The sequence below is a fragment of the Aethalodelphis obliquidens genome, unplaced genomic scaffold (assembly GCF_003676395.1).
Source record: "Aethalodelphis obliquidens isolate GAN/ISIS:26980383/991018 unplaced genomic scaffold, ASM367639v1 scaffold51, whole genome shotgun sequence".
Lineage (NCBI taxonomy): Eukaryota > Metazoa > Chordata > Mammalia > Artiodactyla > Delphinidae > Aethalodelphis > Aethalodelphis obliquidens.
The window spans coordinates 729,547-791,981 of NW_020837995.1; the positions used below are offsets into that span (position 1 = coordinate 729,547).

Below are 62,435 nucleotides of genomic sequence, written 5' to 3' on the forward strand. Positions count from 1 at the left end.
TCTCTTTTAATCTAGAAAATTCCCCTCCTCTCAGCCTCTCTTTTTTTATGGCACTTGTCTTATAGGAGGTCTCTCTGTAAATCTCTCTCCCTAGCTCCAGTAGAGAGCCGTCCAGGTATTGGTCTGGCTCCTTTCTGCATGTACTATAAAAATCTTACTAAAAATTAAATACTGGTAAATAATATGTTCCTTTTGATGGATGTATCAGATAGTCTTTTCAGCATTTATTGAGCCCCTACTTAAATACTTAGCTTTTTTGTGGTCTCATATGTTTATCACATTGACCATTACACTAATGCAAAGTACTGAGATGTATTTATACTTAGGAATTTTCTAAAATAACTGTTCAAAGAAAAAGGAGAAAAGGGGAAGGAAGTCCCTTCCCTTATTTTCAACAGGGAAAATTAAGCCTCTTACTTTAAATTTTTATTTGTCCTTACAGTGTTTACTGGAGTTTATGGAAGAGGTGGGACAAAAGAGAGCAATCTCACCAGATTGATTGCCTGTGCAACTTCAGGTGAAAAGAAATGCAACCCTGAACTAGGGCATGGTCAGCAGAATGGAAAGATGAAGTTTATGAGACATTCTTTATTCTTTGTTTCTGTTCATCCTGCTGGTAGCAATAACCTCCTTCCCCTGCCCTGACTCAGTCCCTGCAAAATATTATAATAGTCTGGCTGCTTTGGGTTTAAGAAGATCAAGTCTGATGTACACTTGATTTTCTTCTTGGATGTCTCTACTACCTTTCCCAGCTTCTGATTCCAATACAGCAGAGTACCAAGTGCTCAAATCTTGGTCAGCTTGGGCACACAAGAGTGATTATAATGGATTTAGGCACTTAGGATTAGGCTAGTGGGGAACATCTACCAAGAGGCATTTTGAAACTGAGAAATAGGATCTTCCTTTGGCCCTTCAAGGTAGCACACAACCCACAGATAAATCTGCACTCACCATTTCGTCAGGTTTGGGGAGGTGCAGAAAATAAACACGTTTACATCCCTGCTTGTAGGGAGCTTGCCATTGAATAAAAGAAGATAGCTCCTTCTCCTTCTGTAATACATACAATATAAATCTAGAAGAATGAATATGCATGCACACACACACACACACACACGCACACACACACCACACACAGTGGTTAGGTGGCAACACAAGTAGTGACTGAGGATTGCCAGAGTGAGCGCAGCCTCACTTTCCCAAGGGTGAGAGGTCTGCGGAAACTGAAGAAAATAAATTTAAGAAAGCACAAATTGAGGCAAGTACAACTTTTTTTTTTTTTGGCTAAAGTTTTACAAAGCCATGTTCCTTGATATTTTAGATAAATAATCTATGTACCTTAGAAATCAGTCTGCCTATCCACAGATGTACTTGGATGTCGCTAAGGTGAATAATTGACTGGGCTCTGGTAATTGTGCCTACTTTTCTATATTAATCCTTGACTTTTTAAGATACTTTATGGTCAATGAAGCTGAAAATTACAGGGTCGTCACCCAACGAGATCAAGGAGGTCTCTTCACAGATGTAGAGAACAACTGTATGGACATCAAGGGGGGAAAGTGGCAGGGAGGGGGTGGTGGTGGGATGAATTGGGAGATTGGGATTGACATATATATACTAGTATGTATAAAATGGATAACTAATAAGAACCTGCTGTATAAAAAAATAAATAAAATAAAATTCCCCCCCACCAAAAAAGAGGAGGTCTCTTTCATGAACAAAAGCTCCTTGAGTGCATTTTCATGCAAATAGATAAAATAATCTTATTAGACTTCATTCTTTCTGCTTGGGTAATTAAAATTTTAATTTTTCCTACAGCCTAGACATCTGTCCTGGAAAATTATTGGGTTCCTCAGAGTATTAAAAATCTGTGAGGTAGTGTTTCTGACAAAAATATGTAAACTGAATCCAGTCATGAAGAAATCATCAAAGTCAAATGTTAAATTGAATCTAATATAAGGAAATAATCAGACAAATCTAGAATGTGAGACCTCCTGTAAGACAACTGCCATGAAAAAAGAAAGGCTGAGAGAAGGGGAATTTTCTAGACTTAAAGAGACTTTAAAACTAAACACAATGAGAAATATGGTTTGAATATAGATTTTTTTAAAAAAAAATTAGAGGGAACCAATTGGGGAAATTTGAAAATAGGGACTATTAGATTACATAGAGTTATTATAAATGTTGTTAGGTGTGATATGGTACTGAAGTTATGCTTCTATTCTTAATTCTTATTTTGGGAGATGCCTGTTGAGGTATTTAGGTATGAAGGATCACAGATATTAGGTACAAAACAAACAAGGTTATTATCCCTGTTTCTTGGGAGCTTGCACTTGAATAAAAGAAAATATCTTCTCCTTTTGTAATAATACAATATAAACTTAAAAGAATGAATATGCATACACACACACACTATGGCAACACAAGTAGTAAATGTGGCAAATGTTAATAATTAGTGATTCTAAATTAGGGGTATACAGGTATTACTGTACTGTTTTTTTCAACTTTCCTCTAGTGGCAGATTGAATATACAAATGGACAAAGTTCAGACCATATATAACAATGGAACTCTGGCCCACAGCCTGCAGAAATCAGCTCAGGAAACCAATCCATTATCTACCAGCTCAGGAAGCCAGCCTACCATCTTTAAGTCAGACTTGTAGGAACTCTGACCACTATGTCTAGTAAGAGTCCGGGAAGCCAAACAATAACCCCTGTAACAGCTCCAAATGGCCAGGAATTGATTAGTAACAGCCTTCCTGATACTAGTCCCTGCTTCCAACTTAGGATCAACCAGACAAAGTCAAATATGCATCCCGAACCAATCACATAGGATACCTGGCTTCTAGTTAACCCACCTGCAGCTTCCCTAGGCCAGCAGCCTCCAATCAGGGCACCTGAGTGTGGGAAGCAGTCAGCCTTGAGAGCAGGCTGCGGACACGCCAGGCATGCCGCCGCTGCTCGAAGGGACTGTCCCTACTTGTTCCCCTCCTTGTTCCATTCCATGGGAGATAAATCACCAGGGCCCAGAGATCAGAGAGAATGTAAAATGAGACAAGCAAAGCTGTCTGCTCCCTGCACGTGCAGGTTATTTTTGATGATTCTGGGTTTATGGGTTTTCTCCCAGGGAAGTTAACCTTGAGCCAAGACAGTCTTCAGATAATGTAAACCACCGTCCAGCAACCTTCCCTTTTCTAGCCTATATAATCTGCAACTGTAGCGCAATAAAATTTGCCTTGCAACCATCAGTTGTCTTGGTCCTTCTGACCCCATTCGTCGGTGCTGTTTCAGTTCCTCACCCCTTCCCTTCTGGCTCTGGTCGGTTTGGTCTTCTTCGTCCGGCTGGTCCGCGGCACCTGAGCCTTCCCTTTTTCCTCTATAACGCTTTTCCACTCCTGAGTCTACCTTTGAGTGTCTGCCAAAACGCAAGTGATGGTGGCTGACTCCCTTGCAACAGCAAGCTCTAAATAAGTAGCCTTTGCTTGTTCTCATTTAGTTGGTCTTCATTTATTTCCACTCTAGGGTTAAACTTTTGCAAAAAAAAAAAAAAAAAAAAAATTGAGGGGAAATGGAAGAAATACAAACAAAAAAGTAATGAAAAATATTCCTGAGATCTCTACTAGAGTCAAGTTGTTTCAGAGATGAGCTTCTGATGTCCAGAGCACACTGGGACATGCCCATATTTGATATTGCTCTCTGGGTCTAATAAACTAGTGGGAAGGACTCTTGGAACCTTCTAGAATCAGACAGGCCAACCAAAGTGAGCGGTGGGCAGTGGCTGGGAGAATGAGGGAGATTGACCTAAGGTCGTGGACAACCTTCAGGGATAGGAGATAGGTGGAATAGAAGTGAGCTTGCTGAATTGTGACAGGTGAGGATGAGGAAACAGATTCTAGGAAAAGGTCCAAGGAGCCAAGACTACAACCAGAGAATAACAAGTAAAGAGAGGAGGAGAAACAGCATGGGGGAGGGGATGAGAGAGCTGCGGTGGACAGAGTTTTGACTCTAGCAATTTTGCAGAAGGCCTGTCTCTTCAAAAATAGTAACGATAATAAAGATGATGGATAATAATGAACCCTTGTTTACAAAACTAGGTCACTGTGACTCTGCAAGGCTGAAAAACTGCCCCAGGTGTTCTCTGACCACTACCCTACATACTCAGTGGAACACTCACCAACATAACACATCGCCCATGATTCAGAGTGTTGATTTGATATTCCTGCTGTTTCCTTAAGAATTATGATGTCTGTCTTCAGGTTCAAAGAGATTATCATGCTGAGCACCTTGGAGGTTTCCTCCAGTAAAATGCCTTGTGTAGGCAAATGGGGTACAGCAACCTGATCCTTGATTCTCACAGGCACAGCAGTCAGTTAAAACAAAGCCTCGTAGTTCTATTGGGTGGAGGGTTGGGGGAGTGGAGGATATTGCCTGGTGTAGAAAGACTGAAGGTTGAACACCAAGGGAGTGTTGGGAGGAGCAGTTCTTGTCAAGCCACAGAAGATCTATTACATTCTTGGCTCTGGGCAGTTGTACACCTTCATCTCACCTTAGGACAACAGTGTGATGCTTCCCCACGACTCATCCCTGAACCTAGACTATCTGCCCTAAAGGCCTTACTTTATCTGTCTAAATAGGGAATGTCTCTTCCTTATAAATTTGTAAGGTCAGGGTCACCATGTTTTACATTTATGCAACGAAAATGAAAGGAGACAATGAACCATGAGCTTTCAGATTTCTTACAGACTTCATGATCTTTGACAAATGACATTAAAAAATAGTGAGTACACTAGCAGGCCTGTGGTCAGAGAATCTAAACCTTACTAAACAGAAGTGGTTCACTTCTTGGGCTTGTGTGAATCAGTGCCTTTTCCCCAGTGTTCTAGTCTATGACTATATTTGCAGTAAGAAATAGGTACAAGATTTTTCATACCTATTTAAATAAATAAAATTTTAGTTCCTGTTTACTAGCTTACAAAAACAGGGTCTCTAAAAAGTGAAAACACAATCCTTTAAAAAAAATTGTATTATTTTCAAACCAAAGATATATGTAAATCCATATGTCTTTAAGGAAGGATTAAAATCTTCCTCCCCAGCACGTCTTTTCCCTGCTTGCTCCTAACCCTGGACCTTTGTTTGAGAGAGAGGTATTAATTCCAATACACAAACAAGGGTCTGGGGCTCTGTTCAGAAAGGACAAAACCACGTGGTAAACCTCTTCTCACCTTCTCCGCAGATTTTACCGCTATATTAAGGGAAGAGAGTGCACCATAACCTCCCTGCCCATCAGATAACCTCTATATGCGCCTCTTAATTCTCAGGTGGGTTTCCCGTGTGCCCAGGTATCTAGAGTTCTTGTATTATGCATCCTTTCTGGGCACCAGAGGCGCAGACGTCGATGTCTCAGCAGAGTATCAAGATAAGGGACTAGAAGACAGTCTAGTAGTGGCTCTGCTCCAAGTGGAGCCTTTTCGAGAGGTTGACAGGACACGGAAAATTTTCAGTTTTGTAGAATGTCTTGGATTTTTGCCTGGGTCAAAATTCTATTTCATTTGACAGATGCCAGGCGTACTGAATACATCTATAATATGGAAGATAGAAACTAACACCCCGGGCGAAGGCTCCATAGCTCAGGGGTTAGAGCACTGGTCTTGTAAACCAGGGGTCGCGAGTTCAAATCTCGCTGGGGCCTTCTGGATCATTTTTCCCTCCGAGGCCTCAAAGCGGCAGGGGCCGAAAAACGGTGCCAATGCGGCGGTGCTCGGCAGATACCACCTCTCCTCGGCAGCGCCTGAGAGGAAGTTCAGGCAAAATGGACGCATAATAATTCCCTTGCTGCTCACCCGGTCTGGATCCACCATAGCTGCTGATAAATGCCTCTCGGCGGCGTGAGGCTTGTGCAAGCTGGCTTAACAAACACGCATTCCTGCCAGTAGAAGGCTCTCAGATTCACATTTCTTTGAAAAACGCCTAGTGACGTGAGTGAGCCTTGGGGCCGAATTAAAAATCAGGAAAAGCGTGGCTCGTTGGTCTAGGGGTATGATTCTCGCTTAGGGTGCGAGAGGTCCCGGGTTCAAATCCCGGACGAGCCCCGTTTTCCTGCTTCTAATAAATAACGTATTTCATTTCTAATAAACAACTTATTTAATATACGTCTGTTACAGCATTTTGTTTACTCTGCTTTGAAAAGTTGAGCAAAGGCCCCCGAGGATGTGAAATAGCAAAGTTAGGGACAGCTCCAAGTTATCTATTGAATTCTGTCTGACGAAGCGGTTCCCCACTCTCCCTGGCGGGTAGGCGGACGTGGCAGTTCCGAGAGCGGGTAAGTCTCTTGACCTCTCAGTGCATCGGCTGTGAAATGGAAATGGTAACACGTTCCCTTTCCCTGCCTACCTCCAGGGACCCCATTCAGTAAAATAAAATAGTGTTTGGGAGACTGCTTGGCAACGTCAAATAGTGCTAAATACGGGGATCTGTTCCCCATCCCCCCCGCCCCTCCTCCCCAAGGGAACTGGGATCTCAAACATACTAACATAATCACCATTTTATGAGTGTGATAATTACCGTTTAAAAGAGTTTTTATGTATTATCATATAGCGTCGTGTCTTTTCTTTCTCCTCCCCCCCCCCCCCCCCCCTCCCTTTTTTAAAAAAAAAAAACACTCCTGTGGAGTAGGGAACGAATTCTGTTAACTCTAGCAGAGCAGCAGAGAAAGGAGGGAATGTAAATCCCCAAAGGCAAATTTTAAAGGCTAAATTTTTTAAAAAATGTTTTGTGGACCCTTATCAACTTTCTTTATTAAGTGAATAACTATTACAGAAAAGAATAACTCCTTTAGAAGTGAACTATATCCCCTTCCTGCAGCCAGTTCACCAACATCCACACTCATATTCTCTGTCTTCCCTCCTGTTTCAAGGCTCATCTTTCTCATCTCCTATTTAAGGCAACTCCTTCACTTTCTCATCGGATGAATCCCCTTTGCTCTCCCTTACTCAAGGGCTTGATTTCTGCAATCAACCTTCCCTGCTACAGCCCCTAACAACAACTATTTCTCCCAGTGTACAAGATCATTCCCATCAGCATACAAACATAGCATCTCCAAGTCCTTCAAGATCATAATCAGACTTTTATCTCCACCACTCCACGGAGATCACTCTTGTCAAGGTCTCTAATGACTTTGTTTCCAAATCTAAAGGTTAGTTCTCACTCTTCATCATACTTGACTTCCCAGCAGCATAGGGATACTATACTCCTCATTTCAGGAGGCTACTTTTTAGTCTCTTTTGCTGGCCCCTGCTTTCCCAAACTGTCAATTTACAGATGTCTTCTTGTCCTCCTTTTTGGATCAGTCTACATATACTCATCCAATCATTTGGCTTTAAATGCCGTCTCTATACTGATGATCCTTAAATTTGTATCATAAGACTTGACCTAGGTTTGTACATATAGTCACCTGCTTGCCCCACATGAATGAGTTATAGGTATCTGAAATTTACCATGTCTCAAACACTACTCCTGATCTCCTGCCACTCCTCTTCCAACTGCCCTTCCACCACCATCCATGTCTCAGAAAATAGATCCATCATTCATCCAGTTCCCCTATACATTACATCCAATCTACCAACAAAGCCTATTGGGTGTACCTTCATCCATTTCCCAACTCATTCACTGCTAGTACCCTAGTCCAAACTCTCCTTCATCTTTTGACTGTACTCCCACAATAGCCTTCTAACTCATCTTCCTACTTCCTCTCTACTCCCTACTCTAGAGAGCAGCCAGAATTATCCTATTAAAATACAAGCCAAAAAAAAAAATCTCTTCAGTTCAAAAACATCCAGTAACTTCTCACACATAGAATATAATCCATGATCTTGCCATTGCATGTTCTGGCCCTGACTATCCCTCTGAGCCCGGCTCCAATCCCCTCCTCCTCCTTCTCACTCGTTCTTCTGGCTACACTGGTCTTCTTACTATTCCTCAAATACATGGACCTTGTTTCCTATTATGGATCTTTCACTTGCTGTTTCCTCTTTCTGGAATATTATTCCTTCAGATATTCCTTCTGTGCTCAAACGCCACCTCTTTAGAGACATCTTCCTTGACCACTCTTTCCAAAATGGACCCCAATCATCACTAGCCCCTGTACAAATCTATTTTTCTTCACAGCATTTATCACTACTTGACACATTTATATACATTTAATTATTTCTTTTTTTCTTCTCTTTCCTCCCCTCTTAGGATGTAAGCTCCACAAGAGAAAAGATTTTGTTATGCTCGCTGCAGTACCCTCAGCACTTAGCCCTGTGTACACGTATAGTAGGTGATTAATAATGAATGAATGAATGAATGAATGAATGAATGAATATTACCATATTCCTGGGTGCACCTGCTGGCTTCCAGAAGCCACAATTAAACAGCATTTATTTTTGGCTTTTGTAGACTCAGATTGGAATCTTCCCAAAGGACAGGAACCATGGTTTTGGTTTACAATACAAATGGAGAGCCTAAATTGGTCTTCGTCTCTCCACTTTGGCCCAAGTACCCAATTCAGGCTTCTCCTCAATAAAAAACTACTAAACTGCTTATCTGTGGGTAGCAGAATGACACATATCTGTATTGATAATTACAGGACTTTCACATTTCTACATTTTTACTGTAGCTTTCTGTGGACAATTTGATCTTTTATTATCTAATCTTTAGTGGAATTTCAACCCAGATGGGAGAAAAGAAAGAGATAGCCCTGTGGTCTGAAATGTGGCAAAAGGTGTGTTTAAGCAATGAAAACACTTAACATTTTTTGATTGCCAAACTGTTCTAAGCACCTTACATGTGCAAACTAAGTTTTATAACATTTCCATGAGGAATCTCCATATTACACATGAAGAAACTGAGGCACGCAGAAGATAAGCAATTTGCCTAAGGCCACACAGCTAGTAGTGTGAGAATAGGACTCTGGTGGTCTAACAGCAGCAGCGGAGCCCGGCGTTTCCACACCCACACCACATCACTACACTGCCTTCCTTTACGCTGCCTTTGTTTTGTGCGTGATGATGTCTTACAATGTTCCGAGACCGTTTTCAAATAGTATGGCTTACTTTTCCAATGTGCTTTGTGAGCTTCCCTTGCGGGCAGGCATCGTGTTTTATTCATTTTTTCTGTACCCCCCCAACAGTAGAGCAGTGCCAATAACAATAAAAGTGCTCCTAATATGCCCTTTGGCTGAGTGAAGAAAGGCAAAGCAAAGCTTACAGGTTTATATTAAAGTCCTAGCACCTTACCAATGGGAAACCATGGATTCAAAGGCATTATTATGACCTTACGATGGTATTAATGTCTATCATTAAAGAACTTTGACTTATGAAAGACTCAGAAACATGACAAGTCGCAAAACAGTGCAAACCCAGATTCTCTATCAAGTATAGACAAGCGGTTGGACAAGAGAGGAAAGTAAATAAACTCTGTCTTTAAGTGGCAGGACCAGCGTATTCATGGCTGTGACACCCAAGAGTGTTACAAAAACCACCTGGCAGCGGTGGGATTCGAACCCACGCCCCCGAAGAGACTGGAGCCTTAATCCAGCGCCTTAGACCGCTCGGCCACGCTACCCTACACCGAGTACTCTGGAAGCATTTCCTGTACCCTCCACTCTCCTCCCCTTCACGCCACATGGTTCATATATTTATCTTTTTAGGAGGCTCTTCGCATCTCTTTTTTCCCCCTTTCTTCCCGATTTGTTGTGCTTTCTTTCCTCTTTGTAGCCACAGTGCTTGAGATTGATGGAAAGAGTCGTATTACACAAGCGCAGGGAGTCTCGAGAGACCCAACAACCTTTGTTAGCTCTAACGGGTACGGAGCGCCTACCTAGGCTGGTCACCCGGGAGAGTCGGGGTCCTCTCGGGCCTCGGGCGGGCTCTCCACGGAGGGCGCCACACGGCGAGAGCTTTCGCTACTTGAGATGCTGAGTCTGGGGTCCTGCGGAGAGAAGGCGCCTGGATCTTCCCAGAGGAAACGCGGAAGCTCACCGGGCGGTGAGTTCCATAGCATGTAAGGCAGGGCCAGAGACGTCCCAGCCTGGCCGAGCCCAGGAACAGGTCAGTAATGTGCCGAAGCCAGAAGTCTCCGGAATTGCGCCCAGCTCTCCGGCCGACAGCGGGCAGAGAGGTCGGTACAGTTCAGGGAGACGCCCTGCTGGGAACGCGGGTCCTCTCCCCTCCCCAGTGCCACGGGATCACCCCTCAGCCTGTGACTGTCCCTGATGAGATTGCCTGCCATCATTCCCGCAGCATCTCTGGCCCACTCGGAAGCGAAAATATGCAGCGCAATTAATGTTGATCCTGAACCTTTTTTCCTAAAAAAGGTGTGGCACTGCATTCGGAAATTTGGACGAGAGCGTGCAGTGATTTGTTCCTCCACTAGGTGTCATCCATGCCCACAGTTGGTAAAAGAAGAGTTTACAACCATGGACGTGGCGAAAAGTTTCCATACTAAAGTTTAGAAATGGAAACGTGGCTTGCGTGGCTCGTTGGTCTAGGGGTATGATTCTCGCTTAGGGTGCGAGAGGTCCCGGGTTCAAATCCCGGACGAGCCCTACTTTTCCTAGCCAGCGGTCTTGGTCTTGGTCTTTACCTTATCTCCCATAAAGCCTCTGATTTATTGATGTTAAACACCATCACATTAAGCAAGCACCCTATGTAGCTACTATTACAGCATGAACACTAGTTTATAATCCACTATTGCAGATTTATATGTATCTCTAGACCAATGCTCCTTGTATTATTAATTCACGAGGATAAATGACATGTTATTAGGTATATTTCATACAGTATTTCTTCTACGAAATCATTATTTCTAAAATCAACCATCATTTCTCTTTTGCAGTTTTTTTGTTATTAGCCAGGAATTGTTCCTTCAGGACTTAGGGAGGTGTATTTTATATTAACAGCTTCGCATAACCCTCAATTTTCCTCCACTGTAAGCCTCGGGGCCCACTGGGTGCTGGGGCCTCCGCAGGTCAGCAAGTGCGACGACGTGTCTCGTCAAAGAAAGCCTGGACTCCCTCCCTCAGTCAAGCCTAACATTCCAGGGCCCTTGGGTGTGTGCGTCAGGGTACGGGAGTCGCTGGTAACGCAGCACCCAGGGAGTGAACTTCTCAACAGGGACGCTCAAGCCTGCCTGCAGATGAGGCTTAACCTGTAACCATTCACTGCGGTGTCCAACACCGAACCAATTACATTGGGGTCTTTGAGGATGGGGTCCCCACATGGTTATGCCCGTCACCCCTACTCGCTCCCTACCTGCTGGGTATGCAGTGTTCACATCCTCTTATTTCAGTCTGATGTGCCCTGACTCACCTGATGAACAAGACCCAGAAACCACAGGTATTTTTCACCTCACTCTTAATTATTCTCCTGAGTATTTAACTTCTAGTACCTCTTCAGACATATGGAAGAACTGTGAAACAAATAATCTCGGAATCATCTTTTAGTGCTTCCTCTTATAACCTACGGTCAGTCCTGTAACAAATGATGTTGGCTGTACTTTTAGAATATTTCCAGAGTCCAAACACCTCTCACCACCTCCTCCACCACCTTTGTAATCCAAGGCACAACGACCTCTCCCCTGCACTAGTGCAGTAGCCCCTTAGCAAGCCTCCCTGGTTGGCCCTGGTGTCTATTCTCAACATAGCATAGATGTAACCAAGTAGGACCCTATGGGACCTTCCTGGGACAGGCCTTCCCCCATGTCCTCTGCTTTAGCTCCTCTCTGAAGTACCTAGATAGCAGTATTTGATGCACATTTCCAGAGTTGTTTCCAGAGTTGTTTTACAGATGTGAAACCGCCCCCCCCCCCAAATGGAAGATGTTAACTACTTGATGACCATGAGCACACAGCCCCAGGCCTCCTGGAGCCTAAGGACTGATAGTGTTAACCCCTGTGACACCGCTCTGTTTCGTCACCATCAGCCAATCAGAGAACTGTGCATGAGCTGATCACATACCCTGCGACCACACTCCCTCACCTGGCTTTCAAAAATCCTTTGCCGAAACCCTTCAGAGAGCTCGGATTTTTTAGAGCAAGAGCCAGCCAGCTCCTTGCGTGGCCCTGCAATAAACCTTTCTCTTGCTCCAAACTCCGACATTTCAGTTTGTCTGGCCTCACTGTGCATTGGGCACATGAACTTGTGCTAACATTGGGCACATGAACTTGTCCTATTAAAGCCTAGGACAGAGCTGATCATTGCTCTGCTTAAAATCCTTTGATGCGTCTCCATTTCACTTCATATAATATTAAAACTCCTTGCCATGGCTTTAAAAATCTCTACATGACTTCGCCATTTCTTGGACTCCCCTCACTTTTTTGACCTCATCTCCTACCGTCTCTCCCTTTGTCAGCTGTCTTCCCACTACATTAGCCTCTAGTACTCCTCAGAGATTCCCACCTCAGTAACTTTGCACATGCTCTTCTCTCTGCTTTGAATCTTATCCGCTTCATATCTGCATGGCTCTGACCACTGTGCATGAAATAGCACCCCTTTGCTCTCTACTCTCCCTTCTCTACTTTAATTTTCTTCTTTGCACGTACCACCACCTGACTTCTGCTGCTGCTCCCGCTTTGTTGAATTCTCCCTCCCCAACCACTAGAATGGAAGCTCCGCAAGAACAGGACATCGTTGTTGTTGTTGTTGTTTTTACTGCCAAAGCCTCCTGTTCAGAGGCTGGAACAGTTCTTAACACCTAATAAATACTCAATAAATATTTGTTTAATGAATCGTGTGAATTGTTTTATTTTACTTATTTATTTATTTATTGCCACAGAGCAGAGTCCTAACCACTGGAAGTCAGGGAATTCTCTGTGTGAACTGTTTTAGATCAAAAAGGAATCCCGGATCCTGGACACAGAGGGGAATAAGGAGCATGGAGGTACTGGGGACGTGAACAGAGGGCTCTTGCAGTGTGGGTTATCCACTGTGTGTGCCACCCTCTGGGAAAGGCTGAGGGAGGGCCATGCCTGAAATATATCCTCTAGCAGCTCTCCTTCTCGGCCACAGTATGGACCTGTGAATGCTTTACAGAAGGATTGAAAAGGTCTCCCAACTGGACGTAAAGAAAGGCACAAAGTAGGCTCTCGCCGCTGTAAATCGCGCATCAGCACCGTTGACTTCTGTTGCAAACTTCCTCCAGGCAGAGATGCTGAAGTACAGGGCTGCTTCAGGCTTCCATGGCTTTGGGCAAATTCTGAACCAGATAGTGTTTTGAGGTCACTCTGTAGGGTTGCATTTAGCCATTCTGTAAGAGTGTGTAAAACAAGTGACTTAACAAGATGAGGAACAAAAGTCCATGAAAGGGAGACTGCGGAGGAGAGGAAAAAGGTTAGGGAAGGAGGTATATAACCCAGCAGGACTTCATCAACTTCACTTGACCAGGTTTTGTGATGAGGGGTCACTCTGAGTATGAGTCCCAAGGAGACATTGCTCACATGTGGGGAGAATGCCGGCAGGAGTATATGAAATGGGGTGAAAAGCTGTTGATGGTCACAAAGTACATGTGAATAGGCAAAGTGTCTCTGCTGCTCTCAGGAGCTATGAGTGCAAGTTGAAATCTGCCCCCTTGTGGACAAACCAAATATTACCACGGGTCTTCCCTTTAAGGTCTTGCAGATTAAAAATTCATTCCTAGGGACTTCATTACTTTTTGCTCATCCTTCCATGTGCATTATAGGCAGGTGGAACTTATAGCGGAGAGAGCTGTGTTATTGTCCAGGGAGATGGTGTTCACGGGATTAAGCTGAACTACTTATTAAAGTAGATGGCGTCCCATGGCTATAGAGGGAAAGCAGAAAACAGCTAGCATCCACTAGCAAAACCCTTGAGTTGCTTTCAACAGCTAAAGGTGAGAGTTAAGAGTGACAATCACAGATTTAAAGTCTTCAAGTAGAAGTGAATCAACATTTTTCTTTCCTTTTATTGATCTTTCTGATCTTATGTCCATATGGTGCTACAGGGTCCCACCAAAAGTATCAAAAAGGATTGTTAAGTTTTGCAAAGGATAGCTTTTCGATACTATTGTTAAAGAATAAAATCTAGTTCTTTTAGGACATTTACTCATGGATTCTTCCATTCAATCAGTATATAAAGAGTAGTTTTTGAGCAAACATTTGTTGAACATTTGTTGTATTCCAGGCACTATGCTTGGAGCAGAGATTACTTCAGGGAACCAGACAGATGTGGTTTCTGCCCTCATGAAACAATCAAATAGTTTTTCAAAAACCAAGAAATACAGTTAGTTTATTATGCTAGTGATAAGGGCCACAAAGGAAAAGTACAGAGTGTGACACAAGCAAAACAGAGGCTGTTCACTTCCCCTGGGGTTTCTGGGAAGGCTTGTCTAAGGAAAGGAGGCACACACAGGATTTAAGCAGGTAGAATGGGGAGGGGTGAATGGAGTAAGGAACATAATGAGGAAACTAGGTGTTAAAACCTTGAGTTGGGAGGAAGCCTGATGAGTTCAGGGGACTGAAAAGGGGAGTGTAAGGAGATAGACAGAGAGAGGAAGGGTGGTTTGGGTGAGGCTCCCTTGCAAGGCCTGGTAGACAGCGGTAGGGACTGTGGTCATTATTTTAAGACTTATGGAAAAAAAAAAGATTTATGAAAAGCTATTGACACCATTTAGGTGGGTGTGTGGGTGGAGAGCACAGGCACAGAACTAGATTTGTGTTTTACAAAGATTACTGTGATATAGTAGGGTTTGCACAAAAAGCCATGGGGACCCCCATTTCAGCTTTCTAATAAGCAAGCACAGAGCCCTGCATCAGGGAAGGTTACGACCGAATGTGTGTTATCCACTCTAAAATTGTTCTCTGTTTTTATCTTGTGCATTCCACCAACTCTGCCAGCTCCCAGAGCCACTTCAAAGGAGGTCAGTGAGGCCCGTGGAATGCAGGTCAGGGTCACAGAGCTAGTTAGTGGCAAAGTCGGTATGAAGATAGGAACCTCGCTTTCATGACTCCCAGACCACTGCTCATTTTGTTCTAGCTGGAGACTTCTGAAAAGGAAGGGTGTTTTTTTTGTTGGTGGTGGGTTTTATTTTTGGTTTTGATTGTTTGCTTTTTTTTGCAGTACGCGGGCCTCTCACTGCTGTGGCCTCTCCCGTTGCGGAGCACAGGCTCCGGACGCGCAGGCTCAGCGGCCATGGCTCACGGGCCCAGCCGCTCCGCGGCATGTGGGATCTTCCTGGACTGGGGCACGAACCCGTGTCCCCTGCATCAGCAGGCGGACTCTCAACCACTGCGCCACCAGGGAAGCCCTGTTTGCTTATTTTTATTGCATCTGGGTTCTTTAGGGCCTTGGTGATTATTTGCTGATTAGCCATCATTCATTCATCTGCTTTCAAGGAATCTTATCTGATTTTCAGGGAAGCTGGAACTGGCCCCCAAGAGGAGAGCAGAGCTGGGAATGGCAGGACAGCCGTGAATGTGCTTGGAGGTGCTGTAGGGGAAAGCTGGGTTAATGCTCCTTACTCGATGAGGATTCAAAGGAAACTGTTGAGGGCTCAGCCTGGGGACACACATAAGAAGCCAGGTATGCTATGATCAAAGCATTCTCAGAAGTGGGAAACTGAAGGGCCTACCAAGCAGCTGTTTGATATGGTTACGTCAACCTCCCTTCAACCTGACCTCTCCTGGCCTATCACCTGGTGGCTGTCATTTGTGGAATACAAGTAAAATCACACACACACACACACACACACACACACACACAGAGAGAGAAAAGGCTTGGTTTGCCCCCAAGGGAGTACAGGACCTCCCTCCTCCTGTGTGAATAGCCTGGGGCTGTACCTGCAAGGCTGAGGTTGATGACAGCCTCTGATTCAGAACATGTCCTGCCCAAATCAGGAGCAGCTCGTTCTTGGATATATGCAAGCTCCAGTCTGTCTACCTCACCTGGACAGAGACAGGGAGGTAGTGGGAGGGCAGCTGGAAGAGCGCCCAGAGCGCCTTGTGAAGGTATTGCATGACTCTTGCTATTAACATCTTGTCTAGCCAACAGCTCTGCAGGTGCCAAGGGTAGCCAATCAACTCCCCCAGAACAGGGATGCTTCCTGCCTTTTTTTTTTTTTTTTGCAATAGTTAGTGTTTTTGATTTAGGGAGGTGTCTCTCTGATTTAGGGAGGTGGGGGGAAATAGAAGTGGTAGCCAGAGAATCGTCATCTTAAGAGGATAGTCACTGAGGTCATTTAAATGTAGTTCAAAGCCTTCATTTGTGACAGCAGAAAGGTAGATAGTCAAATTCTTCCTTCATTCTTTTCTACCACCCCCATTTTAGAGATAAAGGAACTGGGACTCTGAGAAGTGACAGGGCTTTCCCAAGATCACACAGCTAGTTAGTGGCAAAAGAAAAAGATCTAAACTCCTTTACCCTTTTTTGATCTCCTGTGAGTACCAGGCAGCGTGCTAGTGCAAGCAAGTACATCGTTCTGGCTCTCCAGTGACACACTGGGACAGGGAACAGGAGCCAAATACACCCTTTGCCATTACCACACAGTAATCACTAATGCTAAGTTGTGTACAGGAAGCTTGAAGGAAGGCTTCATATGGAGACTCAAGGAGAAGATGGAGGTTGTTAATTCAAAGAAGGATTCCTGGAGGAACGGATAAAGTCCCATGCCCTTTGCACGGCAGTCAGAGATATTTCTTGACACATGGGCTTACATCGAATGCCTGAGAGTTTGTGGGAACCAGCATGAATTTCCTCATGGGCAAGCTCCACTTCCAAGGTTAGAAAGAAGCTTGGGCTATCTATCTTCTGACTGTTGTCCACACCAGGGTAGTAGATGAAGATAGTTTGGGGGGCTTCTTATTGAAACTGAACAGGGAGGAAGGAGAGCAGATCTCAACCCAGAGGTACTTCCAAACTTCTGTCTTAAGAGTGGTGCTGAGGGTTTCCCTGGTGGCGCAGTGGCTGAGAGTCCGCCTGCCGATGCAGGGGACACGGGTTCGTGCCCCGGTCCGGGAAGATCCCACATGTCGCGGAGCGGCTGGGCCCGTGTACCATGGCCGCTGAGCCTGCGCGTCCAGAGCCTGTGCTCCACAACGGGAGAGGCCACAACAGTGAGAGGCCCGCGTACCGCCAAAAAAAATAAATAAATAAATTCCAGTAAGATTCCAAATCTGAAGATTCTTTCCATCTATAACAGTTTCTCCCTCTTTGTTTCCGTGCCACTTACCAATTGAAAAACTTGTTGGGTATCTTGCAGAATGTCTCACCATCTGGATTTGTTTTATTGCCTCCTTGAGGTATTATTTAACATGTGCCTCATTCCCCTTTATTTCCTATACACTGGAAGTTAAATCTAGGGCTTAATTAATTTAGATTCAATTGTTTGGCAAGGATACTTCCTGAACAATGCCGTGTACTTCCTATGGCATCATATTAAAAGGCACATACTAACTAGCTTTTCACTTCTCTGAATACCTAGGTGGTGGCATCCAGCTCTTCCATTGCAAAGTTTCCCATAAGCCTCTCTCCTAATGGTTTTACGACCTACCAAATACATTTTGCCTGACTTAATAATTTCATAAATGATTATAAAATGGCGACTTTTAAAAATTTTATCATTCTTTTCATATCTATTAGTTATTATTCTTCTCTAAAGAAGAACTTTCCCTTACCACATGAAAGCTCTTTGGTTACCCTGAAATATAGTTCCTATGGGCTAGGCAGAATAAATGTGCAATTCTTATATTTTAATTATCAACTTTCATATTCAGGGATTGATTTAGAGTCAGTTGGGGGATAGGGATCTTTGTCTTTTCACTGATGTGTCCCAAGTGTCTAGAATAGTGTCTGGCATAGGTAGGTGTTCAATAAACATGCATTGAATGGAATAACATGTGAATGATAAAAGTTCCTTACAGTAGGTGACAAAAATCCCATAGAGTCAGTACTGAGGAAATCAAGTCTTAGTACAACCATGAATCAAGATCCTGAATCTGAACCCTGTACTCGAGGAGTTTTTATAAGGGAAGCTAATTAGAATGTTTGTCCCCCAGTTAGTGCTGTTGCCTAATACAGGTTCCATAGTGGGAAGGAGCAAGGACAGTATCCTTCCAGATCCCCCTGGGTCCCTGGGGAGGAAAGGGAAACTGTAATAATGACCAAGTTGAACTCCTCCCCAGATTAGTAGGGCAAAAGACCTAGAATTCGTTTTAATTTGATATAGAAGCAATAAGGTGAAGCCAATGTTCTTGCCCGAGTTTGTAGAATAAGATCTATACCAGCTGGGTAGCAAAATATTTGTTACTTACAATACTCCACTCAGTTTTTAAGTGACTCGATGCTCAGGAAGGGTCTTTCTTTGGTCACAGGGTGATTGATGGGAAGGTAGGGGGCACAGAGGGGCAGGTGGAATCCAGGAGACACAGAGGAGCTGGCACCACGGAGAAGGGAGGCTCTCAGGGCAGAGATGGAGAAAGATGGGGGAGTTAAAAAGGAACTTGGGGGTTATTACCGCAGATGGAGATTTTAAAAACTAGTTTTGTCTTGTTTGCGAGACAACCTGTACTCTATAACCAAGAAAACGTCCGTGGTATCTATTACTTGCTAAAACGCAGTGGAATTGGATTTGCTCGGGGACATGTGTCAGAGTGGTGAGCCCTCTAGTCTGGTTGTCTATGGCTGCTTTACAGATGACCTCCAAATGGTGGCCGAAAACGGTAACAACACTCATTTGCTCCTGAATCTGGAGGTTGAGCTCAACTGGGCAGTTCTCGCTCGAGGCCTCGCGTGTGGTTTTATTCACAGGGAGCTGAAACACGTGGAGCATTCTGGGCATCTCTCTCTCTCTGTGGCTTCTCCCTGTGTGGCCTCGACACAGTCAGACTTCTTTCTACGCGACCCCCAGAGGCAACGTCCTAGGAGAACCACAGCCCAGTGGAAGCTGTGTGACCACGGCTCAGAGGTCATGCCATGCCGTGTAAGTGGGAGCAAACAGAGGCCCACCCAGGTTCTCAGGAAAGGACAGAGACTCTACCTCTTGCTAAGGGAGTGGTAAGGCTCTGGAAGAGACTGTGGGATAGAAAATGTTTTGTGGCCATTTTGGGGAAACTACAATCTGCTGCGTGACTTTAAGGTGAGCATGGCATGGGGCAACCGTAGAAGTCTTGCAAGGGTAGCCAACCACCTCTGCAGGACAGAATAACCTCCACAGTTTTCTGAAGGCACTGAAGCAGCCGGAGCTGTTTGAGAATTTCTCTCCCTCCATGTGTTCTCTCCACTGGTGGCCTCAACATGGTCGAACATCATACGTGGCAGCTGAAGGCATCCAGAGTGAGTGTTCGCTTCCTTTGCAGTCCCTTTGAGGCCGTTGCCTAGTCTCAGGCAATACTGGAGCTGGGTCGGTTTCTAGCAGTCCTGGAGGAGAGCTTATTAATTTGACAAAATGAGTGGTGAGGGGAATTACTAATGTTGTTTTACATCCTGGCACAAATATTTGTCTCCAGCCACTACCTGCCTCCTGCAGTCTCCTGAGGGTGACTTGAGGCTTAGCAAAGGGAGGGTGGTGGGAACTTTAGGTCAAATGCAGTCATCTGATAATAGGCCCAGTTTCTTCCTCCCCTTCTCCACCTCTTCCTCCTCTTTCCCCTCCATCCCCTTCCTTCCTTCTTTCCCTCTTTTCTTCTTTCCTCCCTTCCCTCTTCAGGTGTGCAAAATTGAGTTGATCATATTCTGTTTATGGCCCATGCTAGACCTCTCTTTTGTTTTATTCAATTTTATTATTTTCCCTTTTTATTCCTTATCCCTGCTTCTATTTCTCTCATCCTCATGGGCATCTGTCTTAGAGTATTTAATCCACGTTCTTCCATCCTACTTAAATATTGTATGTCCTTGGAAAATTTTTTGTATTATTTTGGAGCATGCGTGTTTTCAATTTAAATCAACTGGAAATGATTTTCATTGTTTCTTTTTTTCACACCACACCAAATAGCCTGTTGCTATTTGTAAAGCTAGTGCATTATTTGAAGCTGTTTTATACTATTTTATTTTATGTATGTAACACATGTTTACCTGTCCATCCCCTTCACGAGGGACATTTCAGTTACCTTTAGCTCTTTTCTGCCACCAGTTATGCCATGATGAACATCCCTGCACGTACTCCATCTGGAAGAACTATGTTGAAGTCTATGCCCGGGACAGGCTTACAAAGTCTCAGATTATACCCATTTATAATTTTGCCAAATACTTCCAGATTAGTTTCCAATATCACTACACCAATTCTCCTGCCCTGTAACATGTTTTCCAGCACTTGATATTAGATTTTCTAATTGTTGATAATCCAATGGTTATAAATCGATATCTTTTGGTTATGTTAATTTCCATTTATCTGATTACTAACGAAGTTAAGCATTGTTCGTCATCCATTTTCGCTTCCTCTTCTGAAATTGACTTTTTATAACTTTTGACAGTCTTTTCTCCTCTGGAGTTTTTGTGTCTTTTTATTGTTGATATGGAGGAAATCCTTATCTCTAGATGTTAATCCTTAGTTGGTTTTAGGCATTACAAATGTTTTCTCCGAGGCTGCCAGCACTATTAAACAACTCTATTTCAGGAGGGTAAAACTCTGAAATGTAGAGGTAGGTCGAGTTGCCTCAGTTGAGGATAAATTTTGTAACAAGTGTTGATTCCTTGCCTGTAAACTTAGTATAACATCTGTAATTTGGTTGCTTGGAAGTCCTGGAAGGAAATATTGAACATGTCACAATAGGTAGAAAGAGTTCTTTTTATACAATGGCAATGTTTTTGCAAGACGGTGTGAAAATCAAAATCTGTTAATTGAAAAATTTGTCAACAGTTAGTAACTATGCACTTATACCCTTGTGGCATTTTTGCAACACGTATCCATAACAGAGCAGTTTGAATTGTGAAAGGACAACCAGAATGAAAGTTTCTGGAAAGTAAATAATCACCTCCTGCTTGTTCATTTTCATGGTCTTGAATTATGCTTTTGTTTTTGTTGCATACAAAGAGACACATTCTTTGAAGTCTTTTCTAGGATTCTCTGTCTTTCCCAGACAAGTTTTAACCCCCAAATAGCTTTCTAGTTGACAATTAGAAAGACACAGATACATACAAAGGAGGCTATGTAGCTGTCTTTCCAAAAAAGAAATCATTTCAGAGCAAGAAATAGTACAATTAAGTCCATTTTTTCCACGCCTATATCAAAGACTGGGAGATGTTGGCAACAAAAAGAATTCTATTGTTTCAATACCTTGAGCCACTCACTATCTTTTACCAAGCCCTCATCTACTAATTTTCCATGTAGGTCTCCCAAGTATACTATAATTCAGTGGTTCTCAAATTTTGCTGCATATTAGAGTCACTGGGAAAGCTTTTAATAATCTCAACTCCCAGGTCTTACCCAACACTAATTAAAGCAGAATGCCTCAAGGTGGCATTAAAAAATGCCTTGGAGATTCCAATGTTCAGCAGAGATTGGAAACCATTGCCATACTTGCCAGGAGTCCGGGGCTTTATCAAGACTAATGTTAACGTCAGGGAATTGTTTCTGCCCTGTCCTGGACACCACGTGGGAATGAAACTTGCTGAAACTGGAGTTCAAGGGTTAAGCATTGAGAAAGTGAGATTTTTATTACTCTTGCCATCTCACATCTCTACCTGAAACTTTCTGCAACTCATTTCTTCATTAATGAAATGGAGATAACAGCTACTTCACAGGTTTGTAGTAAGGACCGATGAAAATTTGGAAAATAAACCGTACTGCATCTGGCACACTTCAGGACTATAATAAATGTTTTGAAATATCAACGCTTGTTTAGTGAGGACACATTCAGGACCTGCCTTACCCAACTGTCCCTCTGAAAGTAACTTCTCTTCCCGCTGGCAGCCAAGCACACTCCCCTCCTACAGGCTCCTCCCTTTCTGCTTTTTCCCCTTGGCCTCCCCACACACAGCTGGCACCCTACCAGTTATTGTCTGGGAACAGTGAGACACAAAGGACTTTCTTGGATCCATGATCACAAGGATATGTTACCTGTGAGAGTTACAGCAAAAAGGAAAGGTGAGAGGATGTAGCACAGAACCAAGTAGGACTGACAGAGGGAGAGATTAGGAAGGAACTGGGAAGAACAGATTAATAGAAAGCGCTAAAAGCATATTGAATTTGGTGGGATCAAGGTTAAAACAATCATGGGAAAGAAAGTCATTCAGCAATACGAATAAAACAATCAGACAAGGGTACTTTTAATACCTTCTGTATGTTCTGCTCCATGTTAAACATTCTGAGGGATTCAGGAGAAATAGGAGATGAGATACTGACTGTCAAGGAGCTGTGGAGGTCAACAAACACAATACAACAGGAAAAATTAGAGAACAGTTCAGTGCCAAACTCTGAGAGCTGAAATGGTCAGAAACGGCTTTCTTGGGGAGCTGGACCTCCAGCTGGACCTTGCAGGGTTAGCATGATTTTCACCAACAGAGAGAAGGAAATAAAATATCAAAGGCTAGGGGAGCAAAGTCAGGGGATGGTGCTGGAGGAATCTGATTACCCCCTGATATTTTCTGTCTCCTCTTACTCTATAGGAGTTAGAGCAAAAGATGTGAAGGACCTCATACCCCTGATAATACTAATGGTGATACTTTTCCTGCTGCTTCTATTCTGGGAAAATGAGCTGGATGAGGAAGTAATGGCAGCAACCTTAGAGCAGTTGCACGTGGACTACCCTCAGAGTGACGTTCCTGTAAGGTACTGCAACCACATGATCATACAAAGACTCATCAAGGAAGCCAACAACACCTGCAAAAAGGAGCACGTCTTCGTCCATGAGAGGCCTCGAAATATCAACAGTGTTTGCAATTCTCTCAGGAAGGTGGCTTGCCAAAACCATTCCACCCTTCTCTGCTTCCAGAGTGAGACCAAGTTCAAAATGACAGTCTGCAAGCTCATTGAAGGCACCAGATATCCTGCCTGCAGCTACCACATTTCCCCCACAGAGGGGTTTATTGTCGTCACTTGTGATGACATGGGGGCAGTTAATATCCAGAGATATGATGAATAACCTGAGCATCTGAGCTGGCCGCCCTCTCATCTCCTCTCGCAGAGGCACTGATGCTGGTTCTCCCTGAGGCGCACCTGAGTTGTGGACATGGGGTCATGCCTTGGGTGAAATGCATTTATCCTTTCAGTATTGTTGAGCTGGGATCTTTTTATTCTGCTTTAATAAAAGAAAATCTACCGAATTAAACCATAAACTCTGCATGTGTTTTAATTCCTTGTCCTTTTTCATTTGATGAGAGCCAAGAGTGAATCCTACACAGGACTGGGATTAGGTAAGGTGAGGGACTCACTTCACACGCAAAATTGAAGGAGCACCAAAACCCCCTGAGCAATATAGAGAAATAACTTTTTTAAAAATCAAAATTAATGCAAAAATCCCTGATGAACAAAATATCTGAATTTTAAATCAAGACCCATTCTGACAGGGTTAGATTTAGGATGAGGTGGGTACACGAGTTGTACCAATGCAGGGTCAGATCCTGTTATTTTAAAAAAAAATTTATTTTTTGCGGTTAAAATTTTGATAATTGTTCATCAGGGATTATTTTGCATTAAATTTATTTATTTATTTGGAAGTATAGTTGATTTACAATGTTGTGTTAATTTCTGCTGTACAGCAAAGTGATTCAATTATACATATACATATTTTTTTTTATATTCTCTTCTATTGTGGCTTATCACAGGCTATTGAATATAGTTCCCTGTGCTATACAATAGGGCCTTGTTGTTTATCCATTCTATATATAATAGTTTGCAGTTGCTAACCCCAAACTCCCAGTCATCCCTCCCTCATCCCCTTCCCCCTTGGCAACCACAAGTCTGTTCTCTATGTCTGTGAGTCTGTTTCTGTTTCGTAGATAGGTTCATTTGCGTCATATACATTCAATTTATTTTTAAATATTGCAATAAAATATTATTTATCTTGATTATTGGGCCTTTAACATTTTGTACATGCAGCGAGTACCTCATTCATCTCACACTAATCCCAGACTTTATCCTACGTGTAGAGGCGGTTGGGGTCATCTCTTAAGGTCCTCTTTAAGGACGATGTGTATAACTTAAGCTGTACCTGCTCCTATTCAGAAGATGCCTCTGTGCCCTGCTGAAAGGGAAAAGCAGATCAGAAGATGCCTGACTGGTCAGAAACCATTTCCCTTAAAGGCTAGAAAGAAATGGATAAGGATTTCCGAGGGAGGGATCAAGACCCTCAGGGTTCAATCTATTTCCTCAGAAGGAACAGAGAGGACTTTGACTCACACTAATCATTCCTTTCCCCTATTAGTTCTTACAGCTGGACTGTTTTTTTTAGTTCCTCCTCATTCAGCTACGGGCAGAGGATCTTTAGAGTGAGAGGGCAAAGGAAGAGAAGGAAGTGAAAGAGAGGTTCCTAAGTCTGGGGATTTGATTAAGTTCTGTTCCTATCAGTTTCCTCATCTGTAAAGTGAGGAGCTTGAACTAGATAATCTTTGAGATTCTTTCCTCGTCTATTACTCCACAATTCTATTTCTTAGGGAGTCTAGAAATTGGTCTCGTTGGAGTTGCCGGGGGTGGGGAGATTAGTACTGGGGGGTAGTGAAAAAAAAAAAGGGAGTAATTGGCAAGTAAGGGCCAGATTATGAGATCACTAATTCTGAGCTATGACATTTTAATCCTGTAAGTGATAGCCAGAAACTCATAGAGAGAGCTGGAGCAGACACGGGCAATGCACAAGATTTAGAGGACCCTTTCTGTTCTTATATTTTCAGTTGAGAGACGTCAACTTTTGCATTATTTATTTGTACTTAATTTAAGGTCAGATCAACCTATGCTAGTTGTTAACTCTGTCATTGGTAAACATCAAGTTCTAACAGATTGATTAGATTTATGGAGGGAAAAGGATGGCCATCATGTGTAAAGGACACTTTGCAACATTGTAAGTAAAGGCTTACCTCTCTGGGTGGCCCTTCTGCAGCTGAGTTCTATTATTCATTTTTCTGTGGAAATCCCATTGTCATTGTTGTCTTCGTGAAAGTGTGAATGTCGTCAAGGAAGCAGAGCCCCCAGCATCTAAATAGATGCTGAGCAGAAAACAGCTGGTCCCTATCATATGACGCATTGGGTCCTGGTAGCAGCATCATTTCCTGGGCAAAAGTAGCTGAAATGTGTTCTTTAGGCCCGTGTTTCTATGTTCTGAATTCTGATTCCGTTTCCTATCCCTCTCCCTAGGCTTAATTGTCCTTTCTTTCCTTCTCAGTGCTTTTTCTTCCCTTCTTCCCCTAACCTCCTTTTCTAATTAAAAAAAAAAAAATCTTGCAGATAAATGCATTCCTATTAAAGTGTAAGTAACTGAGGATTATCAGATGGAATCTATCCTCAGAGTATTTTCATTTAATAAGGATCAAATCGCAATTCAAATAAATTGTGACATTTTAGGGCTTCCCTGGTGGCACAGTGGTTGAGAGTCCGCCTGCCGATGCAGGGGACACGGGTTCGTGCCCCAGTCCGGGAAGATCCCACATGCCGCAGAGCGGCTGGGCCCGTGAGCCATGGCCACTGACAGGCCTGCGCGTCCGGAGCCTGTGCTCCGCAACGGGAAAGGCCACAGCAGTGAGAGGCCTGCGTACCGCAAAACAAAACAAAACAATGTGATATAATTTTTTTTTAACCTGCCCAATCTGCAGAAATAAGATTTTTTAAAATAACATAGTGCTGGCATAGGGGCAGGAAAGGGGACATTCTCATGCACTCTTCCTGGGAAGACAAATTGGGGTGTTTGCTGTCTTTCTGGAGAACTATTTGAACTCAGCCCCATTCTAGCTTTCAGACCCTCTGCATGTTTGGTTTCTTTACTCCACTGCTGACACTCCTCCCTCCTCTTATACATCCTTTAGGTAAGAGGCTCAGCTCACTCAGCTCTGATGACTTTGAGTTCAGGTCCTTGTAGGAGGGCTTGAGGAGGCCCTGGGGCTTGTCTCGTGTAATGTCATAGAGCAGGGCCAGGTGAGCTGGCAGAGCCCTGGGCATGTGACAGCTGCAGGCTATGCTGCTGGCGTGTGCGCTCCTTGTCTCTCCAGCTCAGGCTGTTCCAAGAATCCCATGTCCTCCATGAGATCTCTGTCCTGTCACTTTCAATACCCCTTCTGAGAGCTCTCCTGGGCACGGAAGGCAGGGCCTGTTAGAGGAGGAATTGGGGAAGCAAAGTTGGGAGCACGGGCTCTTGAAATGTGCCTCCATGAAGAGTGATGACTCTTACTTCTCCGTTGGTGACACCTTTCACCTTCTATCCCTTCCTCATCCAACTTTCATGCTCTCTTCTCTTGACCAGATTGTGCCATCAACTTACATCTCCCTTTTGTACCCTACATGTTTCTGCTTCCTATTTTCCTTCCAGGCTTTGTACCACTTAACTTTATGTGTTCTTCCCTGTGTGTCTTGTATTCAAAATCACTGTTCAGATATGGTGACAAGTTGGACAGATTTCTAGAGCCAGGCCACCCATAAGACTTTCACTCAAAGGCCAATATTCAATCTGGCCTGGTTTCAGCCCCAGTGGAGCAACCTGTTCATCCAAGGCTCATGGAACACATAGCCCTGAGTTGCCCAGGTGGAAAAAGACAAGAGCAGCACGAATTGCTGAACTCACCCTGGGTACACATCCAGCCCTTTTAAAGGAGTGCCTCTGAGCTGCTCCCTAGTCAGCTTTAGAAATTCCCTCTTGCCTTCCTTTAGAAAATTCTGGAATTGCTCAGCTATCTTTACAAAAATCATACTCACTGTAAACATTTTTACGGGCTGCTTCCTTTTGGGCCTATTTACCAGGCACTATGATCATGGCTATGAACATCACTAAATGCATGGCAAATTATACTGATGCAAATTTGTTCTCATCACAGTTCAAAAATCTGTTCATCATATTTTTTTATTTTGTAGTTTTATTCCTCATGTCAGACAGTCACCTGTCCGTAAATTATAAAAGTGAAGGCATGTTCATGTAGGCCTAGAGTGGTTGGATAGGCATTTGGACCTAGTGGGGAGAAATGTAATGATATTACAGGAGATGACCTACTATGGGGGCAGAATAATAATAGAGTGGTTAATGAGTAGAAGATATTTACAGGTAAGCAAATGAGAAACTTCTGTATGTAAGGCATTGTACCAGCTACTGTGGGAAAAAGGCATAAATGAAAGAAACATGCACCTGTATACAAGGTACTAGATACAGGATAATAATATCATATCTTAAGAGATGAACTTATCTCTGTTGTCTGAAGTGATCAGATCAGGCATGTGTAAAAGAAGAGCTAAAATCTTGAACTTGATGGATAATCCATTAAAATAGCTAAAATCTGAATAGAAGAAAAAAAAAAGTACTAGGAGTTGGAAGAAACATATGAAAAGAGTGGGTGGAAACGTAATTGTAGACAGATGAGTACTAGATCCTTTGAGTATTAGAATAAATAATTTGTATGGTTTTTTTTTCCCCACAGGATTGTAGTAGGCTGAATACTGGCTCCCAAAGATATCCAGGTCCTAATCTCTAAAACTGGTGAATTTTATTTTATGTGGCAAAAGAGACATTGCAGATGTGATTAAGTTCAGGATCTCGAAATATGGATTTTCTGGGTTGGTCCTAAACGCAAACATAAGTGTCCCTATAAGAGGAGGCATAGGGAGATTTGACTCTAGAGCAGAAAGCAATGTGATGGACTGAGGTGAGATATTACAATGTTGCCTTTGAAGATGGAAGAAGGGGTTATCAAGGAATGCTAGGAATGCAGCTCTAGAATCTGGAAAAGAGAAGAAGACTGATTCTTCCTAGAGCCACTGTGGGAGTGTAATCCTTCTAACTCCTCAATTTAGGCCCAGTAAAACTGATTTTGGACTTCTGCCCTTCACAGCTGTAAGCGAATAAATGTGTATTGTTTCAAGTAGCCAAGTTTGCGGTAATTTGTTACAACAGCAATAGGAAACCAATACGAGGATAATGAGAGATAATATGAAGATTTGCGGTAGAGAAAATTACATTTAAAATTACATTAAAGAAGATGTGGTATGTATATACAATGGAATATTACTCAGCCATAAAAAGGAATGAAATAGTGCCATTTGCAGAGACGTGGATGGACCTAGAGATTGTCATATAGAGTGAAGTAAGAAAGAGAAAAACAAATATTGTGTAATATTGCTTATATGTGGAATCTAGAAAAATGGTACAGATGAACTTATTTGCAAAGCAGAAATAGAGTCACAGATTTAGAGAACAAACTTATGGGTACCAAGGGGGGAAGGGGGAGTGGGATGAATTGGGAGATTGGGATTGACATATATACACTACTATGTATATAATAGATAACTAAGAAGAACCTACTGTATAGCACAGGGAACTCTACTCAGAGCTCTGTGGTAACCTAAATGCTGAGGAAATCTAAAAAAGAGGGGATATATGTATATGTATAACTGATTCACTTTGCTGTACAGCAGAAACTAACACAGGGGCTTCCCTGGTGGCGCAGTGGTTAAGAATCTGCCTGCCAATGCAGGGGACAGGAGTTTGAGCCCTGGTCTGGGAAGATCCCACATGCCGCAGAGCAATGAAGCATGTTGTGCCACAACTACTGAGCCTGCGTGCCACAACTACTGAAGCCTGCGTGCCTAGAGCTCATGCTCCACAACAAGAGAGGCCACTGCAATGAGAAGCCCATGCATCACAGTGAAGAGTAGCCCCCGCTCGCCAAAACTAGAGAAAGCCCGTGCACAGCAATGAAGACCCAACACAGCCAAAAATAAATTAATTAAATAAATTTTTTAAAAAAGAAACTAACACAATATTGTAAAGCAACTATACTCCAATAAAAATTAATTTAAAATTAAAAAAATAAAATTACGTTAAAAAAGGTAATATTTGAAGGTTAATTTGACAATAATGGACATGACAGATTGAAGGGGAGAGAGACTGGAGACAAATATGTGGTCTGAGTGACTATAATATGTATAACCTAGGTATAAGGCCATGAAGACAGGAAAGAGAATAACATAAGGAAAAGAAAGGAAGAGATTAATATGAGAACATTTTAAAGGAAGTAATTGAATCACTTCCTGGTTGATCATCTTGCTTAAGCAATATTTGCCTGTTCTTTACACCATAAAGTTACTTTTCAATTGCTCCACTCTTCTGTACTGTTCTTTTTGGAAGCAAGTCATCTCACTGTGGGCAGGGGAGCTATGCTCCTTCTCCTGGAGCGGGTAGTATCTAAACAAACTATCGGGAATACTCTGTATGGAAGATTTGTCTTTTCTCCCCCATTTATTTATTTATTCAGATGCATTTATATCATTGTGGACTCATGGATATTTATTTTATACGTTGGATAAGATTCAATATTAAACTATTTTTTTGTTCAAATTGTTCTAGCTCTGGTCATCAGGAGTTCTTTCAGTCACCTCCTGTGTCCCTTTGACATTTTGTATTTTGGGGGTTTTTTGAGCACTCCATTTTGTTTTTGCATACTCTCTTATTTTTTGACATTACAAGATACTCCAGGTACATCTTATATTCCCTGCCTCAATCCTAAAATTAGCCATTCTTCAAGGATCCTGGTTCTTTTTATTGGAGAATGGTATTTAGAAACTAAGATTCGGGTACTGATTGCACTTATTGCTGCTGGAACGTCATTGTTTCAAGGCCTTCTCAGAGAACAGAGCTAAGAAAGTTATATATGCCAACTCATGTATACGCTCGTATCTGTAATTATTTCTATATATCAATCAGCATTTATTTTAAGCCAAATCTATACTGACACATACAACTCTAAACCACATGGTTTATTCTAGTTTTTTCCTCTTCTTATCGGCAACCTCTCACTCCAATAGTGAGAAGCCTGGGATCCCACCAACCACAATTCATTTACTTATTTGTTCAGTCCCAGTATAGATATACAGCAGTTTCAATTTAACTCATACCCCCGTGGGAAACAACTTATCAACTAGAATACAGTCCTTATGTACAGTTCCTTTTGTCTTTAGTCTTCCAGTTTCCAGTAATTTCTAAAGTTACTGTCTTAGTCTGTTTGGTCTGCTCTAACAAACATACCATACACTGGATGGTTTATAAACAACAGAAATTTATTTCTCACAGTTCTGGAGGCTGGGAAGTTCAAGATCAAGGCCCAAGTATATTTGACATCTGGTGAGGAGTCACATTTTGGTTCATAGATGACTATCTTCTTGCTAAAATCTCACATGGCAGAAGGGTTGAGGGAGTTCTCTGAGGTCTTGGGCACTAATCCCATTCATGAGGGCTCCATCTTCATGGCCTAATCAATTCCCGAAGGCCCCATCTCCTAATACCACCATATTAGGGATTAAGATTTCAATATATGAATTGAGGGTGTGGGGAGGCACATAAACATTTAGTCTAAAGCAATTACTTAAGTCTCTTCAGTATCCCCTTCAGCAAGGTTTTGTCATACAGTCAAATTGCTTTGTCACAGTCTGCCCTCCATCCTGGGATCCCCTCACCCTACTGGTTAATTTTTTTTTAATTTACATGCGTTAAGATTCACTTTTTTGTGCTGGTTTTTGGCAAATGGACAGTGTCATGTATGCACCACTACAGTACCATACAGAATAGTTTCATAGCCCTAAAAAATTTCTTGCCCTTCATCTAGGCAAACCACCCCCCTCCACAACTCCCGATAACCACTGATCTCTTTTCTGTTTCTGTAGTTTTGCCTTTACCAGGATGTAATATTAATGGAATCATACAGTATAGAGTCTTCTCAGACTGGTTTCTTTCACATAGCAATAACATTTAAGATTCATCAATGGATTAATAGCTTGTTACTTTTAATTGCAAAATGGTATTCCATAGTATGATATACCAAAGTTTGTGCATTCATTTACCTGTTGAAGGAAATCTTAGTTTCTTCTAATTTGGTGGGATTCTTTTTTTTTTTTTTTTTTTTTTTTTTTGCCATGCCACGCGGCTTGTGGGATATTAGTTCCACAACCAGGGATCAAACCTGTGCCCCTGCTGTAGAAGCGTGGAGTCTTAACCACTGGGCAGCCAGGGAAGTCCCTGGTGGGATTATTAATAGAGCCGCTATAAACACTCTAACAAGTCTGTTCATGAGATTAGCTTTGGAATAATAATTTATAATAGAAACAGGAAAAAAATTAGTGAGTCACCAATTTATACCTATATGTTAATTTCTTTCCATCCCAAATATTAAGAGAGGTATATTGTAACATCTAATGTTGAAATTTAACTGCTTTACAGAGATACATCATTTTGACTTTTTAAAATATTTTTATTTATTTATTTATTTTGCCTGCGCCAGGTCTTGGTTGTGGCATGTGGGATCTTCGTTGTGACATGTTAAGTTGTGGCATGTTCAGTTGCAGCATGTGGGATCCTTAGCTGCAGGATGGGAACTCTTAGTTGCGGCATGCAAGTGGGAACTAGTTCCCCGACCAGGGATTGAACCCGGGCCCCCTGAATTTTTATTTTTATCACTCGTATAATGCATATTATTTGGTAAAGACTAAGAAAAGAGTACTATTCAAAAATTAATCATATTCTTCCACAGAAAATAATGATTCATTTATTGGTTTATAGCTTCCCAGATTTGATTCCATAAAATAAGTGCCGGAGTATTCAAATTTATTAAGAAAGATTGAGACACGTGTGAAAGCCAAGACCCACTTTACAGATCCTGATCATGAGACTAGTGCATTGGCGCCATCTGGTGGCATACCTCACACATGTTGTAGATGCTGGGAGTGTTTTTTTTTTTTATTTTATTTATTTTATTTTTTTTGCGGTACGCGGGCCTCTCTCTGTTGTGGCCTCTTCTGTTGCGGAGCACAGGCTCCGGACGCGCAGGCTCAGCAGCCATGGCTCACGGGCCCAGCCGCTCCGCGGCATGTGGGATCTTCCCGGACAGGGGCACGAACCCATGTCCCCTGCATCGGCAGGCGGACTCTCAACCACTGCGCCACCAGGGAAGCCCTGGGAGTGTTATTTTTGAGAAGTGGATACATATAGGAGGAAAAATTAAACCCTACCATTTCACTGTTAATATATATACATATATCCTTTTAGCAACATTGAATTATCTTTATTTTAAAAAGAAATTTACTTGCCCAAGTCTACACAATTAGTTCTATTTGCCTATTGTCTATTTGTTCTATTTGTCATTCTTTTCACATACTGAATGGCCTCCATATCTCTGAAGATTGCACTTACAAAACATGAAGTAAAAGAAAAATTACAAAGCAGAAACTAGAGGATAAAGTCTTAATATTTAATAATTAGAGGCTAAGACCTCGAATTAGTGTATTTTGATTTATCTGAGAGCTGTCGTTTTTATAAAACAAGACCAGAATGCTTTGAAAAAGTAACAACGGAAAAACAATAAACACTTGGAAAATAAGCATATTAATGTCAGGAGGAACAAAAGGATCAGTATTAGGGTCAAAAGATAAAGTCAAAGAAATTTCCAAGAGGGCTTCCCTGATGGCGCAGTGGTTGAGAGTCCGCCTACCGATGCAGGCGATACGGGTTCGTGCCCGGTCCGGGAAGATCCCACATGCCGCGGAGCGGCTGGGCCCGCGAGCCATGGCCACTGAGCCTGCGCGTCCGGAGCCTGTGCTCCGCAACGTGAGAGGTCCGCGTAAAGAAATTTCCAAAAAATGAATTCCAAAATATGAGAAAAAAGTAGAAGAGATAAGAAAATCCAAAAGAATAAATACATTTTCCAGTATGTAAGAACTCAAAAAATGCACGTCCTAAGCACATTTTCTTATGAATTTACTTGGCGATAGGCTCCAACAAAAACTAAAAGAAGAGAGTAGACCAAGAAAGAGGACAACATGGCATCCAGAAAAGAATGATTACAGGATCACAGCTGAAGGACAGACCTACCGGGGCAGAGGCTCTAGGAGAGAAATCTCTAAGGAAAGGAAGTACTTGATAGAAAACTCATTTGATTGAGAGGATGGTATCAATTACATTCACAATGTTGTGCAATCATCACTACCATCTATTTCTAAAACTGTTTTTTAAGTGAGCATTTACAGCTTGCAAAAAAAGCATCTAACAAATAAAAAAGACAACAATAAACTCCAGGAGATACAAAATGTTTTCTTAAATTATGGTGTTTCTAGGGACTTCTCTGGTGGTCCAGTGGTTAAGACTCTGCGCTTTCACGGCAGGGAGCGCGATCCCTTGCTGGAGAACTAAGATCCTGCATGTCTCACGGCCCCCCAAAAAAGAAATTATGGTGTTTCTGGATCTTCAGAAACATTATTTGCATATTCTAAATAATGTAAATACTTTGTATCAATTTTCGGTGTTAGAGTCAGTGAACCTAAGTCTTAATTTTGATTATAGAATGAAATATTAATATTAAAAATCATGACAATGTAGAACTAAAGGACAGATGACTGAAGGTTTTTTTTAACATCTTTATTGGAGTATAGTTGCTTTACAATGTTGTGTTAGTTTCTGCTGTACAACAAAGTGAATCAGCTATATGCATACGTATATCACCATATCCCCTCTCTCTTAAGCCTCCCTCCCACCCTCCCTATCCCACCCCTCTAGGTGGACACAAAGCACAGAGCTGATCTCCCTGTGCTATGTGGCTGCTTCCCACTAGCTATCTATTTTACGTTTGGTAGTGTATATATGTCCATGCCACTCTCTCACTTTGTCACAGCTTACCCTTCCCCCTCCCCATATCCTCAAGTCCATTCTCTAGGAGGTCTGTGTCTTTATTCCTGTCTTACCCCTAGGTTCTTCATGACATTTTTTTTCTTAAATTCCATATATGTGTTAGCATATGGTATTTGTTTTTCTCTTTCTGACTTACTTCACTCTGTATGACACACTCTAGGTCCATCCACCTCACTACAAATAGTTAAATTTTGTTTCTTTTTATGGCTGAGTAATATTCCATTGTATATATGTGCCACATCTTCTTTATCCATTAAAGATAGAGAAAACGAGAATGAAGGGAACGATAAGGATGCTAATATCCTCATCTTGCAAAATAGGGACTCAAAATATGCAGCACATAGCTGAAACAGATAGTAAGAGGGTTAGTATATTATTAGGTTAGAAAGGTAAGCAACAGAGAAACTAAAATATTGCTATATTAGGAGGAAAAGGAGAGGGGAGTGAGGTGAAATTGAGCTAAACCTTAATCTGCCATAACATGAAGTCAATAAACTTGATGGATCAGTAAGTAGAGAAAGAAGACTTTTACAGAGATAGTGAGGCAAGAGCTAGAAATGGTGCCTCTTGGACCCACTTGGACTTGGACTGGAGAGTTGGAAAGTCATAGGGAGAGAGGCTGTAGATTTTAACTGTGGGCATGTATTGTTTTGATAAATATTACAAAATGTGAACTGAGGGACAGAATTTCTATTTGGCATGATAAAAATAACTTTCAGAAATAAATGGTAGTGATGATTGCGCAGCATTGTCAATGTAATTAATGCCACTGAATTGTATACTTAAAGATGATAAAAATGGCAATTTTTATGTTTGTGTATATTTTACAATGCAAAGTACGTGCTGAGGTAAGATTCATCTTTTGCTGAGTCCACCTCCTACAATACCTCGGCTTAGGGAAATGATTAGTCCTAGAATTCCAGAAGATGGATTTAAGTGACCACAACAGCGAAGATGAAAGAACTGTAGAACCAGGGAATTACACAGGTCATTATGAGGATATTAGATTATTTCTGGTTGTGATGCTGCCTGTTCAGATTTTATTCTCATTCAACAGGACCTGCCAAGGGAGAAAGTTCCCATCTTACAACAGACTTTTTTTTTTTTTTTTTTGTAAATCTAGTCTTGGAACCCTAACTAAATCTTTTCCCATCTTAGGCTTAACATTAAAAGAGTTGCTTCAAAGGTGGTTGGGATGACTAAGCTGGGCAAAACAGACTACAGAATAGGAACCAGCAAGAAGATGCCTGAGTATGGGAATAATTTGCCCAGGCAGGTATAGATAATCTCAAGAATGGTAAACACTGATGATGGCATTACCCACAGAAGGGTGTGTGGCAAGACTGAAGGTAGGTGAATGATGGGATATCCGTGGTACTTGCACAACCTGAGCACTGTGAGGTAATTTTCCTCTAGGAGAAATTCCTGAACCGTATTTTCTCTGTGTACCCTCCTAAATGAACCCAGATTCAACACCCTGAATGCATGACTGATGATACTGTGCAGCCATCATGAATAATCCACTCAAACTTAAAGAGTTTTTAACTTGTGTTTTCAGAGTAACAGAGTATATGGGAAAAAGAGGGCTCATAAGGGTTTCTATCAGGAAGTGGAGAGAATCTCTGGGAAGAGGAGACACTGAGTTACTAAGAATTGCTTTAGATATGGCCCACTTGGGGCTTCCGTGGTGGCGCAGTGGTTAAGAATCTGCCTGCCAATAAGCCCGCGGGCCACAACTACTGAACCTGCGCTCTAGAGCCCACGAGACACAGAGCCCATGCTCCAAACAAGAGAAGCCACCGCAATGGCTTGCACACCACAATGAAGAGTAGCCCCCGCTAGACGCAACCAGAGAAAAGCCCGTGTGCAGCAACGAAGACCCAATGCAAAGATAAAATAAAATAAATTTATATAAAAACAAGATATGGCCCATTCAATAAAAGGTATGCAAAGTTAAATAATAATGAGATCCCTTATTTTGCCTATCAAACTGTCAAAAATTAAAATAAAATATAATACCAAATTATGCAAAGGATATAGTGACGTGGGTCCATTCTATACACTGGTGGAGAGAGTATAAGCACAACCTTACTGAAAGGCAATAGGTGAATAGGTACCTAAAGCTTTGAGGTTTATACTCTTTGACCTAATAATTCCACTTGGAAGAATTTGCTTTAAGGGAAAGAATCTGTGCAAACTATTTATTGTTAGACATCAACTTAACCTCCAAAAGTAAAGGAATAGTTCAATGAATCATATTGCATTAATAAAATAGAATAATATATAGCTAGTAAAACTTTAAAGTACAGAAACTGCTAATATATAATTTTAATTTTCAAAGATATAACACCTCTTCCCTTTCATTGGCTTATTTCCCCTGGCCTTCCATTTTGTTACTTTCCTACTCCCTTCCATTCTTTTCCCTTTCTTCCCTTCCCAAACAATTTAGTCCTGAAGCCATTAAATGGGGCAAAACCTGGTGTGCATTGAAAAGGGGGGTCAGCCTGGCATGGGGAATAGGAAGCCAAAGCCCAAGAAAAGAGAAAAGGGCATTCATATGGGGGGTGAGGGGGAGTAGAGGTGAGGCATGGGGCGGGGAATCCAGCATGGAGCGTCAGCCTGAGCAAGGAGAGGAGGTATCTCACTCAGAGGGGAACCTGGTGTGGGGTATGAAAACCCAAATGGGAAGCATCCACGTAGGGGGCCAGCCTGTCACAGAGTGTCGGAGTCAGAGAGGGCAAAGGGCATCTATATGGAAGGGGGGACAGTGGCAGAAACAGAAGATTCAGTTACATACATGGAGATTGATCAAATAAGTAAATATATTAAAGAAAATATGGTAGAAGGGGGTTTATAAATATGGAAATGGAGATATAAATATGGAAAAGGAGAAAACTAATATGAGCCTATGGGGTTGGATTGGAATTGGAGATATTGATGTGAATCATGGTTTTCAATGTAAATACATAAATAAAATACATGTAAATGTGTGTGTGTGTGTGTGTGTGTGTGTGTGTGTGTGTGTGTGTAATTGCATCTTTTTGCTATATTCCCAAGCTCTGCCCTCTGAGGGACCAACTCTCTCACCACAAAAATGAACACACACACCTAGCATCCGATCTTGGTTTTAAAATACTGTTTTCCACTAAAACAACCATGTCTCTTTAGAGAAATGACTAGTCCCAGGGCAAGGAAAATACAAGATGAGCTTAGACCATCTTGCTGTTTCTCAAAGCAAGGAATTGCCTAAAGAATGATGGGAACATGTCAAAAGCACACAGAAGTCAGATTAGAAGGGCTTCTACTGACTAATTCTGGGTCAGATTATGTAATGCTTTTTCCATATTTATAACCCCCTTCTACCATATTTTCTTCAATACATTTCCTTCTCTTCCAGAGAAGTGCACCTGTGAATTCTTGGCAGGTAACACTCACAGAAGCTGGGAGATGGCTGCACCTTCCTGGTAAAAATATCTATCTTTATCCGTTGACCCTTTGGACAGCCTTTTCCTCCCCTTGGAAATAGTCTCCTAATGCAGTTGCTTGCTCTACATTGGTCCTTAGCCAGACCAGCTTTCCAGGGCAATGCCTAGAGCTAGACTTAATCATGCCACCTTCTCTCTTCCTATCCTATCCCCTATAGGCCTCGTCTGTGGATGTGTTACCATGGCAGATACAATGCCTGATTTTAGTTTTTTTGTCTTTTTGTTACTGGTTTTAACAACCGGTAACTAGCACACTGCCAAACTCATGCAAAAGCATTCATAGAACAAGTACTGTTTTGCCTTTTGCTTTTCTTGTCACCTTATAAAGGTGCTGAAAATCTCACCCATTCTTTGAAGTTAAAAATTTTACATGCTGTGTATAGGGATACGCAATATGTTTATACAGATATAATTCTAAACATTAGCTTCGTGCTAATACTGGAGAGCTGACATTTTCAAACAGTGGGATATCGCAGTGCCTCCTGAAATCATATGTAAATGGTAAAGGGCCACGACGCCTTGACGTGTGCACTCACATTTCCCTAAATATTCCTTCTGCTTAGCCATCTTCCTCTTTTCCCAAATTCTTCCTTTAAATCCAACTATTACCTGGCTTCTGAATCATTAATTCTACTAAAGAGCCAACCCAGCTGCTCCTGGAGGTGGCATCTCTGTCCTTAGAATCACTTTCTAGAAACTGACTGAAGCCCAGTCTATAAATGCAAAGAGAGGGCAGGCCTATGGGTAGGATCCAAGGTTCATAGGAAGGAACATCATCAACAGATTACATGCTAAGTCCAAGTACTGCCTAAATAGCAACAACTCTGTCCCTTGGAGTCCCTTTTCATCCCACCAGGAATGAGTCTCTGCCAGATGATATAACTTTGCCACCTTGGGAAAGAGAAGGGGTGGAGAGGGCCAGCTCAGTCCACTTTGCCTACAAGAGTGAGCTCTAGAGGGATCTGAGGGGGAGAGTTCGAATCAAGAGCGTGGCAAGGGCATGATACAGACATTACCCTGGATCTGACCACAAGCTGAGCTGCTTCTAAGGAGTGTGTGTCCCTGGCCAATTTTTTTTTTTTTTTCTCCAGGGAGGGATGGGGAATGCGGCCCTTATCTATATAAACAATTTGATTTTAAAATATATTATAAAAGTCATAGGCCCAAGTGAAGTATAGAGACTTATTGCTGAAGATTTAGAATTATGGGCAGAGGACAGATACTCACATATTTGGTTATTATCCAATCAGTGCACACGTAGACTTTCTGTGTTGTCTGGGCACCATCTCTTCCTGTTAGATCTAGGATCCATTTCTTCATGTTCTTTATTGTCAGATGTATTATTCCTGGATAATTTCATTATCTCCCACCACATGAAAAAGGTAAACCGGTCTGATAGGACCCATATAGACGTTCTTGTTTCTGCAGTTTCCTAGTGCCATTTATTTCGTGCCAGCTGTATCATGACTCATGGCCCTGAATCATCCCTTGTGCTGCCTGTGAATACCAGCTTCCAGTGACTCTCTCAAAGGTTACTTTGTTACTGTACATTGTTGATAATGACCACAAACACAAGCAGTGTCTTACTTAGCCCAGCCCATATTTTTAGAACAAAATACCACAGACTGGGTATCTTACAAACAATAAAAATGTATTTCTCACAGTTCTGGAGGCTGGAAGTCCAGATCAGCGTGCCAGCATGGTCAGGTAGGGTCCTCACAGGGCAGAAGTGGCAAGGGAGCTCTGGGGGATCTCTTCTGCAGAAGCATTAACCCCATTCATAAGGGCTTCATGACCTAATTCCCTCCCAGAGGTCCCACCATCTCACACCATCACGTTGGGTGTTAGGATTCCAACATGTGATTTTGGAGGGGATACATATTGAGACCATAGCACACAGAGTACACAGGAAAATGAAAATGATAATTTGTGACCGTGCGAAATTTGCCATTTAGAGTTTTGTAGTATAAACATAAAACAACACATCTTCCAACTAGATCTTCTCCTGAACTCTTTTTTTTTTTGAGAACTGACTTGAGAATTTCTAAAGTTTTCTTTTTTTTCTTTTCTATTCTTTTTCCTAATTGAAGCATAATTGACTTACAATATTATACTAGTTTCAGGTGTACAATTCTCTTGAATTCTTTAAGCCATAATCACCGCCTTCCTAGAATGCCACCTCTTTCATAACTGACCACACTACACTCCTGTCTTACACACATTACCACCATCCAGGAGGATAGGCAGGGGGTACATGGGCAGAGCAAAAGAGCAATCCCATTCACACAAGGAATGACTAGCCTTCATCTTGCACAGATTAAGAGAGCGTGTCATCACCTGTCAATCAGAAGCAAGAGAGGGCATTGATCTGAAGTGCCCCATTGACACTGCAGAGCAATGGTCTCAAAAGTCTTTACAGGAGACAGGAGCAGCCCACTATACCTCCACAAGGTGTGGAGCCTGCAAAGGGGTGGGGTCCACCCTGGGTGCCAGCAGTGGGAAGCTCCCAGGGTGAGGGATACGTGCTGTTGTCCCTGCCACCCTCAAGTGCTATAGACCAGAAGTAGCAGAGCAATAGGAACATGGGTGGGTGAAAGCCTCCTACATATGCACTCAAGTCCAAGGGTGAGTAGTGACCATTGGTGATCCAGAGTCCTAAATTTATTCTGTGTCCAGGATATGTTTGAGTCACACAAAATCAGTTTATCAGCACCATTCTGGTGACCCACTGCTGTGTGATCCCACAAAAGACATACCACACCAGCCAGAGGGGACCACCGCTTGCCAGGTCACCCTCGTGGAAACAGGGCCTGGCTTCAGGGTCCTAGGACAACGCCATAGGTGCAAGTCTCAGAACTTTTGGGGGGCAGCTTGTTGGCCCTACGAATGGGGTAGGGGAGCAGTGACCTGAGGGGAGAAATGGGACTCAGGCCCAGAGAAGTCCCAGTTCAAGCTCAGGGTACCCAACCCAGATGGTACTGCTGGCCTCAGTCAGTCCCAGACACCAGAAGGGGACTTTCTGAGACCCAACACAGCCAAAAAAAAAAAAAAAAATGCTATGGTCTCACTGAGGTCATATTATATATTCAAATAAATTAAGGGTTAATTAAATAGTATATATAGGTCTCAATCCCTTACCTGAAACCTTTAGGGCCAATGCATTTTGAAACAGAATTTTTAGGATTTTAAAAAGCAACATTGTATAAGTGTATGTGATATTTATGCATCCCTAGAAGAGTTTATCTGAGGCAGTATTCATAATCAGACATATTGATATTTCTTCAGTGAAATGTATAATAGTCATATAGCATAAATAAAGATAATAAATAGACTTGCATAGTCAATTCAGCCTGATTTTGCATCTCACTGAGCTTGGGAGCCACTTTGAAAGAAAATCTTTCAGTTTTCGGAGTTTTGGGGATTTAGGAACACTGGGTGGAGGACTGAGGACCTGCTGTATGGACTAAGCATATACACTGGAAGTGCGAAGAGGGAGATTTTACTGGAATTCAAGAGTTGGTGAAAGTTTTATGAATCAGGCATCATTTGAGCTATAATGAGTTAATTTTCTATCCCTTTTGAGTGAAGTTCCCACATCTTGTCAACCCATTACACCTACCGAGCTGTGTTTTCCTGCTTGAGCCACTAGGAGCCCGTAGAGTGCTTTGTAAATTGCTTTCCTGAGATAGTTTTCACAGTCAGATAAAAGCCTGACCACTGAGATTTGTCCAAAGTGGAGACCAGATGAGGGCGATAGCAGAACTTGTTGGAGTGTGGGAACCCTAAAGGAGAGAAGCTGGTGGGAACCTATAAGAGGTTCTTATCTGTGAATGAAAGCACATGGGCTTCCATTCCTTGCTAATTCCAGTCTCCTAATAGTTTGCCCCACACAATGGATCCTCTGTGTTTTGGTTAAGAAGTCAAACTTGGAACCTTTCCCATCACATTCCCAATCTTCAATGCCTTTGGGTTACATACTGGACAAATTCTTAACACACTGATTTTCTCTGACACCCACTCTTCTTTCCTCTCTCACACCTCACTTCTTTTTTTCTCCCTTGTCTTAGATCGTCTTTTGTCTATTTCTTCTGAAAGGGATTCTCCCATCAAGCAGAGTAGGGGTCTTCCCTGGTGGCACAGTGGTTGAGAGTCCGCCTGCCGATGCAGGGGACAAGGGTTCGTGCCCCGGTCTGGGAAGATCCCACATGCCGCGGAACGGCTGGGCCCGTGAGCCATGGCCGCTGAGCCTGCGCGTCCGGAGCCTGTGCTCCGCAACGGGAGAGGCCACAACAGTGAGAGGCCTGCGTACCACAAAAAAAAAAAAAAAAAAAAAGAAGAGTAGGAATCTGCCTTGTCCAGGGCCTCATCTCCTGCCACTCCTCCACCCACCTCTAACATGTCAGGGCAGCCCACAGATGCAGACACACTTCCTGCCCAGCAACACTGTTCCTAAGAGGTCGTTGCCGGGAGAGGTGAGTCAAAGGTATGGAGTGAAATGTTGAAACAGGGAAGTCTGAGGGGAGACTAGAGGCAAAGCATTTAAGTGGTTGCCTGCCTGCAAGAACAGGAAGGGTAAGGGAGATTTGGAGCTAAATGAAGAAAGAACAGGAAGGTAAAAGCCAGGTCAGAGTAAGCCAAACCTTTCCTTCCTCCAGTGTCCCATTTATGGATGTCCCTGACTCTTGAGTGTATTACTGTCAAGGAGATTGAAACAGGAAAAAACCCTAGGAAGAGGAAAACTCAAAATCAAGTCTCATAGTGAATCCTTATTGCCATTTTCTAAGATCCCTTCCTGTGCCCATGCATGTCTAATGAAACTATTTCTTGATAGATTTGAATTCAGAGAAAATAGGCTGAGCAAAACCACTTAACATCTTCTATTTATTCAACCCCATAGCTTGTCTCCTCTTTGAGTAGATCCAATCCCTTTTCTGCTGAAAATATTCTTTCACTAACTTTCTTGTTTTTCAGAGCAAAAGAAGAAAAGAGGTGCTGAGTGAGAATAAAATTCCCTCCAATCTCACTCATTCTACATCTATTGAGCACCTAATGTGACCATTATTCTACTTATTGGACATTTTTTTTTTTTTTTTTTTGCGGTACGCGGGCCTCTCACTGTCGTGGCCTTTCCCGTTGCAGAGCACAGGCTCCTGACGCGCAGGCTCAGCGGCCATGGCTCATGGGCCTAGCCGCTCCGCGGCATGTGGGATCTTCCCAGACTGGGGCACGAACCCATGTCCCCTGCATCGGCAGGCGGGCTCTCAACCACTGCGCCACCAGGGAAGCCCTGGACATAATTTTTAAAAATAGTTCTCTGTTTCTCTCCTCATCACTCTCTTGACCCACCCTCGCTCTAACCCCCTATGCCAAACTCTTTATAGGACCAACATGTTCTTACCTGGCATGGCATAAGAGATCAGTGTTGGCTGAATGAATATCTAAAAGGATTCAGAGAAAGAACAGGGAGATCCCAAAGAGAAGAGGAAAAGGAGACCAGGAGAAAGAGGCGGGGTGGGGGAGAAACAAAGGGAGGGAAAAGAAGATCAAAATGGCAAGTAGAATAAAGATGTAAAAAAAAAAAATCTAGAAACAATAAATGCTGGAGAGGGTGTGGAGAAAAGGGAAAACTCTTGCACTGCTGGTGGGAATGTGAATTGGTACAGCTATTGGTACACTATGGAGAACAGTATGGAGGTTCCTTAAAAAACTACAAATAGAACTAACATATGACCCAGCAATACCACTACTGGGCATATACTCTGAGAAAACCATAATTCAAAAAGAGTCATGTACCAAAATGTTCGTTGCAGCTCTATTTACAATAGCCAGGAGGTGGAAACAACCTAAGTGTCCATCATTGGATGAATGGACAAAGAAAATGTGGCACATATATACAATGGAATATTACTCAGCCATAAAAAGAAACGAAATTGAGCTATTTGTAATGAGGTGGATGGACCTAGAGTCTGTCATACAGAGTGAAGTAAGTCAGAAAGAGAAAGACAAATACTGTATGCTAACACATATGTATGGAATTTAAGAAAAAAAATGTCATGAAGAACTTAGGGGTAAGACAGGAATAAAGACGCAGACCTCCTAGAGAATGGACTTGAGGATATGGGGAGCGGGAAGGGTGAGCTGTGACAAAGTGAGAGAGTGGCATGGACATATATACACTACCAAATGTAAAATAGATAGCTAGTGGGAAGCAGCCGCATAGCACAGGGAGATCAGCTTGGTGCTTTGTGACCACCTAGAGGGGTGGGAAAGGGAGTGTGGGAGGGAGGGAGATGCAAGAGGGAACGGATATGGGAACATATGTATATGTGTAACTGATTCACTTTGTTATAAAGCAGAAACTAACACACCATTGTAAAGCAATTATACTCCAATAAAGATGTAAAAAAAAAAAATGGCAGGTAGTAAAAAAATGATAGGAAAAAGAAAAGGGTTGAGAAGGGTCAAGAAAATGAGTGCTGTCTTTGCCCCAGGACATGTTTTGTCTCAGTCTGCACCACCATGGCACCGTACCTGCAGACCCCTACAGCCAGGGGTTCGGGAAAAGAAACCTGATCCACATGGTTCTCCAGACGCAGTCACAGTTAGAATCACTTTAATTTACATCTGTAGCAGAGAAGTGCTACATGGAAAGCCCAGGAGGCTTATGTGATTGCCATAGAGGTTCATCGTGGGTAGCAGGGAAGGACGTGGGTAAAGGATGCATTAAACTATTGTAATCCACACCTAAAGGCCTCCAGACCAGGGCACAGACTGATAACCAGGATCATAGGAGAGACTAGAGCAGTTCTTCACTTATCTCTTTCCAGGGCAAGAGATAGACTCTAAGAGACAGAGAACCTACAGAGATTGGACATCCTCACCCTATTCTACCACCTCTAATCCCAGGAAAAAAATGCAGGTTGGGTGAACCCCTAGGGCAAAGAAGATTTATATTTTCAAATAGGATAAAAAATAGACCAGCCTCTCTTCCCAAAACCTTTTTTGCAGAATACCTAAGGACGAAAACAGCATGAAAAAGAGGAAGTGGAAAGGAAGACAAAGATGAGAAGGTGCAGAAGAGAACTTACTTCATGGTCCAGATGTTACCTGGACTTTCATGTCACTACAGGATATTAAAATGTACTTTTCAAGAATGAAAGTTATGTAAGTACAGTGAGGAGTGACTTGGCCTGGTTTGGATAACTTGCAGATTGTCAAATCAAAAGGACGGGAGCTTTTGTGACACTTGCCTCCCTTGAGGTCACAGGCAACAACAGGACTCTTACAGACAGCTTTGACTGCCTCTAGTTCCTCATGGATGAATATGTACCGGGGTATGCATGTGTGGTTGTGCGGCTTCATCTTCTGTGCCATCAGGGCATTGCATTCCCTGTCCATCAGGTCAGACCTCAGATAGTCTTTGTTGCTCTGAAAGAGAGCCTCAGCTCTGAGCATCTTGTTTCCTCCAACTTCATCTTCACTGACGATGGTCTCTTCCAGTTGCACCACTTCTTTGTTGCTAAGGGTTTCTATGCTTCGAAGGGTGCCCGCTCCCTCCCTAGTGGCTTCAGCCTTGTCATGTGAGTCACTGGACTGAAACTCATTCAGTAGCTGATCACTTTCCTCCAGGACTGCTGCGGCCATCTGAAGTCCCAACCCCAGGCCTACCCCCAGGCCCAGCAGGAGCAGCAACATTATGAAAAAGATCTGCACCAGGGTCAGCTTCATTTTGCCTGGAGGGGAGGAGGGAAACAGAGGACTGACTTTGAAATGAAACTTGGCTCCAGTAGAGATCATAGATTCCCCTAAACCCCGACAGCATAGTCTTTGGGGTCTCCTCTCCCTTCTCCACATTACCCCATTCCCCCCCCAAGACAGAGATCCTTTCTCACTCTTTTCCCATTTCTCCTGTCCCTCCCACCACATTCCCTGTTGCTGTGGCATAATGTGTGGATTCTACAGAACTGGAAGATGACCCGGGAAGCAGTTATGCAACTGGTTCACATATGGGGTATCAGTGGGGAAAGTTGACATCAATTGATTCTTAAACAGAAATTAGTTCTAAATCACCAAAAAGAATGGGTAAGAGGACAAACAAGTACAGTGTCACACTTCCCTTGAGAGAAATTCTTATAGAAAGTCGTATTCTCAGTAAAGGATTAGAATTACCATAGGAGATCATCTCCCTATGTTTTCCCCAAATTAATTTTTGCTCATTCAATTATTTATTATTCTCCCTGTTACCCACCCTCCCCAAAAAAGATCAAAAGGAATAAGAAAAGTACTATAGTCCATTCTCACTCTTAAGTTGAGGCTGGCGGGGGGAGGGAGACGTGGGAGGATGCCCAATTTCACCTTGCTAAAACTACATCTTGTCATACCAGATCCCTTCTACTACTATAGATCTCTTAGCACTCGGGTAATTCCTGCTGATTAGTTTTTGTACTCTTAGGGAGGACATGGAACAAGAATGAAACCAAAGAAAACCAAACAACTGACCTGCGAGTGTTCCCCTACTAATAGAGATCCTAAGGAAACTGAGGGAAAGAGCATGCATCTTTTTCCTGCAATGCCAGCCTCATGCCCCTATCAAAGAGAGACCTTCCCTACCAGAAAAGAATATTGCTATAAAGAACATTTTTGAGACAATTGATAATATGAGAATATTGTCGATAGAGTAGATAGGAATGTTATGTCAGCGTTTGATATAGGGAATTTGAAATTTGTGCTACAATTGTTTAAGAGAATATCTTTGTTCTTAGAAAAAGAACCCTGAAATATTAAGGTGCAAAGGGGCATGATTAGACGACTTACTCTCCAAGGTTCAAAATAAAGATCATATGGGGAATTCCCTGGTGGTCCAGTGGTTAGGACTCCACGCTCTCACTGCCAAGGGCCTGGGTTCAATCCCTGGTGGGGAGAACTAAAATCCCACAAGCTGGGCAGCACAGCCAAAAAATAGATAGATAGATAGATAGATAGATATAGATCATATGTATGTATGTACGTGTGTATTTACAGAGAAAGAAAAATTTTTTTAATAAGGGAAAGAAAATTTTTAAATATTGTGCCTGGATAAAGGATATTTAGGAGTTCTTTGTATTAATGTGGTAACTTTTCTTTAAAGTTGAAAATATTTCAGAAAAAAAAATTTTTTTTTTGGCCGCTCTGTACAGCTTGCGGGATCTTAGTTCCCCCACCAGGGATTGAACCCGGGCCCTCTGCAGTGAAAGCACAGAGTCCTATCCACTGGACTACCAGGGGATTCCCTCAAATTTTTTTAATTTTTAAAAAAGAGAATTTCCCATGTCGTTCCCTGGAGCACCAAACACCACTGTGACTTACCTACATACCTAAATAACTTCAAAGATGCCTGTGTCCTGTTTTCCAGGTTCTTCCCTCCCAGGTTTTCCTTCTCTCTGAGAAGTGCTCTGGATGCTGGTCTGCAGAAAAATGGTTATCCCCTTGTGCTCTACGTGCTCTTAAACCCAGACTCACTTCCTAAGCCCATTCCCACGCCCACTCTCCCTCCCCAGCTCTGAATAAACACACTCAGCCAATTGTCTTTTCCGCTCCCATGAGCACTTTGAAGTAAGGCTACTTGGACATTGAAACAGATCCAGACATCCAAGACAGGAAATGTTTCCAGTCTGGGAAACTGCAGACAGGTTTTTTTCCCAGTCAATTGTTCCACTCCTGAGTTACACCCACTATCCTGTGGTTTATAGCAGCCTGACCTTGCCCATAAATTTCAAGGTCATTTCCTTATATTCTCCACACGTGCTTCCTTTAAACTTTCCCCGTCACTTCTGAAATGTCAAGCTCTTTGGCCTGTATTTGTGTCATCCCTCCAACATGGTTATTTTGCTTTTCGCATTTTAGAACTGTGTCATGGCTTCATCAGAAGATTTGGCGTACTTGAGTCAATGATGAATTTTTACATATCTTTACCTATCTTTACCCAGCCCTCCGTTCTCCACTCCCTCTTTCCAACCCTCAGCCAATAACTGCATATCAGGTTTTGGAAACCTGATAATTTAGTCCTAAATAAGAGAATATCAGGGACTTCCCTGGTGGTGCAGTGGTTAAGAATCCGCTTGCCAATGAAGGGGACTAAGGGTTCAATCCCTGGTCTGGGAGGATCCCACGTGCCGCGGAGCAACTAAGCCAGTGCACCACACTACTGAGCCTGTGCTCTAGAGCCCGCGAGCCACAACTACTGAAGCCCGAGCGCCTAGAGCCCATGCTCCGCAACAAGAGAAGCCACCGCAACGATAAGCCAGAGCACGGCAACAAAGAGTAGCCCCCGCTCACCACAAATAAAGAAAACCCGTGCACGGCAATGAAGACCCAACACAGCCAAAAATCAATAAATAAAATAAATAATTTTTTTTTAAAAAAAGAGAGAGAATATCCCAAACAGTGCTCAGTCCCTATAGCCCAGGTGAGTAAAATCAGGAGGTTATAATGCCGCTTCTACTCACTTCTTTAGCTGAAAGTGACATCATGAGATAATATTTTTAAAGCACCCTGGAGATTATTAAAGCAGTATGAAAACCCTCTCTAGACCTAACCAGGGACCTTTAGGAGGATGATTTGCTTTGTCATTCAGGCAGAAGTTTTCAAACGGTGGTCTGCGAACAGCTTCTGTGATCTGCAAAGTCAATCAGGCTGAATTCTACAGTGCTGATGTGGATGACTTACAATAATAATAATAACAACAACTAACCGTTATTGAGCACTTATTTCATGCTGGGCTTTTATTGCATTTCACCCTCACAATTTGCTCCTGCTATCCCTCTTTGGTGTCCATTCTGCACATTCATTCTGACAAGGTCTGTACGCAACAAGAAGACAGAGTAAAGGGGCCTCTGCTGAACCCAGTAGCTGTCTGGAGTCAGCAGGGATAATATATCCAACTATACACACCAACTGCTTCTTTATAACTGGTTACTATTAGGGATTGTTTGAAATTAACCCTTGATTAAAAATGAAGAAAGGGCCTACGTCTGTGGTCTAAGTATAACCTTTAAACTGGACAGGTTTTTATTCTTGTGTTTTTCATTTTCTAGGCTACAGTTTTCTCATCTTCTGGATTTGAATAATACTACCTCTTACTTCATAGGGATGTTGTGAATATTATATAACGCACTGCATGCGAAAGGATAAATGTATTAGCTACTGTTGTTATTGCTATTAATATTATGTAACAATTACCAACACATGCTCATTACCTGATCAATGCCGTTTTCCTGTTTAGAAATAGCATACTAAATGCTATCACTTATATGTGGAATCTCCAAATACAACAAACCAGTGAATATAACAAAAAGAAACAGACTCACAGATGTAGAGAACAAACTAGTGGTTACCAGAGGGGAGAGGGAATGGGGGAGGGGCAGGATTAAGAGATACAAACTATTATGTATAAAATAAGCTACAAGGGTATATTGTAAATACAACACAGGGAATATGGCCAATGTTTTATGATAACTATAAATGGGTGTAACCTTTCAAAATTGTGAATTACTATATTGTACACCTGTAACTTATATAAGATTGTACACCAGTTATACTTCGATTTAAAAAAAAAGACATAGGACTTCCCTGGTGGCACAGTGGTTGAGAGTCCGCCTGCTGATGCAGGGAACACGGGTTCGTGCCCCGGTCCGGAAAGATCCCACATGCCGCAGAGCGGCTGGGCCCGTGAGCCATGGCCGCTGAGCCTGCGCGTCCGGAGCCTGTGCTCCGCAACGGGAGAGGCCACAACAGTGAGAGGCCCGCGTACCGCAAAATAAATAAATAAATAAATTTTAAAAAGAGATAGCATACTAAGGACTACAGCTACCAACTTTACTCACTATTTCTCCTAGAAGAAGTCAAACAATATCCTAGAATCTCAAGGAATTAAGGCTCATATATGCTTCATTTTACAAATAAAGAAAGTGACTTGAAGTAGTTAATGTCTCAGATGCTACAAATAAGTAATGGCAGTTCTAATGTTAGAACTCTTGACATCTTGTTAAGCAAAATTTATACTAGATAGATAGATAGTGAGTAGATACATATAGAGAGATAGAGATAGAACAGATACTCTGATTAGAAAATTGACCATGAATCCATCTAAGATCTAGATTCTAAGTATAAGAGCTATTTCTCATTGTAAATTAATCTAAATTATGGACTTCCACTGTGGAATAGCAATGATTGGATTTTGCCTGAAACTCTTAGAAAAAATGAGCAAATGATATGAAACAATAGATTTTCAAGACATTGGACAGCAAGCAATGAAGGGCAGTGATCACTGAGAGACGGGAAACAAACGGGATGAGCTTCCTCCCTGCAGGGAGTTTCTAGGCCACTTGGCACAGACAGGGGAACCCAGGCAGGGTCTATCTGTCTCTCTGAGTTGAGGAGATGGAAGTGCAAGGAAACCAAGGTAACTAGAGTTCACTGCAGAGTACCAGAGGGGACAGGACTGCAGAGAAAGAGCTCCAGGGAGCCACATCAGAATGGCTAAAATTAAAAAGTAGTAACAACGTGGTCCTACTATATAGCACAGGGAACTATACTCAATATCCTGTGATAAACCATAATGGAAGAGAATTTTTTTAAAAAAGAATGTCTATATGGGTATAACTGAGTCACTCTGCTGTACAGCAGAGATTGGCACATTGTAAATCAACTATGCTTCAATAAACGCGCGCGCGCACACACACACACACACACACGGAAGTAGTGACAATACCAAACACCGATAAGGATGGAGAGGAACTGGATCTCTCATACACTGCTGGTGGGAATTTAAAATGGTACAGTGACACTGGAAAACAGTTCGGCAGATTCTTAAAATATTAAACATATAATTATACAACCCAGCAATTGCACTCCTGGGCACTTATCCCAGAGAAACAAAAACATATGTCCACACAAAACCTGTACATGAATGTTCACAGCAGTTTTGTTCAGATTAGCCAAAAACTAGAAATAGCTCAATTATCTTTCAAGAGGTGAAGGACTGAACAAACTGTGGTGCTTGTATCCCATGGAATATCTATACACCTGACAACCTGCGTAGAGCTCAAGGGCATTATTCTGAGTGGAAAATTCGTAATATTAAATGGTCATTAGTGTATAATTCCATTTATATAACACGGAGAACATAGTAGTGTTTGCCAGGGGTTAGGATGGTAGGATAGGAATACAGATGTGACTATAAAGTTGTACTACAAGGCAGACCTTTATAGTGTTGAAATAGTTCTGGATCTTGATTGCAGTGGTGGTTACATGAATCTATACATGAAATAAAATGACACAGAACTACACACACACACACACACACACACACACACACATTATGCTAATGTCAATTTCTTGGTTTTGATATTACACTACATATAGGTAAGATGTAAGGCTTCCCTGGTGGCCCAGTGGTTGAGAGTCCACCTGCCGATGCAGGGGACATGGGTTCGTGCCCCGGTCCGGGAAGATGCCACATGCAGCGGAGCGGCTGGGCCCGTGAGCCATGGCCGCTGAGCCTGCACGTCTGGAGCCTGTGCTCCGCAACGGGAGAGGCCACAACAGTGAGAGGCCCGCATACCACAAAAAAATTTTTTTTAAAGTTTTACATAGTAACAAAGAGAAACACACACACAAGATCCTCATCAAGACCGTCATTTACATTTTGGTGTACATCCTTGCAGTCTCCTCCCATACCACCCAACCCTGTGTTGATGCTAAGTTCAACATGTCTATTAAAATTACACTTCAAGATGTCAAATGGCAGTTGAACATAGTGAATACAGGAGTCAAGTTCAAAGGAGTCTGAGCTGCAGATATAAATTTAGGAGACATCAGCATAGGACTAGGTATATAAAGTCACAAGACTGGAGAAGACTTAGTGTCAAGGGAAGTTTGGTGTTTTACTTTTTCTTTTTTTTTTTAAGATGGGAATAATAACAGCTTGTTTATTGATAATAAAGACCAAATAGAGAAGAAAACCTGATAAGGCAGGAGAGCAAGGAAAGAATTGTTAAAACAATGATTCTGAGTGCTTAGACTCTGAAGATGCATTGCCTGGGTTTACGAGTATAAATGTGTTATTTTATCTATGACTTACCCTACAGGATAGTAAAAGGGACATACAACATGTTTGCTATAAAAGATTGAATCTAGTCGCATGGTTGAGAACCACTGGTTTAAAAGAATTAGTAATGGTCAGTGGTCTTGTTACACTGTGGATGGGAGAACTTTTCCCTCATTCTGCAGTAGCAAGTGTTACTGCTTGTTACAGTTGACTGGATATAAGAATTCAGGTCAGCCTTGGGCTGGAAGCTCTCCAGCTGCGAGGAGTTTCTTAGGATAGGAGACATAGAAACAAAAGAAGGGTAAGAATGCTGAACAATGTCTTACTAATAAGGAATCCAACTCTGCTTGGGTCCCAAATAAGCTTTTTTCCCAGGGTTTTTATCACTCACATGCCCTCCAGATAACACAAAAGTCCAGGGAGGAGGGCGGTCATTTTTTTCAAAGCTGGACACATTATTTGAGATGACCTGATATCTAAACACTGACCATTGTTAGATCCCAGAGTGCTCAGTTGTGTACAGAACTTAGCATCAGTTTACCGTGACCCACTGAACACAATAAGGTCTAGTCTATTAAGGGTATTCGGCAAATATCCTGCTAGTGAATGCTTCCTTATGATATTATGTAGTGTAGTTCTTACAGAAACCATTCTAAAGGTTATGCTCTGCTCCCCCAGCCAAGGAGACAAGTAGAGAGTAAAACCTAATTCGTGCTCTGCTCAGAAAACTGTACAAACTGGCACAGAGCTGATTTCCCCCAGAGCAAGGGGCTTTTCTTCCAATCCATGCAAAGGTGGTGTTTAGGTTTTCTAGGGACCTAAATAGATGGCTTTGCATTTTGGTGCACTTTCTCAGAAATGACCTCATATGACCCTTACAACTTCTACACAAAGTAATAAGCACTAGAATTATTTCTCCTTTTTTAAAATCAAACTGAGGCCACAGAGCTAATGGGTGGCAGGACAAGAATGGAATCCTGATCTACCTACTCCCACGGATTGTTCCTTCTCTTACACTATCCACCTTGCCCCTGATAGTTTGTTCCAGTTAAAGTCATTTCCTTATGGATCTAGAGAACAATGCCCAAAACAATCTTGCATATATATAAGATGGGTGTTTTCAGTTATTATTGAGAATCATAACAAATCACATCTGTAAAATGTAATACCCAGACTGGCTCACAATCTGTAGAACCCAGCCCTACTAACCCCTGCCAGATCTTTCCCTCTCATAATCCTTTTATCCCCTCTCTAAGCACTGCAGTTCTCCTGATTCAGGCTTTTACCTTTTCAGGTCCTGCATAGCCCTGGGTCTAACCGGTAGATGACCCTATGGGGGTGTTATGTCTTGTTCTTCCTAAATGAGTGATTTGGGCAGCTCTGTGACATTTGAGGAGTTTTGTTAAGGACATACGATCAATGAAAGTGACCACAGCCCCCTTACTCTGATGCAACAGGAACTTTCAGAACCAACGAAGTCTAAAGAAGGAACTCCCCCAAATCACATCCAACCTTCGACTCCTCTGTCCAAGTTCTCTGTCTTCCCACAGCCTATACCTTTGCTAGGAAATATGCAGCTCACTGACATTCTGGGTTGTATTCTCTATAAAAATTATATTCATCCGTTTTTATCAGTCAAAACATTCACTGACTTCTTTGAAATAAGCTTAACAACTATCTTTAGAGACATTTTGTCTAGAAAAAGTTTTGATATGACGTTATTAACTGGTTTTGCATGCCAAAGAAGCAAACAAATTTCCCTGAAGTTATACTATTCTTATTATGAAAATTATCAGCTACAAAGTAATCACAGGCATTTTAAGGCCCTGTTACCTTCAGATAGTTTTTGTTTTACTCTAATGCTTGCCTGAAGCCTCCTCTGTAAACTACAGGCCAGAATTTGTATCTTCAATTAAAAAAAGAGACCATCGGCCTTCCCTGGAGGCGCAGTGGTTGAGAGTCCGCCGGCCGATGCAGGGGACGCAGGTTCGTGCCCCGGTCCGGGAGGATCCCACATGCCGCGGAGCGGCTGGGCCCGTGAGCCATGGCCGCTGAGCCTGCGCGTCCGGAGCCTGTGCTCCGCAACGGGAGAGACCACAACAGTGAGAGGCCTGCGTACCGCAAAAAATAATAATAATAATAAAAAGAACTGGACCAGATACTTCAAGCCATTGACTCTTTAAAGCATAAACTGTTTTAAGTACAGTGTACCCTCCATATCCTCGAGCGTGGAGCCCGAGAATACAGAAGGCCAATTGTACTGTGCCATTCTACGCATACAAGGGACTTGAGCATCCCTGGATTTTGATATTCCCAGGGGTTCTGGAACAAATCCCCTGCGGATACCAAGGGACAGCTGTACTGGCTTTTGAATTGACATAACTTAGACATCTTTCATACCAAACCAGTGGACTGAGTCAGGATTTCTAAAACTCTTTTTAGTCAAAAGCAGACAGCTTCTGAGACTGCTGACTCAAAATCCAGCAGAACAAGAATTAGTTGCATAAGACTGAATGAACTAATAAGGAACATTTGTGGTTATTTGTTAGGAATATTGTTTTAATGTTCTGCCTTAATGCTAATGCTGTTTTAATGTTCTATTCTGAATATATCAATATGGCTTTTTTCTTTCTTCTTAAACTCTCTGTAATCCATAACAAATTACTAGACTCTGTTTTGTTCTTTTTTTTTTTTTAGCTACACCACACAGCATATGGGATCTCACTTCCTGGACCAGGGATGATCTCACTTCCCGCACCAGGGATGGAACCCATGCCCTGCTGCGATGGAAGCATGGAGTCTTAACCACTGGACTGCCAGGGAAGTCCCTAGACTCTGCTTTTTTAACTGAAATAAACATTTAAAGATGATATTTGATTCTCACTGACCCACACATTTGACCCATAACTTTACCAAATCTCCGTACTTTTCATGGCAATGTAGCTATTTGCATAGGTTCAGTAAGAACCTGCCCTCCTTTTACTAACATATAATGGAAAAATCAGTTATGCAACCAAGGCCTTGCCCAGATATCATTTCTGAGAATGATGCTTTTTAAATCTAATATGATGAATCAATACTTACAAAGTCTTCTCAGGAAAACATCTCAGGACCTGGCTTACTGGATTGCAGGTTTGCAGGAGATAAGGAAGATCACTTCCTGGCAGGCCAGGAACTTTAAGAAATTGTAAGAACCTTGAGAAAAAAGGGATTCACCCAAATTTATATGTACTATAGGTGAAATCTGGTGGAAAGAGTTTCTTGGGCTTGGTTTCTCCAAACTCAAGATAGCAAATGATAGAGGCTGTCAACAGTCCAATTTGAGATTCCTTAAGGAAACTTCCAGAAAGAAGTTACTTTTGTGGCCTTATCAGTGAATATGGCTCTAGATTTACAAAAGGAGATTTAAGGAGCCTATACGGTAAATTAACACTCTTGCTGCACCTGCATGAATAATCGGGCCAAACAAAGAGACTTGCCCCTTTGCTTTTTTTCTTTCTCACCGAACTGAGAGTCTCTTATCCTATCGCTCTTCTATTCTCAGTGCCTAGCCCAGTGTCTGGCATAAAGAAGGTAACTAACATTATTTATTAGAAAAATCAATATCAGTTTATGAAACTGTATTCGCACCTGATTCCGACTGTGAGGCAGTGAGGAGAGCTAGGGAGGCAGGATGAGGAGTCAAACCCACCACACTTGGTTCCCTCCACCCAAACCCCAGCTTTAACTCGGGGAGAAGGAGAGTCATTAGAAATAAACTCATCAGGACTTCCTGGCTGTCCAGTGGTTAAGACGCTACGCTTCCAATGCACGGAGTGCGGATTTGATCCGTGCTGAGGGAACAAAGATCCCACATGCTGCGCAGGGCAGCAAAAAAAATAAAATAAAATAAACTCATAATTAGCTTAAAAATACTCTAGGAATAAATGAGCACAGATAAAAATAATAAAATAAGAAGGAGAAACGAAACAAGATAGGCAAAACTTTGATCATTGTTGGAGTTGCATGTGGTAGGCACTTGGAAACTAATCATACTCTTCTTTCTACTTCAGGACATGTCTGAATATTATTCATAATAAAAAGTTTTTAAAAATCACCTTGAAGGGGAAGGAAAGTACAAAAAGGAAGTCTGAGAGCTCTGTGTGGAAGGAGGTGAGGGATGAGTGAGCTCAGGTAGTTTTTCTGCTTTGTTTGGGGATTTTTGCACGTAGTAATTCAAACTACTCCCTGACTTACTTCTGCTTTCCCTAGCTGACTGTTCAGGAAGAAGATATGCAAAACATCAGAGGTTCCAGGGAAAAGCGAGCTTTAGGAGGAAGTGCTCAAGAGGCTTTGTGTTAGCCCTGAGTGCTGGCAAGCCTCACCCTACACATGAGCCTCTGGCTGAGCCAAGTCAGATCTGAGATGGGGCAGTGACCAGATATCTCCGTGAGTAGAATAGGAATGGAATGCTCTAAGGTCTGAGGGTAGGGTGAGACCACGGGAGAGACAGGACAGACGAAGGTGGGAAGCACTGTGCCCTCTATTTGTCATTTTCTACCACAGCACTGACACTGCAGGGAATCTGGAGCAAGTGGAGTCCTGGAAGAAAGAAAGCAAGAGAAAGAACAGAGGGCTTCCCTGGTGGCGCAGTGGTTGAGAATCCGCCTGCCAATGCTGGGGACACGGGTTTGAGCCCTGGTCCGGGAGGATCCCACATGCTGTGGAGCAACTGGGCCTGTGCGCCACAACTGCTGAGCCTGCTCTCTAGAGCCTGCGCACAGCAACCAAGACCCAACGCAGCCAAAAATAATAAATAAATAAAATAAATAAATTTAAAAAGAGAAAAAGAGAGAAAGAACAGATGTTGCTCACTTGCATTAAACTACAAACTTTCCTTCAGGTCATCTCAAGATCTCCATGGCTGCACATAGAGCCAGCCTTATTTGTGAAAACGGTAAAAATCACCGAATGACATTCATCGTTCCCTGCCCTTTCCTTTTTTAAATGAAATGATCCCCCCAAAAGTTTGACACATTTAATTGGGTTTAAAGTCAATATCAACTTAGCTAACACAACATTGTAAATCAACTATACTCCAATCAAAATTAATTTAAAAATTAAAAAAAAATAAAGTCAATATCAACTTAGTGTGATTTCCTATAATGGGACGCCTTGCCACTAGGAGATGAAAAGAAATAATAGCTAGCATTTATAAAGTGCTGATTAAGTGCCAGGGAATTGTCTTAAGCACTTTATTTACAGTATCTTACCTAATACTGTGAGGTAACTAATACTATATTCCCATTTTACAAATGTGAAAACAAAGCATTAGGAACCTTAGGAAAATACCCAGGATCATAGAGCTAGTAAATGACAAGGGCAGCATTTGAACTCAGATCGGTCTGACTAAAAGTCTATGTTCTTGGAAGTTCTAGTATGAACAGGAAGAAGTATGGAGATAGATTGTCAGGTCAGTGAGGGATTCTTGGCAATTCCTGAGGTGCATAACGGTACTAGACACTAAGAGTGAGAAAGAAAGAACACTAGTAAAGAAATGTGTGAGTGTGTGAGTGTGTGTGTCTCTTGGAGTGGAAGATGACCATTTGTAAAATGGCTGAAAGGTCATTGTAACACAACTCTTTTAGAACAAAACACCGAAACAGTAAAATTCACAGGGAAAGGACCAAACTTCAAATAATTGTCACTGTGTGGTATTTCAACTTGAGGCAGTCGTCAAACAAGTTTTAGTGGAACCACATTTAATTCAAGTGGCAAAAAGCCTCTGCAGTCAAAAGAAGATATACCAGTTAAACTGATGGCTTCTAGGACTTCCCTGGTGGTCCAGTGGTTAAGGGTCCAGTGGTTAAGACTCTGTGCTTCCACTGCCAGGGGCAGGGGTTCAATCCCTGGTTGGGGAACTAAGATCCTGCAAGCTGTGTGGTACAGCCAAAACCAAAAACAAACAAAAAAACCTGGTGACTTCTAATCTTTTAATTACCAAAGACAATTTTATTATTCCCAGACCCCTTGGTTCCTGATAACCTACATTTGTTAAGCTACAATGATTCTCTTGCTTAGACTGAGGTGAGATAACAAAAGCATCCAGCAAAGCCAGATGGCCACACAGGCACGGCTTCAAGTGGTGGAGTCAGCACAATGACCCAAGCCACACTGGGTCCGTCCTCAACTCACAGGTCCACGTTTGATTTTGTCTGGATTGACTCACATCAACCTATCCCAAAATAAAACCATAAGCAAGAGCTACATTGAAAAATTTGGACAGTGAAAAATAAACCTGCCCCAATATTTTCTCCCTGACTTAAGTGGGAGAGAAAACCATGAAGTGATATTTGCTTGGTGAGCAGGAGAGGTGAGTAGCGTTGAGGTTTATTCACGCCAGGACGAGGGTGGGGAAACATTTCTGACTCAGAATTAAGGACTGAGCCAGCGTCTTGCCCCTGAGAAGTGGTGGCTTACAAGGAGTCAATTCCCGAAATTTATCTAATCTCCAAGCTTCCCAAGCTCCTCCTTAACATGCATTAGCATGCTTGTTGGTTTGTATTCTTTTATACTCCACCTATTCCAAGGTAGGATTAAAGGCAGGTTGTAAAACTATCTACAATAAATGACAACACAAATCAAATTTAGGTAAGAGAAAAAAGGCAAGATACACTTTGATTGATTGTATTTTAGCTGTGAGAATGTTAAAATCGCTGTACTTCCCTAAGCCTACATTTTGGTCCCCAAACTGGAATCTGTGGGTTCTTAGTGGCCACCCCCACTCCACTAATAAATTTGGAATTTCAGTGGTTTGATTTTACAAATGGTGTCAACTGAAGAAAAACACACAACCTAAAATTTGCGTGTTATGTTTTATTCAGTGACCCTACTGAGGACTATAGCCCAGGAGACAGCCTCTCAGATAGCTCTGAGGAACTGTTCCCAAGACGTAAGGGAGGGGGCTTCTGTGGTGGTGCAGTGGTTGGGAATCCACCTGCCAATGCAGGGAACACGGGTTCGAGCCCTGGTCCGGGGAGATCCCACATGTCGTGGAGCAACTAAGCCCGTGCACCTCACCTACTGAGCCTGTAAGCCACAACTACTGAGCCTATGTGCCACAACTACTGAAGCCTGCATGCCTAGAGCCCGTGATCCACAACAAAAGAAGCCACTGCAGTGAGAAGCCTGCACACCGCAACGAAGAGTAGCCCCCGCTCACCGCAACTAGAGAAAGCCTGCGTGCAGCAACGAAGACTCAACGCAGCCAAAAATGAATAAATTAAATAAATAAATTTAAAAAAATAAAAGAAGTAAGGGAGGAGCCAGGATATATAGGAGTGTTTGCTGAAAAAAAAAATGTAGTTGGACATCAAAAGCTTACTGCTAATCGCAAAAAACAGACATCTCAAGTTAATGATTTTAGTTCTTTTCTGTGTATGGGAAAATACAAGAGTCTGGGGCTCACTGAAATAGTTCCTTAGATATGCATCTTAACTGTCTAGGGCCAGTATCCTGTTTTTTTCCATCTTGAATTCCCACAGGGTGTACAGTCAGGACGTACTGTCAGGGCAGCAGCACTGACTAACGGCTTGGTGGTGGACAACGTTTCTTGTTTACTGGAATGGCAAGTGATGTTTTTTGTCCACAGTGGCTACTATTTACCAACTGCTGATCTAACCAGATTTAATTCTCAGATGGCACTAAAAATTTCAAGTTTTAAGAAAAGTCTGCTAAAAAAAAAAAAGAAAAAAAAAAGAAAAGTCTGCTGTTATACTTATGAATCACCACAATGTAATTTTTCCATTTGTATTAATAAAAAATAAAAAAACCTTGCCAAAATCTTTGATAAGAATGGGATAACCAGAGTTGCCATAATGGATTGCTATCATTCAGATAAACTTAGTTTTAGTTAGCATGTTGCAGTCTTATTTAGAGTAAATTTGTGGTCTTCATTAAGATTTCTGAAATGGGGCTTCCCTGATGGTGCAGTGGTTAAGAATCTGCCTGCCAATGAAGGGGACATGGGTTCGAGTCCTGGTCCGGGAAGATCCCACATGCCATGGAGCAACTAAGCCCATGCACCACAACTACTAAGCCTGCGCTCTAGAGCCCACGAGCCACAACTACTGAGCCCCCGTGCCTCAGCTACTGAAGCCCGAATACCTAGAGCCTGTGCTCCGCAACAAGAGAAGCCACCGCAATGAGAAGCCCGCGCACCACAACGAAGACCCAACACAGGCAAAAAATAAAAATAAAAAACTTTCTGAAATGTTAAAATTATCTCACAGACCTCCATGTTTACCTTCTTATACCTAGGAACATTCTTGAAAGGACAACCAACAACTCTATCCCAAAACAAACAAATAAACAAAAAAGCCTGAGCCAACAAAGTAATCACAGGTGCCCTTCAATTTGCAAATCAGATATTTTCCCTGCACAAAGAATTATCCCATGGGAGAGCAACTCAGCTAAAATTTTAGGGTAAAGGTGTTTGCTTTCTCTTCATGAAACTGTGTCTTGTGCTCTGGTCAGGTAATGACGATCATCAGGGCAACTATCAGTTCAAGAAACACAGGCTTTTTTCCCCAGGAAGCTCCTCATATACTCTGGTAAGATCAGCAGATGGGTAAGCCAGTCCTATGGGCATGATGCTCCTAAATGACAGGTTACAGACCAAGGGGGCCTGGGTTCGATCCCTGGTTGGGGAGCTAGATCCCACATGCATGCCACAACTAAAGATCCCTCACTCCGCAACTAAGACCCAGCGCAACCTAAATAAATGAATAATTTTTTTTTAAATGAACTGACATGATGTCTGCAACAATTTACTTTCAAATGGCTCAGAAAAAAAAGGAAGTGTATATGTGGCTAAAAGTTAACAATTGACGAATTAAGTGTGATAAATGAAATATTGCCTGCCATATCAGTAAACGAAGGATGTCACAGTCATCAGCGATTACAGTCACAGCAGTTGGTGAGCTGGTGAGCCCTGAGGGAACTCAGGAGGGGAAAGAATACCTGCCATCTAGCAGCCACCAGCAGTCCCGGTTAGCCCCGAGGAAACTCAGGACATGAAAACACAGGATACTGGCCCCAGATAGCTGAGGTGCATATCAAAGAAATGACTTTAGTGAGCCCAGACTCTTGCATCTTCCCATACACAGAAAAGCGCTAAATTCCTTAACTTGACATATCTGGTTTTTTTTAATTAACAGTAATCTTTTGACGTTCAGACTACCCGCCCTTTGTTGCAAAACTCCTATATATCCTGGCTCCCCACCCTCGCCTCCTTGGAGCAGTTCTCTCAGGGTTACTTGAGATGCTGCCTTCTGGGCTTGAAGTCCTAAAAATTCCCACCAAATAAAACATAACTCTCAACTTGTAGGTTGTGAATATATTTTTTTAGTCGACAGGTAGAAGGTATACTAGTGTTCATTGCACTATTCTTTCCACTTTTCTATAGGCTTGAAGATTTTCAAAGTATACAGTTGGGGAGAAAATGGACATTAAAAATTTCCAAAATTAACAACATGGATTTACTATATAGCACGGGGATCTATATTCAATATCTTGTAATAAACTATAATGGAAAAGAATTTTTTTAAAAAAGGTATAGATATATACATATGTATACGTATAATCAAATCACTTTACTGTATACCTGAAAGTAACACAATATTGTAAATCAACTATACTTTAAAAATTTTTTTCCAAAAAAATTAAAAATCCACAGGAAGTGCACCAAACTGCTAACAGTGCTTATCTTGGCTGAGGTGATATAGGGGTTCTTTTTTTTTTCTTTATATAGTCCAGTTGTTCTACTGAACTGTATTTTTTTGTAATCATATAATATTTTTATTTCAACTTTTAAATATGTATATGCATATATTTTTTAAAGGCCACAGTGGGGACTCTTTTTTTTTGCCCCTGTGGCCTCTTTCTGCCCAAAACACCCGCCAGCCTCATGGCCCCAGCAATGCAAGCCCCCTACAAACCACATTTCTCAACAAGTGCTTTCATGCATATCACTAGCCCCATATCTCCATTCCCCACAAACACTTTCCTCATGAACTACAGCCCACACAAAACATACTCCTTCTAAACTGCTCTCCCGGAACAAATGGCTTTCTTCACCACTGACTGCACTTCTGGCAAGGCTTCCGCCCATAAATCACTCCTTCCTCAAAGTTCCTGTGTAACCCTTCCACCACCTATCCTTTCGGAGTTACTGTCTCAGTCCCCTGGTGAATTCCTCCAGGTGTGCTGCTAAAGATGTCTCAACTGCTGAGTTTCCTGTCTGATGAAGCGGTGAATTGCTTCCAATTTGGTCTGGAATCAGTCACAGCTCCCAACTCTTCCTAATCTAGCCTCCCAACTCCTCACCTCTTACCTTCTTCAAGAAGTGGACATGCATAAACATATAATTATTGCAACATGAATGTACAGTGTAACATCTAATCTTCCTTCCATATAACTTAAGTGTTGGGGAAGTGTACCTTTGCTATTCAGGCTTTTCCAAACAAGTCCTAATGTTTCAAGGTACTTGATTTGCATAGAATTTTAGAGGTTGTAAGGTCAAAGATTCCTCTCTATGACTTTGCCAAATATTCATCTAGCCCCTGTTTCCACACTTGAAGAACTTAACTATTTCTTTTTTGTGGAACTCTTCACAAATTGAGTGGAACCTCTCTTCAGGTCTAATCTTAACTGACAAAATTGCACAAAATAAATTTGATTCTTCTTTTACATCAACAATCCTTTAAAATGATAGAAGACAGTTCCTCACTACTCCATTTCATCTCCAATTTGCCACCAAGCATAACTCCATCGGACCTTCATTTTCAGCCCAAACATGTGATGTGTTTCCACACAGTACCCACCCACATCACTCTCTGTAGATTCAAAGATTTGGAGACAAAAGTTGTGAATATGAGTCTTAGCTTAGTCATTCCTTTGCTGTGTGATGGTGGAAAAGTCAGGTGACCTTTCTCTAAGCCTCTCTTTTTTCATCTGAAAAATGAAAATGAGAATAATATTAATGATACTCAATAGTCTCCATAAATATCAAAACTAAAAAGGACAAAGAATGTAAAATCTTTTGT

General features: G+C 42.2%; 2 protein-coding genes and 4 non-coding genes across 6 annotated transcripts; 4 read left to right on the plus strand and 2 right to left on the minus strand.

Moving 5' to 3' along the window:
- The first annotated feature begins 5,613 nt into the window (after positions 1-5,613).
- Positions 5,614-5,686, plus strand: TRNAT-UGU (transfer RNA threonine (anticodon UGU)). The gene has a single exon. It is a non-coding gene; the product is annotated as a tRNA-Thr (tRNA).
- Positions 5,687-6,014: 328 nt separating this feature from the next.
- TRNAP-AGG (transfer RNA proline (anticodon AGG)) lies at positions 6,015-6,086 on the plus strand. The gene has a single exon. It is a non-coding gene; the product is annotated as a tRNA-Pro (tRNA).
- Positions 6,087-9,518: 3,432 nt separating this feature from the next.
- On the minus strand, positions 9,519-9,600 carry TRNAL-AAG (transfer RNA leucine (anticodon AAG)). Its single transcript has one exon. It is a non-coding gene; the product is annotated as a tRNA-Leu (tRNA).
- Positions 9,601-10,510: 910 nt separating this feature from the next.
- TRNAP-AGG (transfer RNA proline (anticodon AGG)) lies at positions 10,511-10,582 on the plus strand. Its single transcript has one exon. It is a non-coding gene; the product is annotated as a tRNA-Pro (tRNA).
- Positions 10,583-19,279: 8,697 nt separating this feature from the next.
- RNASE12 (ribonuclease A family member 12 (inactive)) lies at positions 19,280-23,064 on the plus strand. The gene is made up of 4 exons (XM_027083638.1): positions 19,280-19,318; positions 20,115-20,275; positions 22,448-22,461; positions 22,589-23,064. Exons 1-4 carry the CDS (start codon positions 19,280-19,282, stop codon positions 23,062-23,064), a joined length of 690 nt encoding a protein of 229 aa, XP_026939439.1.
- Positions 23,065-43,653: 20,589 nt separating this feature from the next.
- On the minus strand, positions 43,654-45,557 carry RNASE10 (ribonuclease A family member 10 (inactive)). The gene has a single exon (XM_027084241.1). The coding sequence runs from the start codon at positions 45,207-45,209 to the stop codon at positions 44,355-44,357; it is 855 nt and encodes a 284-aa protein (XP_026940042.1). The 5' UTR covers positions 45,210-45,557; the 3' UTR covers positions 43,654-44,354.
- Positions 45,558-62,435: the final 16,878 nt, after the last annotated feature.

What these genes read in the sequence shown, in the direction of transcription:
- RNASE12 (XM_027083638.1), top strand. Translation starts at nt 19,280, where the DNA reads ATGGTCGAACATCATACGTGGCAGCTGAAGGCATCCAGA. An exon ending in GGCAGCTGAAGGCATCCAGA is followed by an intron (nt 19,319 to 20,114) that starts GTGAGTGTTCGC and finishes TTCTGCCACCAG; the next exon opens with TTATGCCATGATGAACATCC.
- RNASE10 (XM_027084241.1), bottom strand. Translation starts at nt 45,209, where the DNA reads ATGCCACAGCAACAGGGAATGTGGTGGGAGGGACAGGAGAAATGGGAA.